This window comes from Humulus lupulus, chromosome X (assembly GCF_963169125.1).
Source record: "Humulus lupulus chromosome X, drHumLupu1.1, whole genome shotgun sequence".
Lineage (NCBI taxonomy): Eukaryota > Viridiplantae > Streptophyta > Magnoliopsida > Rosales > Cannabaceae > Humulus > Humulus lupulus.
In genome coordinates, this window is record NC_084802.1 from 24,197,756 (window position 1) to 24,269,844 (window position 72,089).

The 72,089-nt window shown below is 37.6% G+C and overlaps 1 protein-coding gene, 1 long non-coding RNA gene and 1 pseudogene across 3 annotated transcripts; 2 read left to right on the forward strand and 1 right to left on the reverse strand.

Annotated features, from left to right (window-relative positions):
- The first annotated feature begins 30,322 nt into the window (after positions 1-30,322).
- Positions 30,323-30,847, forward strand: LOC133805037 (uncharacterized). Its single transcript, XR_009878771.1, has 3 exons — positions 30,323-30,375; positions 30,495-30,581; positions 30,757-30,847. It is a non-coding gene; the product is annotated as an uncharacterized LOC133805037 (long non-coding RNA).
- Positions 30,848-30,908: 61 nt separating this feature from the next.
- Positions 30,909-34,917, forward strand: LOC133805629 (callose synthase 5-like; annotated as a pseudogene).
- A 2,536-nt stretch (positions 34,918-37,453) lies between these two features.
- Positions 37,454-41,586, reverse strand: LOC133803218 (xylulose kinase 2). Of its 2 annotated transcripts, none has more exons than XM_062241192.1 (12): positions 41,423-41,586; positions 41,108-41,205; positions 40,216-40,870; positions 40,009-40,097; positions 39,487-39,551; positions 39,317-39,372; positions 38,944-39,064; positions 38,775-38,849; positions 38,641-38,694; positions 38,304-38,398; positions 38,034-38,205; positions 37,454-37,894 (listed from the first exon to the last, which is right to left on the reverse strand). In XM_062241192.1, exons 2-12 carry the CDS (start codon positions 41,164-41,166, stop codon positions 37,662-37,664), a joined length of 1,674 nt encoding a protein of 557 aa, XP_062097176.1. In that variant the 5' UTR covers positions 41,167-41,205; positions 41,423-41,586; the 3' UTR covers positions 37,454-37,661. The 2 variants fall into 2 exon arrangements, with proteins under 2 accessions (XP_062097176.1, XP_062097175.1); XM_062241191.1 differs by having other exon boundaries at positions 41,415-41,585.
- Positions 41,587-72,089: the final 30,503 nt, after the last annotated feature.

A 72,089-nucleotide genomic window follows, 5' to 3' on the forward strand; every position in this document is an offset into this window, starting at 1 on the left:
GAAAGAACATAACACTACAATGTGTAAGTAAATCATATCGTAGATTGGCAAGTCAGTGTAAATCCTGTGCACTGACTATTCTTAGGACTAACTTATATAGAACATATAATTATATTTATATTCCACTGTGATTACGTCACTATAAATGTGATTAGCTATATGGTCAGGATTTAATAGAAGTTTATATTAAACAAATAATCATGAAAATAAAACATGTGAACAAAGTGATTGACCAAGTAAAAAATTGATTTCTATTTTTTTATTGATAATAAAATGAGATTACAAAGAAATTGGGTTTTAATTAGAGCATAAAACCCTAACATAGACAACCTTAATGCCCGAAGATGCAATAAGGCAGGGGGATGCAAGCCCGTTGGGAGAGGTCTGTCAGACCTCCAGGATAATCCCAATGCTTAGAGAACAAATAACCAAGCAAAGAACATCAAACGGGATTGTGACCTGCTCCATGCGAAATTAGAAAGTCTAAAGCGAATAATGCTCAGTATGGCCAGGCGACAAGGCCATGAGTCTGACCCGGAAGACGAAGAAATGGAGCCATGCGCTCCTCACATTATTGAGGCCCCTCTACCACCAAGATTCAATATGCCACCCATACTGCCCTATGGCGGTGGCTGGGATCCCATGGACCACCTGTCTAAGTTCAACAGGTTAATTTTGGTGCATTGTGTCTCCGACGATGCTAAGTGTCATGCGTTCTTGATCACCTTGACGGGGCCATCGGATGGATGGTTTAAAAAGATTCGACCAGAGTCAATTAAATCATGGCATCAGTTATCGTATTCCTTCCGAAGACAATTCATAAGAGTTTGGAAGGTAAGCTTTGAGGTCAACACCTTGGCCAACATAAAGCAAGGGCCTTTCGAGACCTTCAAGGCCTACATCAAATGCTTCAAGGTGGAAGAGGAAAGAACCAAAAGGGTCGATGATGGCCAGCCATTGATGGCATTACAAGTTAGAATCAACGTAGGGTCCTCGCTTTGGGATGATCTCCAACGGAGGGGATGCCGACGTCGAGCACAAGAATATATCAGCTAGGAGGATGCCCAGATCGGGGCATTGGGAGCATCCGCCTTTTTCCCTACTTTGGCTATGCCTGGCCTTATGGCTTCAGGAATCCAATATTCCTCTTTTGTTCCCGTCCAATCGAGCTCGAGGGGAGTCCAACCCAGCCAAAGCGCTCCACCTTTCGGTTATAGCATTGGATCCAACAGGGTATGGGGTCGCGCCCACTGGATATAGTGCTTTTCAGCCTGCATTTAGCGTTGGAGTTGTTGCCCCCTCCAACCTACCTAATCTAGTCGAGCTACCAGCAACAATAGGCGCAAGGGTAAAGGCAAGGGCTGGAGGCCCAAAGGAAGTGGAACCGCACATGCCAAGCAGGGGGTCACATCTGGCGAGAAGTATGTCTCGCAGTATTCCGAGTATACCAACTTGGTAGATTCCCGAGAGAATATCTTCGTGGCCACGACACAACACTTTCACTATAAGAAGTCGCAGCCCATCCGGAGGGACAGGGAAAGGTGGGACCCTGACAAATTTTGTCGTTTCCACAACGCCATAGGGCACCACACCAATGAGTGCCACAAACTAAAGGATGGGATTGAAAATATCATAAAGCCGGGACACCTCCATCAATATGCTAAGGGTGGAGCGCATCAAGCACAACCTCTCATGGAAAAACCGGTGGTCCCACCTATTGCACCATAGGTCCTAGCAGTAGCTCCTGTAGTTCCCCAACATCCAGTGGCCCAAGGACCTCCTCCGGTGAACGGGCAGGTAGGAACCATCTCTGGCGGTCCACACTTGGGGGGTATTTCACGAAGCTCGCAGAACAGGTATGCGGAGCTTTGAATCACGATGATGAGGTAATGGCTTTGGCCCAGTTTCCTGCCCAAATGCCACGAATGACTGACCAAGTCATAACATTCTCTGAAGACGATGCTCGAAGAGTGCATTTCCCGCATCACGACCCGTTGGTGATTGAGAGCCAAATCTTCAACAAAATGGTGGCGCGGATCCTAGTAGACAACGGGAGTTCGGTGAACATCCTGTTTAAGTCAGCCTTCGAGAAGATAGGGCTGACCATGGAAGACTTGTCCCCATGCGCCTTGACACTCTACGGATTCTCGGGAGAGGCCCTCATCCCGATGAGACAGATAAAGCTCCCTGTGACGCTTGGAGAGGTGCCACACCAGGCCTTAAAATACTGAACCTTTGTGTTGGTGAACTATTCCTCGGTGTACAACGCCATATTGGGACGACCTGCGTTGTTGGTGTTCAGAGTCATCACCTCCATCCGCTATCTGTCCATGAAGTTCCCCACGGAGGCAGGAATTGGTACGGTCCGCGGAGACCAGAAAGAGAGGCGAGACAATGTTACAATGTCTCCCTCAAAACTCCCGTGATGGTGGTGGAGGAATGTATTGCCCTGACTAATTCTAGACCTCAGACCATTAAAAACTACTAAACCAAGCTACTATACATAAGAAATAATATAACTTTATTTAAAACCTAAAATATCGTACAAATTACAAAGTACAGTATAGGTACCCATTGTTTAGTAAATAAAACATAAAAACACAACTTTTAATCAATTGTTTAAATACTAAGTGCGGAAATACATAAAAACATAAATCAAAAGACTTAAAAACAACGTCATCCTCGACCTTCTAGCAGTCCATTCAATCCATTCATCCTCAACACACATGCCAAGCTTCCACGAATCATTCCCGCCTTCCATGCTCATTTTCCTGCATCATCTAAAAAGAAAGAAATGAGCCTAATGCCCAGCAAGGAAAATCTACTAAAAGCATATATGTCATAAATCATAAAACATAAGACTATATCATAAAGCATATACTATAAAACATATGACTATAAAAACGTATATCATATAGGACTACAATATTAATGGCCATTAACTCATTAACATGGTATATGATAAAACTATCTAGGTCCTCAGTCTACTAATCGAGGTAGGTTAGATCACAACTATAGTATATGATAACCCATTTAGGTCCTCTGTCTATTAATCGAAGTAGGGTAAATCATAACTCTAAACCACGAAAATGATAAAATTCTTGGGGCTTGCTATCTAAGCAAGTCATATGCCTAAGCGACTACAAAACATATATCATATCACATATCATATCATAGCACAAAAAATATCATAACATAACATAGACATATAAACACATATAATCTAACCTATTTTCCTTACCAAAAACCGGGATATGGAGACAAGAACGGGATTCGGAACACTCCTAAAACTAACAGTAAAAACCATGAGTTTTCTAAAGAAAATGAGATGAAAAAGAGAACTAAACCATCAAGATAGAAACTTACCGAAAAACTTTAAGTTTCAAAGAACTTAAGCACCTAACCAAGAATCATAACAATAAGTTAGGATATGAAAGAAAACAAAAGAAAACTAAAGAACTATGAAGAATTGAACTTAAGGATAAGAATACCTTGGATGAACTATGACTTTGACCTGCACCTCGATACCGAAATAACACTCTATCTTACTTCCCAAGTGTTTAGAAAAGCTTAGTTTGGAAAAGCTTTTAACCCAAAACCCAAGTGTTTCTCTCTATAGTATTCTTAGCAGCTTGGAGGCTCTGAACAAAGCTTGAATGATGAGTGAAATGGCTGAGTACTAGATCTTATTAATAGAGTTCAAGGAGTGAAACTAACCCCTTTTAAAATGAATAAATAAATGAATATAAAATGAAAAAGATTTGAATTTTCGTTCAACAGATGCCTAGAACTCGGTCAAAATCGTTCAAGAGCAAGTCCAAGTGGTTAAGGCTGTTTTTAAAATTTAAATCCTCAAGTTTCAAAAATTGACTCCCAGAGGCGCTATATCGCCTACCATGGGCAATATATCGCCTAAACCTTTACCCTGAGCCTTTGTGCTTTCGTTCGTGTGAAGTCGACGTGTTTTCTGTATCTCCCGTAGGCAACATATCGGCCTCTATAGCTTCGATATATTAGCATACGTTGATATATCAAACACGCATTTGCATTCTTTCAGCATATTTTGAATTGATTAAACCGCTTTGACTGAGTAAAAATGTGATCCTAACAGCTGCTGGAAGGTTCTAGAGCTTCTAGATCTTTCTTTTAATTAAACTATTCATCAAAAATACTTAATTCCTTAATAAACATGCGTGTGACAAGTGTCACGTTCTTATTAATTCTATCTAAACCTTAGGTTATAATAAACAATATTTATAGGACCAGCAATATTAATCAAACCTTATGTTATAATTAATATTTCTAAACTATAGGTTAAACTTATAAAATCCATAACTGTTGCTATGAGTTTCCAACTAAGTCTCGGCTTGAACCAAAATCCACGGAAACTAACATACAACAAGGTACTACTAGCTACTAGTACTACTATCTAGCTAAGTAAAATTCTGAGACACTACAAGGAAGACCCCGAGAAGCCTGAGGCATCGGAAGTACAAGTTGTCCAGGAGACCGGACCCGACGAGTTGACCCAAGGGTTCAAGAGGAGAGGTCCATTGAACCAATAGAGGAGGTGGAGGAGGTAGTCCTTGAAACCTCCACCCCCGATAGAAAAATAAAATTTGGGGGAAGCTTGAAAGCGGATCTCCGAGAGGCATTGGTAGGCTTTCTCCGAGAGAACTAAGACATGTTAAAAATGGTCACATTCTGACATGACCGGTATTGATCCGAACGTCATATGCCACACCTTGAATATTGATCCCAGCTTTGCTCCCATCCAGCAGAAGCAACAGACGTTTGATCAAACTCGGAAATAGGCCCTCAAGGGCAAAGTGGACAAGCTCCTCTCCAACAGATTTATCCGAGAAGCCCAGTACCCTAGGTGACTGTCCAATCCTGTTCTCGTGCCAAAGCCAAACGACACCTGGAGAACATGCATTGATTTCTCAGACCTTAACAAGGCTTGTCAGAAGGATTGCTTCCCACTCCCCAAGATAGACCAGATGGTCGATGCCACATCTGGCTACGAGTTGATGTCATTCATGGATGTATACTCGGGATATAACTAAATATCCATGCACATCGTAGATCAATAGCACAATAGCTTTCGGGCTGAAAAATGTCAGCGCCACCTACCAGAGGCTGGTTAACAAGATGTTCAAGAACCAGTTGCAGCAGAACAAGGAGGTTTATGTGGACGAGATGTTGGTCAAGTTCAGGACTGCCCCTGACCATGTGGGAGACTTGAATAAGGTTTTTGCGGTGCTTCACCGGTTCAGAATGAAATTAAACACCCAAAAGTGCATGTTTGGGGTTGCCTCCAGTAAGTTCCTAGGCTTCATTGTCAGTGCTCGGGGAATTGAGGCGAACCCCGAGAAGATCAATGCCCTAATCGAGATGCCATCTCCTCATAAACATAAAGATGTTTAGAGCCTGACAAGGAGGATCGCAGCTTTGAGCCGTTTTGGCTCCAAGGAGATGGACTAGTGCATCCCTTTCTTCAATGTCCTCCGAGGAAGTCAGAGGTTTGAATGGACAGAAGAGTGCGAATTGGAATTCCAACAGTTCAAGGCGCACATGGAAAATCCTTCGATTTTGTCCAAGCCGGTAGACAGAGAGCCTCTACTACTCTACATGATTGTCTTGGAGGATGCCATCAGTGTTGCATTGGTAAGGGAAGAAAGTTGTATTCAGCACCCCGTCTATTATGTTAGCAAAAGACTCCTCGGGGCAGATTCTAGGTAGCCGCTGATGGAGAAGCTAACTTTTTGTTTAATGGTGGCCTCTCGGAAGCTAAGACCCTATTTCCTGGCACATCCGATTAAGGTCCTCACAAACCATCCTCTTAGACAAGTCCTCCAAAAACCTGAGTCTTCGGGAAGACTCTTGAAGTGGTCGGTGGAGTTGAGATAGTTTGACATCACCTACCATTCGAGGACTGCCATAAAAGGTCAGGCACTCACCGATTTCATCACCGAGTGCACAGGGAATCATGACAAGGCTGAGGGTACCCCAATGGTCGAACCAACTTGGAAGTTGTTCGTTGACGAGTCTTTGAATGAAAATGGTGACGGGGTTGGACTTATTATGGTTTCCCCCGAGGGTCACATAATGCATAGTGCCCTCCGCTTTGGGTTTAGCACCTCTAACAATGAAGCGGAACCCGATCCCCTAAAGTCCTCCCGAACCCTAAAATTGGGTCTTGCTGAAAGTGACATAGCGTGGGGCGTTCCTGGGCAGCGCTGGGGCGCTACCCCAAGTTAGAGAACACCATTGCTCTCCTTTGCCTAGCGCTGGGGCGCCAGCTGTCAGACCAGAAAAATGTTGGTTTTCTCCCCTGTGTTTTCCTCTGAATACCAAGATTCAAAACCAACCTAAACACCATCCAAACTTATATTTTAACCCCAAAACTTCATGTATACCTCAACCTCATCAAAATCCAAGAAAACTTTCCCAAAAACCTCATTGAATTCCCAACTATTCAATCCAAGATTTCAACTAAAACAAGTTGAAAAATAGGGCAAGAAACCAGAAAACTTGAGCTGAAATTCTTACCTCAAACTCAAGATTGAATCCTCCTCAATGGATGAACATAATCCTAAACCCCCAAGCTTTGATTCCCTAGCTTGAATCCTCAATTAGAGCTTCAAAATTTCAAAGGAAAAAGGAAGAAAAGGATGATCGGGAAGAAGAGGAAGATGAGCTCTGTTTTTGGTTAAGCTTTAGTTAATTCCACAACCTTCTACTTAGTTTGAATATATCCCTTGGTCAAATGACCAAAATGCCCCTAGGTTAAATAATTTCCTTTCAAGGCTAACAAGGGAAAAATTGTCATTTCCCGTCTATCTCGTTAATTATAATTAACATCCCCCAATTCCCGTTATTACCAATATTCTCAAATAGTAATAAATCATATCCCATTACCCTATAATTCCCAGTAATGTACTAATCATCAAATTGCCCCAAGACTCACCCCGAGCTCGGAAATAACCCCGTTATGACCAAACTGCTAACTTGCATTCAAAGATCGTCTCATGCCGAATAGCTTGAACAAATCAAAATTATAATGTGGCCTTATCATAAATCACCAACATGCATGAAAATATACAAATATGCCCTCAAAAGGCCAAATTACAAAAATGCCCTTATAATGAAAAGTGGACCCACATGCATGCATTTATCATCGTATAATAATATAATTCACATAAACATGCATATAATCATTTAATTGGATAATAAATAAATTATGGCCTTCCTAGCCCCCTAATGCAGGAACTAAGCCACATTAGGGAATTTGGGGCGTTACAACTATCCCCTCCTTACAGAAATTTCATCCTTGAAATTTACCTGAATAGCTTGGGATACTGATCCTGTATATCTGACTCCAGCTCCCAGGTCACTTCCTTAACCTTGTTGTTCCTCCATAATACCTTATCCAAATGTATCGTTTTATTTCTGAGGACCTTGTCCTTTCTGTCTAGTATCTGGATTGGTTGTTCCTCATAGGAGAGATCTGCCTCAAGCTCCAGATCCTCGTAACTCAAAACATGGGTCACATCAGATACATACCTCCGAAGAGCTGAGATATGAAACATGTTATGCACGGCCGACAATGTCGGTGGTAAGGCCAACCTGTAGGCCACCTACCAATCCTCTCCAGGATCTCAAATGGACCTACAAACCTAGGGCTCAGCTTGCCCTTCTTCCCAAATCTTCTCACCCCTTTCCATGGCGAGACTCTAAGGAAGACATAGTCTCCCACTTGGAACTCCATGCTCCTGCGCTTGGGATCTGCATAACTTTTATGTCTACTTTGAGAAGCATGCATCCAGGCTCTAATCTTCTTAATAGCCTCATTGGTTCTTTGAACTGCCTCAGGACCAAAGTATCTCCTTTCACCTGTCTCATCCCAATGAATGGGAGATCTGCATTTCCTACCATAAAACATTTCATAAGGTGCCACCCCAATGGTCGCTTGATAGCTGTTGTTGTAGGAAAATTCTATCAAAGGTAGATACTTACTCTAGGACCCACCAAAGTCTAGCACACATGCTCGCAGCATGTCCTCTAATATCTGGATCGTCCTCTCAGATTGTCCATCTGTCTGAGGATGATAAGTAGTACTGAACTTCAACTATGTTCCCATGGCCTTCTGTAAACTTCCCTAGAACTTGGAAGTGAAAGTGGGGTCCCGATCTGACACGATTTACCTCGGTGCTCCATGAAGACGCATGATCTCTCTCACCTAGAGATTTGCTAACTGGTCAGCTGTATAAGTAGTCCTCAATGGTAAGAAGTGAGCTGACTTGATATAGCGATCCAAAATAACCCATACTAAATTATGTTGACCAACAGTCCTGGGTAACCCCACAACAAAATCCATCGTGATGTCCTCCCATTTCCACTCTGGAATGTCTAGAGGTTGCAATAACCCTGCTGGCCTCTGATGCTCAACCTTGACCAGTTGACATGTCAAGCACTTAGCCACATACTCCACTACATCCCTCTTCATCCTCGGCCACCAATACAATGATCTCACATCCTGGTACATCTTCGTGGTGCCTGGATGCAAAGAGTAAGGTGTAGTATGAGATTCATCCAGAATCTTCTGTCTCATAGCAGTGTCTAACGGAACATATATCTGTCTCTTGTATCTCAACAAACCCATATCAAACACAGTGTAATCTCTGGACACTCCAGCTAAAACATCCTCTCTAATCTTGATCAACTGTGGATCACCCAACTGACCCTCCTTGATTCTTTCCAATAGTGTAGACTGTAGCGTAATGCTGGCCAACTAGCCCACTGGCAACTCTATGCCAGCTCTGGTCATATCCTCTGCTAACTCTCTGGATATAAGCCTCGCACTGTAAATCTGTCCCGGAATAAAGCATCAGCTACCACGTTGGCCTTTCCTAGATGATAAAAGATCTCACAATCATAATATTTTACTAACTCCAGCCAACGCCTTTGTCTTATGTTCAGATCTTTCTGTGTGAAGAAGTACTTCAAGCTCTTGTGGTCAGTGTAGATCTCACACTTCTCCCCATAAAGGCAATGCCTCCATATCTTTAATGCAAAGACCACAACTGCCAACTCTAAATCATGAGTGGGGTACCTCTGTTCATACTCCTTCAGCTGACGTGAGGCATAAGCAATCACCTTGCCTAACTGCATCAGAACACAACCCAAACCCTGATGTGAGGCATCACAGTATATCACAAACTTCTCCTGGCCTGTTGGAAGACTCAGAACTGTAGCTGTAATCAATCTCTACTTCAGTTCTTGGAAGTTGTTCTCACACCTGTCTGACCACACAAACTTCTGATTCTTGCATGTCAGCTTCATCAATGAGTGGCAATCTTAGAGAACCCTTCCATGAAACGTTTATAATAACTTGCCAATCCAAGGAAACTCCTAACTGCTGAAGCACTCTTTGGCCTTGGCCAATCTTTAACCGCCTCAATCTTGGCAGGATCCACTTTAATCCTCTCCATACTGACAATGTGCCCAAGGAAAGTTACTTGAGATAACCAGAACTCACATTTCTTGAACTTTGCAAACAGTCTGTGCTCCCTTAGTCTCTGTAGAACCAACCTCGGATGTTGCTCATGTTCTGACTTTGACTGAGAATAAACCAGAATATCATCGGTGAAGACGATCACAAACTGGTCCAGATAATCCTTGAACACTGTGTTCATCAAATCCATAAAAGCAGTTGGGGCATTAGTCAATCCAAAAGACATGACTAAAAACTCATAATGCCCATATCTAGTGCAAAAATCAATCTTTGGTATATCTCCTTCCTTGACCCTCAACTGATGATAACCAGATCGAAGGTCTATCTTTGAGAATACCTTTTTACCTTGCAACTGATCAAACAGAGCGTCTATCTTTTGCAGAGGATACTTGATCTTAATTGTTAACTTATTCAGTTCTCTGTAGTCAATGCACATCCTTAGAGAACCATCATTATTCTTCACAAACAAAAATGGTGCACCCCAAGGTGAGAAACTAGGTCTGATAAAACCCAAATCTAACAGCTCCTGCAGCTGTACTTTCATTTTTTTTAACTCTGTTGGGGCCATTCTGTAAGGTGCTCTAGACACTGGCTCCGCTCCTGGTACCGGTTCTATCACAAATTCAATCTCTCTATGTGGTGATAACCCTGGTAAATCTTCTGGAAACACATCCAGAAACTCACAGACTAATCTGGTCTCCTCTGGTCCCACTGGCATGGCCTGAGTGGTATTAACCACATTGGCTAAGAATCCTATGCAACCTCCTTGCAATAGATCTCTAGCCCTCAAAACAGAAATCATAGGTATATGAGGTCCATGCATAGTGCCAACAAATATAAAAGGATACTCACCTTCAGGCTCAAAGGTTACCATCTTCCTTCTAGAATCTATGGTTGCCCCATACTTCACTAACCAATCCATACCCAGAATCATGTCAAAGTCAGCCATAACTAACTCTATCAAATCCACTAAAAACTCTCCGCCCTCCATTATCACCGGCAAAGATCTAACCCATCTCCTAGATACTATGAACTCCCCAGTGGGTAATAAGGTCCCGAATCCCACAGCATAATAATCACATGGTCTACACAGTCTATCAATAATTCTACTAGCAACAAAAGAATATGTAGCACCAGAATCAATCAAAACAGTATGAGGGGTTCCAGCACTAAAAATTTGACTTGTAACTACTGAGGGTGAAGCCTCAGCTTCTGCTTGAGTCAATGCGAACACTCGAGTTGGGGCTAAGCTGTCCACCTTTCTGGGTTCTTCCTTTCTTGCTTTAGGGCAATCTTTCTTGAAATGACCCACTGCTCCGCATAAGAAGCAAGTCTTTGCCCTACACTCCCCCAAATGGTGCCTCTTGCACTAAGGCACTCAGGATAAGTCTTCCAGGCCTCACTGCCACTCTGGCAGCCAATTGAAAAACCACGTGGTCGCCTGTCAGGACCTGGAGCTTGGAAGGTATTAGGAACCTTTCTCTTCTAATCACTGGGGCCTCCGCCCCTACCTGAACCAAAAAATGGAGGACTTGTCCTCCTTAACTTTCTTCTAGATGCGTTGTCATGCTAGATCTTGTTCTCTGCGCTCTCAGATGTGAGTGCCTTCTCCACCACCTGTGCATAAGTAGTAACTCCAACCACAGTGGTGATACGAACATCCTGGGCTAGTCTAGGCTGTAGCCCCTGGAGAAACCTCTCTCTTCTGGTCCTATCAGTGGGCACCAGCTCCATGGAAAACTTTGCCAATCTATCAAACTTCAGAGCATATTCAGTTACTGACAAGCTCCCCTGAAGTAATCTAATGAACTCTTCAGCTTTAGCAGCCCTGATGGCATCATTATAATACTTTTCATTAAACAGAGTATGAAACTCTTCCCAACTCAGGGCATTAACATTTCTAGTCTGGGATATAACTTCCCACCAAATTCGGGCATCCTCCTGAAACATGTATGTGGCACAAGCCACCCTCTCATTACCAGACATCCTCATAAAGTCAAGGATTGTGGTAATCATGCTTATCCATTGCTCTGACTTTGTTGGATCTGTATGCCCTAAAATACTGGAGGTTGTTGTTTCGTGAGCCTTTCATAAAGAGGTTCCCATTTGCTTCCAGCCTTTGGAAAATGCTCAACTATTGGCACCGCTACTGGTGGTGCCTCAGGTAAAACGTTCCCTACAGGAACCTGTTGTTGTCTCAAGAGGCAGATTTCTTCTTCCTGCCTCAATACTCTGGCCTGTAAATCAGCAAACAACTACTGCCATTTTTCAGGAACTGACTGTGGAATCTGACTCTGGTCATTCTCTTGACCCTATCTATCATTCTGGCCCTGATCATCCTAGCCAGCTGATGAATCTGTCTGCCTTGGAATCGTACTTATTAACTTATACTATGCTAAAAGAGTCAATGCGGCTAATTAGGCAGTGATAACTAAACCTTTTGCCACCTCACGGTCCAAGAACATGAAGATATTCATCCATGTTCCACAATCATACAGATAAATAAATGGATATATGATCATAATAATTTAGCATTTAACACTTATCAGTTAATAATTCACAATGAACAATACTAATAAGTATGTTCTAGCAATATCAGTACTAATAAGCATGTTCTTGCTTATGATGCAATAGTGAAGGCCCATCCTTATCAATATATCACATGTAGACAGGTAAAGCATTTATATTATATTTAAGCAGTTAAACATATAACCACATAAATAGTTACCAAACCATGAGTCGAGCTTGTCTTCAGTGGCGAGTGTACATGCCCAGCCTGTCTATAGGAACCCTAAACCTTGGCACGCTCTGATACCAAGTTGCAACACCCTGGTTACTCCAAGACTGTTACTGTGAACTTTAAACAGTGCTTAACTCCCTAAACGAGTCATTAGGTTATAAACGTGCATCTAGGTATTATTAATAGGCCAGGGTGAAAATTTCTATTAAAAGGAGATATATTTTATTTAAAAACATAAAAACTGTACATGGGCCAATAAAAGCGTTTACAAGTTATTTACAATCCAAAATGGTCATTACAGTGTAAAAATTACAACCCGCCGGCCTAAGCTACAAAATATAGGGTTAACCACTAGTACATCTGAGAAACACCTTGGTCGTGGTGGTCAAGCGACCGCATATGTTCACATTGCCACCTAAGCTCTCCACTCAAGATTGGGTGAGCTTTTCTTTCCCTTTACCTGCACCACATAGCACCCGTGAGCCAAGGTTCAACAAGAAAACTTATTACTGCATGTATAAAATATCAATAAATGATTATGATAATCATACTGGGGCTTGCAGCCCGATCAGATAAGTGAACATCAATAAATGATTATGGTAATCATTCTGGGCTTGCAGCCCAATCAGATAAGTGACTATTGAGTCACACATTGTGTAGGTGACTATTAAGTCAACCTCTAAAGATCTGTTCCTTGTATAGATGACTAACAAGTCCATCTCTAGGGTTCTGCTCCTTAAATAGATGGCTAATAAGTCCATCTCTGGGGATCCTCTACCTAAGCCATGTGACATGTTAGTCACCTTAGCCTTTTGGCTTTGGCTCTAAGTAACTAGCCTTTAGACTAGACAAGCGCTTTTGTTTTCATCAAACTTAAGGATGATCATGCATTTCATGCTTATGTTGATAATTCTTATGTCGATTAGATCTAATATTTTCGGCTTGCGTTAAACACGCTAATATCGTTCTTGAATCATAGGTCAATCCCATACGACCAGTGCTCAGTACTACTGTCAAACTTGACTAATAAGTCACAGCTTCACAGTCAATACTGACACCATTGTCGATTCTGACTAATAAGTCAGTACCATTCACAAATAAGCAAGACTGTTAAGCATTTACAATGCAATCAATGTCCACATATAGAGCACTCAACATGCTTCATCAATAACCATGCATGTCACATACTGGGTATAGTTTTCTTACCTCTGGTTCGAGCATGAAATAATAAAGGAATGACCTTTGAGAACGATTAATCATTTAGTCCCTTAGCAGTCACCGTGTCATAACCAAATATGAAATCCCATTAATAAATAAATGATAAAAGGTTCATGATCTAAAAGCCCGCTCGCGAGGCCACTCCCGAGCTCTCGAGACTTCCAATCCACCCAAACAAGGTGGTGGAACCATCCCCCGAGCCCCCAAAGTCCTCCCAAACCCTAAAATTGGGTCTTGCTGAAAGTGACATAGTGCTGGGGCACTCCTGGGAAGCGCTGCCCCAAGTCAGAGAGCACCCTTGCTCTCCTCTGCTTAGCGCTGGGGTGCCAGCAAACAGACCAGACAAATTATTGTTTTCTCCCCTGCATTTTTCTCTGAATAACAAGCTTCAAAACCAACCTAAACACCATCCAAACTTATATTTTAACCCTAAAACTTCATCTATACCTCAACCTCATCAAAACCCAAGCAAACTTTCCCAAAAACCTCATTGAATTTCCAACTATTCAATCCAATATTTCAACTAAAACCAATTGAAAAACAGGGCAAGAAACCAGAAAACTTGAATTGAAATTCTTACCTCAAAGTCAAGATTGAATCCCCCTCAATGGCTGAAAATAATCCTAAACCCCCAAGCTTTGATTCCCTAGCTTGAATTCAAAATTTCAAAGGAGAAAGGGAAGAAAATAATGATCGGGAGGAAGAGGAAGAGGAGCTCTGTTTTTGGTTAAGCTTTAGTTAATTCCACAACCTTCTAGTTAGTTTGAATATATCCCTTGGTCAAATGACCAAAATGCCCCTAGGTTAAATAATTTCCTTTCAAGGCTAAAAGGGCAAAATCGTCATTTCCTGCCTATCTCGTTAATTATAATTAACGTCCTTTAATTCTCGTTATTCTTAATATTCTCAAATAGTAAAAAATCATATCTCATTAACCTCTAATTCCTAGTAATGTACTAATCATCAAATTATTCCAAGACTCACCCCGAGCCCAGAAATAACTCCGTTATGACCAAACTGCTAACTTGCATTCAAAGATCGTCTCATGCCGAATAGCTCGAATAAATCCACATTATAATGTGGCCTCATTATAAATCACCAACATGCATGAAAATATACAAATATGCCCTCAATGGGCCAAATTACCAAAATGCCCTTATAATGAAAAGTGGACCCATATGCATGCATTTATCATCGTATAATAATATAATTCACATAAACATGCATGTAATAATTTAATTGCATAATAAATCAATTATGGCCCTCCCAGCCCCCTAATTCAGGCACTAAGCCACATTAAGGAATTTTGGGTGTTACATCGACATTATCTGGTCCTTGCCCACAGGGAAATGAGGAGTGAAATATGTCATAGTGATCGTCGACTACTTCACGAAGTGGGTCGAGGCCGAGCCACTCACTACAATAACTTCTAAAAAGGCCCTGGACTTTGTCATCAAGAACATCTTTTGTCGGTACAGGCTCCCGAGGAAGATAGTCTCCGACAATGGATTGCAATTCGATAGCGAAGTATTCACGAACTTCTATCAACGACATGGAGTCATCAATAGTTTCTTCTCCGTGGCCCATCTGCAAGCAAATGGCTAAGTGGAAGCAGTTAACAAGACACTCAAGTCCACTTTAAAGAAATGACTGGAGCAGGCAAAATGAGCTTGGCCTGAGGAGTTGCCTAGGGCATTGTGGAGCTACCGCACCACTGCTAGGACCTCCACCGGCCATTCTCCCTTCTCTATGGACTACGAATATGAGGTTATGCTCCGAGTTGAAGCAGCAATATCCACACACCGACGGGACACGTATGACCCTACCATGAACCATGCTTTACTTCGAGAATCCCTAGACCTCGTGGAGGAATTGCGCGAAGCTTCTCAACTTCGAGTAGCGTCCTACCAACAGAAGGTAGCCATATATTTTAACTCCTAAGTGAAAGATCGAAAGTTTGTGGTCAGAGACCTGGTGTTGCGAAGAGTCTTCTTAGCCACCCGAGACCCCGGTGCAAGAGTGCTGGGACCTAACTGGGAAGGCCCATACCAAGTCGAGAGCGTTGTGTTTCTGGGAACATACAAGTTAGACTGACTAAGTGAGGAGCTGATTCCTCATGCCTGGAATTCCGAGCATCTTCACTGGTATTACCAGTATTATAAGCAGCAAACATTGATTATTTCTGTAGTACCCCTTGTAGCCTTCAGGCGTATTTAATGAAAAACATGTAAAACACGGAAATTTATTGTCTGCTTGTATTTTTTGGTTTCCTGTTTCCTTTATTCTATTAATGCCATGTAAAAGCACCCGCTCTCCTGAACAAGTGATCCCAGACTAGCCTCCGATCACTTGGGGGGCATGGAGTTAGGGCAGCATTACGCCTCACAGGGAACGACCTAGGAAACTAAGCTTGTCAAGGAGTAAGCCTAGTGTCATCATCCTGAGAATATAAAATCCTAGGAAACTATTCAAGTCTATCCTAGAAGGCATCTTGTTCCAGGCAGAACAGAGCTTAGCACTTAGGAGCTAGATAACCTAAGTAGCGCGAGAATATACTTTTGTCACCTCCCATGGACACCGAGTCTAAGGAGCTCTGACCAAGTCTCTTGATCTCGAGATGCAAATGGAAGGCTGAGTACCCCGTACTTGCCCTCGGGAAATTTGTGACATGAGGAGCTTGACTAGTCAACGAGCGAAGCACCCCTAGCATCACTATATCCCGTAGCTAGAAAACCCAGTATAGCGCGGACTTAGGAATTCAAGTTACCTCTCGAGGACAGCGCGTGTCCGAGGAGTAATAACCAAATCCCAGTCTGCGAGATACAGATGGATGCCAGAGCCGTTTATGATTGGGCACCTCGTTAACAACACCTCCCGAGGAGGTGTGAGTTAATCTAGAAGTGACGAGATATGCACTCGGAGAGCAATGTTGAAACCCCTGGCGGACCTCCCAAGTAGTGCGTACTCAGGGGCAGGTGATTTCACGTGTAAGGACCCCTGAAAGCTAGAATCTTTGGACTGCAGGAACATAGGATGCCGAGTTAGGACCATTAGTGAATTTCATGTTAAAGTTACTTCTAGGACTATGAGCCTACAAGAGACTAAATGCTGGATTCACCTTTGAAACAGTTTGAGTTCTTGTTCTCGTGGCAATCATGTTACGTTGAATTTATAGAACCAGATGTTTAAAGTGGTGTGAGTTCTTGTTCTCGTGACGGTCATATTACGTTGAATTTATAGAACCAGATGTTTAAAGTGGTGTGAGTTCTTGTTCTCGTGACAGTCATGTTACGATGAATTTATAGAACCATGTGTTTAATACAGATTGAATTCTTATTCTCGTGATAGTTATGTTACGTTGAATTTATAGAACCACGTGTCTAAGGTGATTTGAATGCTTATTCTCATGGAAATTAAGTTACGTTGAATTCAAAGAACCAAATCATATGAAAAGGTAAGGCAAGATGCATAATTAAACGGGAAAATAATTACAAATGTGCTTGGGGGCTCGAGCGTTAATTGTCTATACCCCTAAAAACTATGGCACGCATGCCTATTCAGTTTAAAAAGAAAAAGGTTGAACAAAGCAAAATTATTGGGGGCATTTTCCTAATGGCACCTTTGTCACCAGCTCGATCACCGGGTTGTCCTCGATAGCCTGGCCCCCCGTCGAGGCCTCTCTCTCTTGAGCCGCGTAGGTAGTCTCTGCCTCAAGGAGTGCCTCAAGTTTACTCCTCATGTCAGGAGCCTCTATGAACGAGAGATCAATGTCTTTGTTGCTCTCCCACGCAATGAAGAGCATGTCATCAGCCATCATGTCGAGGTCTTTGACCAGTTCCCCTTTGGGTTTTTCCATCTCACCGACACGGGCTTCAAACTCCACTCGGCTCAACCGAAACTCCTCACGGACTCGGGCTAGTTCCCCCTCCACGGTCCGTGTGTTGCCTGCGGCATCTTCTAGTAACTTGGAGGATGTTTCCTCCAAGGCAGACAGCTTCGACCTCTCCGTGACCAGTTGGTCCTCCACTTCTTGGACGTGGGCCCTGGTGTCCTCCACCTCTTTCTCGAGCCGCGAATGTTCCTCCAGAGGGACTGTGGTCTCCTGAATTTGAGCAAGCTCCACCTGGACATGAGCCAGCTCCTCCCGAGTCTTCTTCAGCTTGAGGGACCACGTCAGCACCAGGTCCCCAAGATTTTGATTTAGGACCGCAACTTGTAAATTCAGAATGACTAGTCAGCCAAAAAGACAAAAAATATTCATCGAACTTGGACATAAATCAAGACTTACCCTAGTGGAAGTGTGGCAGCTGGTTTCCACCAACGCCACCTTGTTGTCACCATCGCAACGGGCGAAGCTGCTGGTGCTCATCTTGCACAAGGATGTCGCTATTCCCTGCAGGAGTTATGTGCCGAGTTGTAAGGCCTTATCTTCTATTCTCCCCACGAGGATAGGTTCAACCTCTTGGCAATGAGGAGCAGAGACGGGTTCCTTTGGCCAGTCCTTGCGTAGATATTCAGTCATCAGTCGGACATTCTCGTTTTCCTCACCGATATGAGCATTGTAGTACTCGGTGACCTCCCTGTGCAGATTTGAGCCATCGTCATCATAATACTCCAAAAAGATGACCAACCGGGAATCCTTAGCTTGAGGGGGATTGGAATGGATCTCTTTGCCTTTCTTGGAGAATCCCTCATCACGGGTAGAGGAGGTCTCGAGGTCTATGACCTCTCCAGCGACTGTTGCACTTGGGGTAAGGGTCGTTGGAGCAGCGGTTGAGGGTGCTGGAACAGTCGAAGAGGGCATGGGCACCGGTATTGGGGTTGTCCAGGTGTCAATCTCAGAAGGGCCCGACACCCTTTGATGTTTTGAATGCATCAAGTCTAAAAGGCCCATACTGTCTGGACAAAGGAAACATCCTAGTTAGTCTCAATAAATGAAAGGAAAACTACAACAGAATAATACGTGCAGAAAAAGAAAGATAAAACTCCTCGGGAGCCCCACCACGATCATGCTCCTCTGAATGGAGGATGGCACTAGAAAATTTGGGTACAAGATGACCCATCTCCTATGTTAAATTCGTTTTGTACTGACAAAACCAAGAGGTGTGCATGGCCGTCGACTCGTCAGTAGGCACGAAGCCTTGAGGGTGCCTCTTCCTCCTTGGGTTGCAGAGGAATGCGTCGATGAGATCTTGGTAATCTTTCGCAGACCAGCAACACTCCAAAACTTGACCACATTCAAGAAGGGAGGGAGAAAATAATATATGGTTGGGACTAGTTCCCTCCCCTACATGTCTAGCATAGTGAAGAATGATCAGAGATTTACCTTGAGGCATGGAGGATGATTCGATTCCCACGTCGAGCACCTCGTCTTCTTTCGCCACTGCAGCTGCCTTAATGGCAAGGATGCTCTTCATGTGCTCCTCTCGAAGGCGTTGTATATAGTGATGTTCTGCCTTGGCCGCCATGTACGCTGTGTGCAGCCTTGCCACATTCTGAGATTGCTTCGAATCCTGAAATTTGGCTAAGATTACCAGATTTATGCTCTATCTCACCTACAGAAGCCCGTATTGTTGGATGTGGGCGTCAGTGACAAGGAAGCCAAGCTCTAGCTCCTCGCTGCGAATGGGCTCCATCGCCTGAAGCCTTTCATCGAAAGAGTCGAAGAAGCGAGTGCGGTGAAACATACTTGATTAAGATGACACGGGCAAGGATGAGTCGCGAACAAAACACTATCGTACTAACTCACGTGAGGACAGAGGTACTTACCAACTGTAGCGAACTCCAGGAGTAATGTGGGGTTGGTCCTTGTCAGGAAGCCATCTGTCCAAAAGAATTGATCCTTATAAGCCCGAGCATGATTCTCATTGTCGCTCAGGGCTTTGTAGCCTGTCACGAGAATTGTGTGCTTCATCAAGGTGTAATACCCCCTTTCTCCCCCCTTCTTTGCAAATTGACGAAAACTATAGATGTACAATATTTCAGCTAGGGACAGAGTAGACCAGTTCTACCTTTTGTACAGTACATATATCCCTGCCAGTACCTAATATCCATTCAGGGACATTTGGAAAGGAGCTATGCTGAGAAACTTAAGAAAGTAGACATAGTACTGGTGCAGTGGCAGGGCTGCACCCGCTTGGAGATGAGAAATGCTTCAGGGCCCCAGTCCATGAATGCTCTTATGCGCTCTCTCATCCTCCCAAGCTAGACGCACTAGTATTTCGCTGTCGTCCACCCCATAGTTCTCAAGGATTCACTGCAAGGCACCTTTATGCCGAAGCTTACTCGGGATGTCTACCGCTTCTAACCCTATGGCATGGTAAGGGGAGTCTGAGGGTGTTGGGTTCGTATTAGCTTCTTCATCAGAGAGACCAACTTTGAGAAGTCTCACCGCCGCTAGTTCCGAGCTCTCCCGTACTACGAGAGTTTGGGTGCTACCAGCCACTTGTTTCCTCTTCTCGGGGTGTCATTATGCTTCTCAGGCCATTTGAAGGATTTCTTCGTCGAAGGCGTAGAACCCTTGTTGATGGAGCTAATGAAGATCCTCGGACATTTGAAACAAATACCAAATAATTAACGCATTGACCCGATGAAAGTTAGGCCAAAGCGGGAACCCCTAAGACACCCGCTCGGAGAAAGGAGAAGAAAGAAGAACTATGGCATTGGGGTATCATCGAAGCTAGACCCTCGGCACCAGAGACACCACTGGAAAAGATGAACACCATCGGAAATGATGAACATCACCGGAATCTAGAAATTTTCCAAATTCTACCCGAAGACATAGGATGATAAAAAACGTCCCATAACACCTCAGAACACTTAAATGGGCCATTTATGACTACAAATAAGGCAAAAATAGCCTCTTAAAGGCTCGAAAAACAACCACTAAACATGCATCCTAAATTCTCAAATACGCATGAAAATGGAAAGTCACTATACAAGAATACGTACTCGAAATGTAGTGTCGCATTGTGCTGAACCGAGTGCGAACTCTGAAGAACTGTTTGCCGTTCACCCAGAAATACGAAGCTTAGCGCCAGTCCTCCATAATGGAAAGAGGGTTGGAGAGGATGCAGTGTCGAAAAATGAGTTGAGAAGTTGATAGAGTTTGAAGAGTCGAAGGCACGAGAAATTTGAAATGGGCTAAAGTAATGTTGAAAATTTGATTCTCGACCTTTTATAAGTCTGGTGCTTAGGAGCAAAGTAAGTTCACCCCAACTATCGAATTATCTAGGACATGGGTATTCAAGAACGATCCAAGGGTTGAAAATCAGAGAGGTGCGGATCGTGATCATTGGCATTGGAAAAGGGAAATCTCGAGTATAAGCTGAAAAGATGCCTAGGGTACGGAAAAGACGTTTCAGGCTACAAAACTGGCCCTTCATTAATTGCACAGATTGATGGGCCCAGCAATGGGGTTTCAGCACATGGCAGTAAATCTCGTAGTGACATCACTAGAAGCCTAAACATTCCTATTTGAGGACATTTCGAGTTTTCCCCAGTTTTAAGTCTCCACTGTCCGAGGACGAGTAGAGACTCAAGGGGCAAATGCTGTCTGTGTTTTCACCCAAGGACACGTGATCGTCTAAGTAGGACACGTGGCAATCTGAGTAGGACATGTGGCAGGATGTGTACTTCTGTTGATGAGGCCACGTCCCGGGGATCAGTCCTCGGGGGGTTGGTCCTACAGTCGAAGATTACTCCCCTCGGATAGAGGAAGGACGTGGACATCTCCTCAGGGTCATGTCCTGAGAGCTACGAACGTCTTCCAAAGGCTATGTCCCGGGAGCTGCTTGGCAGTCCACGAGTTTCTTACCATCAGTTATATTCCAAGGCAAGGACCTTGTCCTCGAGATCTAAAGGATAAGCCATCTGTCAGCCAATGCGGGTTAGCAGCATCAGAGGAATACCTGACAACTTTTTTGGGGGATCTGCCTACAGTATTGTCGATTGTACAACTCGACCGTCCGCACTCCCACTATGCTGTCTGACACGAAAATACGTACAACATGCCCTGAAAGTACCAGGGGCATGTTCCCCATAAAGTAGGTACCTTTCTGCAGTGGGCTCTGCGAATCTCACTTGGGTCGTGGTCTCTATTCAATGCAGCCCAATGCATTGAATTGGTATTAGCCCCCAATAACGGGAAGAATGTATATTAATGACAAATGATTAGTATTAATTACCACAGCCTCTATAAATAGAGCTGGGGGTCTCATTGTAAAGAGTTCAGTTTTTTAGAGAAAAAACACCTTGTACTTAGAGCAATCTAAATGCTGCTTGATAATACACCATTGGAGATTGCCATCACAAGCTTCCAATCCTCTTAATACCAAAGACTTGTGGACTATGGTTCTTTTATAACCTGAACCACGTAAATATCCTTGTGTTCATATTGCTTGTTTCTTTAATCTCTCTTTTTGAGGTTGATAGTGTAACACCTTCACTTATTTTAGTTAAAACTAGATCTGATGTGTTACATTTTAAAACTATATCATAATTACTTTCAGCGGAAGACTGGATTTTTTTTATAGAAAACTTATTTCATATTATTTACATTAAACATAAAGTGTGTCTCAAACAGATTATACATAAGCATTAAATAATCCAATTTATTTTCAAAACATAACTTCACACTTTATTACAAACATACACATTGATAAACTGAAATAACCCACAAAAGGTTGATATGTTCATATGTACAAATCAGGGCCAAGATCATGCTTCAGTTCTCCTTTGTCATTCACTCATTTCTTTCTCTACCTGCAACACAAGACAACTGCGAGTCTAAAGCTTAGTAAGAAAAGTAATGCATGCAATGCTAATGATTACCCAATGTCAATGGGCATACACAATTTCTTTTTAAATTTTGCGCCCTTTAATATTGTACACACTGTTTGATTAGGCCAATGCCTGCTGGGCTTATTACACATATAATCTAAAATCCCATGGGTTCTCCTCCATCTAGCCATCACCACAGTAAGGCACATTAAAAACCTTATTCCATCGTTGCCCCGTCGGGCTCAAGAGTTAAGGCGGTTACACACTCTGGTGTCAGTACATATAACAATAACTCATATGGAGGAGAAAAAAAAACAAGAACATGACAAACAATATAATTGGTTCACTAAAACCTAGCCCAAATTATTGGGCTGCCACTATGAGTCTAACTATAGGCCTCCGTTTACATTTACTTGCATGGCCTTATATCATACAATAATTCACCATATCACTATTATGCCATGCATACAATTTTATGATGAAGTGTCAATGTATGTTAATACCACTTACTCACAAAATATTCATATAATGCATACTTTCACATAACATATAATTCTTGTGTTGCAGTTGAGTACTTTACTTACCTTGTGTCCAAAATATATTTCACCGTGTAACAAATGGTGTCTTAGGTGTTGATGAGCTTATCTTGCAATGGCATGAATTTTACGTCACTTCAAACATATGATTTTTCTTAGGATCTCTAATGACATATATAAAAACTTAGCTCATTGTTTTAATCCTTTAGAAAAATCTCAAAATGCTCATAATATCATAATCATGACAATGATAAATTTTAACACTTAATTAGGTTACTATCCTCCAATTTATAGAAATCTAATTTCGCACCATATTGATGGCAGCAAGAAATTGAACTGTCATTTAAAAATATCCATAGACCATCATATCAAATTTCATATCTAAATCATGCCTAAAATGCCTTAAACCACTTAAATTAAGCGTTAGGTTTATCTTAGACACTTGGAGAAATTTTGACAGAGCTTCCCCTTAATTTTACCTATCCCCATATATCAAAATCAATCAGTAATCAACATCAACTAACCTGCCATAGCCACATATCCCAAACACCAACATAATTCATCACAAAGTTAGCATATACCGATTTCGATAAAATTCTAATTTCCAAGATCATCACCCAAATTAAATGATTCTCCACGTCTATTAAAACATTTATAAACATATATAACCTCTTATAAACTCAATCAAATAACTAAAAATTAGTTTTTACTCCAAGAACCACAAAAACCTCATAAAACACAAAATTTCACTTACCGATCAACTTTTAGGCGAAAACAATCTCTTCTAGCTTTTCTAAACCGAAAACCACTTGGAAACCACCAAGAAATATCTTAAAAAAGATAAAACACCATAGATAAGATCTCAGAAAAATTCAAAAACGTGGTTTAACTTCCAAGTAATAGAACTTAACATAAAAATCTCAGAACTAAGCATAATCCACTTCTTTGGCTTTAATTTCACTTGGATCTCCTTAGAATCTCTTCAATTCAGCCAAGAAATGTTTTTGGTTATCTTCTCTATCTATTTTTTCTCAGAGTCTTGGTCATGGAAAGTGATAAGGTTGATGACAATCCTTTATTTTCAATGATTTGGCCTTATTGTATCAAAATTTGACACCTTTCACCTTATCATTTCACTTTTTTGACTTATGAAAACCTTATCACTTCAATAATTTCGACTTAATCGTTTGCTAGGCCTATTCTCCTTATGTGTGAAACACTCACACCAAACCTTAGGTCCATATGAGTTCAAACCCAATAGTTATGCTTACCCGTTTGAGCGTAGCACACTTATGCTAAGCTCGTTTCGACTTTGCGTCAACACCACTGATTATGTATACCTCCCATCAATACTTGATCTAATAGTTCTAAAACCATTTTTACTTCATTAATGAGACCTTAATCATACCTCAATTATATTTGTTAAATCCACTAATACTCAATTTTACACTGAAATACTAGTAATCGACATTGTACTATTTTTCACCGCTTAACATCTTTTGCCTTCTATATCTCACTTTTCTCACTTGATTTCATGTCTTGTCCATATTTTTCATACTTTCTTATATCTTGAGCACATCAAACACCCATAAAAGACAACTCAAACGCCATAAGGTTAATAATATTGAACATACACATAGACGTCATATACACAACTTTTATACTTATACATGAAAACACTTATAAGAATATGCATATGGTCAAATTATACATATTGTATGATATGTAATGTAATGCAATGCAATGCAATCAATCGATTATTGATTACATTATATCAAAATAATGTGAGTGCTACAGATAGCGAAAAAGGCAGTCAACATATACTATGCTAGTAAACTTTGTAGAATCCTTGAATTCAAATCTAGATGCATGCTCCATATTATTTTAATATATATATATATATAATAGAAACATAGAATATCATGGTATACATATGAACATCGGATTTGTAAATTATAAATAAATACCAAGATGTAGAAACTTACAAATACGCAGCGAAATAATAAATAATTCCTTTATATTCTCTAACATTTGATTCCTTGTGGTAGCAAAGTATTGTCGAGAATCTAAACTACTTATATTGTGCCAAAGTCTTCCAAGCCTATCTCTAAATCAAGTCTAAAAAAGAGTGGGCAAGTTCTCAACACATGAGAAAAATTAGAGAGGGAAGAACAAGAGAATGAGCGACCAAGAAAGGATTCGACTGCTAGGTTTTCACTTACCCAATGAATTAACTGAGACTCACTTATGAAAAGTCTCATCACATTCCTTATATGGCAACCTAATGAGATTTATTTAAATTAATTAACATAATAAACAAAAAATCAAAGCTTTTGTCTCCCACAAATGGACTTGGGCCTAATCTCTTTGTTTTGAATTTAAATCACAACTCGGCCTAAATTCAAAATCTTTTTATTTATTTATCTTTCAATTATTAGTTAAATAAATAATTAAATCCTTATTCAAATTAACTAATTATAATTTGATGATAATTCTTTGGTAGGGGCCGATTGCCCATCTTGACTCTTTATTTTTAAAATCTAACCTTTGGATGTATTTATTCAAAAAGTTAAAAAATTCTTTATAAAATGCAAATGATATAAATTTATATTTTTTGTAAGGGTTCACACCATTTCGAACCTTGTATTTTAGTCGATTATCCGTTTGGACTCTTTATTTTAAAAAATTAACTTGCAGACCTCATGCTTTGTTAAAAAGTTAAAAATAGGATATTTTTTTCAATTACCCATTTAGACCATTTATTATTAAAAACTAACTTTAGGATTATGTGTTTTATCAAAAGGTTAAAAATAACAATAGATAGATTATTTAGTATTATTATTACATATATATTTTTAATTGACATATATTATAATTATTAATAAAATAAAAGGAGAAAATAGATTGATTTTTTTCATGATTAATTAATAGCCATAAATTAAAAAAGTAGAATAAAAAATGAGAAAAAAATGACATTTATTATTATAATTTATATATGTTGTTAACATATATTTTTATAAAACTATTTACGGTTCAATAAAAAGCACAAATCATATGAATAAACTATAACATGAATAAAATATTATTTTAAAATGAAAATTATTAAACTTTTTCAAGATATCAATAGATTATATATCTCTTCAAAAATAAATTATTATAATAATAAAAATTTGAATGTAACTATTCATAATTTTAATAATTTAGTTATGACTCTATTAATCCATCAATGTTATTAAACAAAATAATGTGTGAATAGTTTTAATTTTAGATATTTAGATAGTTTAGATATTATACTTTTTTCTTTTTTAATAATTAACTAATAATTATAAATTTGAAAAAGAAGAATTAAAAAATGTGAAATTTTTTAAAAAAAAAATTACATTTATTATTATTATAACATGTGGTAATTAATTATTGTAATTACATTTAAAAAAAATAACGTGTGAACGGTTTTTAATTTTAGATATTATAGTTTTATAAATTTTGAAAAACAAGAATTAAAAAATGTGAAAAATTTAGAAAAAAAAAATTACATTTATTATTATTATTATTATTATTATTATTATTATAACATGAATGATAATTTATTAGTGTAATTATAACGTGTATGCACTACTAGAAAACTATACTTAGGCAACACACGAGAGACAACAGTTTTCATAGAACAGTCGTCTCGTGTCAAAAATAGACATGACACGACATTATCTCTTGAACTGTTGTGTAATGCAAATTAAAACTTGCATGAGACAATAGTTTTAGTGAGACTGTCATAACATGTCTACTTTTAACATGAAACAACATTTCTACGAAAACTGTCGTCTCATCCAAATACAATTCTTTTTTAATCAAGTATTCATAAATTTGTATTTTGTTAATATAATTTAATATATTAAATAAATATATTCATAAAAAAATTTAAATTAATAATTTGAAACATAGAATAGCTATTAGTTATATAAATAAATTATTCAAATAATTTTCTATTTTTTAATAATTTATAATATTAATTGCAAATTCAATTGGTTATTATATTTTTATGTCCAATTTTTCATAAGGTAGGTCACCAAATCGTATATATAGTATTTAGGAATTGTTAGTGATAATAGTATAAGTAAAATTATTTTTTATTTTAATTGAAAATTTATATAAATTAAAATATTTGAAATATTTATCATCACAAAAACAAATTATTTTTAGTCACAATACATTTTGCGACTAAAAAATATAAACATTGTAACTAAAACAAACTTCATCAACATTATGTTATTACTAAAAAAATCTATGACGAAAAGTATTAGTAACACAAAATGTAATTTATTGTGATTAAAAATATATTTAGTCATAATAAATTCTATCATTATATTATAAGTTTTAAGAGAATTTTTAGAGTTGTGATATGTAAAATTATTTTTTATAATAGGAGTGCAAAATTGTAACATCCCACAAATTCTACATTAAGAATTTTACGGAAAAAAATAATATTTTATTGAAAAAATAATTTAATTGGGAAAGTTATGAAAATTAAATCACTTTTGATTTAATTATATATTGGGATGATAAATAGATTTTTATGTCCCAAGTTGTGCATTATTTTTTGGAATAATTAATAAATGATATTAAAATTTAAAAATAAAAAATAATTAGAATTTAAAGAGTTTTATTTTTTTTAATTCATATTATTTATTGAGAAATAAATAATAAGAACTCTTTTTAATTTTTTTTAAATAGAATTTATTATGATTTGAATATTTTACATTTTAAATTGTGAGATTTAAAATAAAAAAAGTTATTGCTCAATTATTATATCATTTATGATATAAAATGTTTTAATTTCAATAAAAATATTATTTTATTAACTAATTGTGATAAATTGGTTTAAAATGTCATCTAATTATTTTTTGGGATTTAAAAATGATTTAGATAAATATTTTTTGTGGCAGATTTAGATAAATATTTGTTTAACTTAAAAAAAACACTCTAGTAATTAAGTGTTGAATTAACAAAATAGAGTAACTAATAAAATAATTGATAAATAAATGAATTAATATATTAAATATCAGATTTTATTTAATTGAATAAGAAAAAGGAGTTAAAAATTATAATACTAGAATCCTAAAATTGTATTAGCCCCTTCTCTCTCCTCTTCTTCCCAGCCCGATACCACCACTCTTTCTTTTCTTCTCTCGCATCTCAGTCGGCCAGACCAAATGAGCCATCTCCAGCAACCACCCAATGACACGCACCCCACCACAAGCTTCCTTGGCCCCCAAAACCCCCAACCCGTGAAGCTTGCCTCCCCACTCGTCGGCATTCGTCGCAACTGGCCCCCCGAAGTTCTGTCGCCGATGTGAGTTTGGAGGATTTTTCTGGCCTCCACCGTCTTCGAAACAAGAATTCAAGGGAATGGTTGGGTTTGTGAGCTCAAGATAAGCAAAACCCCTATGGAAATTGGACTGAAATGTCGCTGGAGGTGCTCACCAATGTCAAGAACGACTTTCTTCTTCTTCTTGTAAGTTCTTTCTTTTGTTTCCTTTTCTTCTTTAGTATATATTACTGTCACTGAATCTTGTGGAGCCAGAATTGCATATATTAACTCTTTTTAAAGCTACAAATCTAGGACCCTATTTATTTTGATATATATATATATATTCAGCTTGAGAAAGAATGTGAGATATTTGATTTTGGCTTATTATTTTAGACAAATTTATGCTTACTAGCCATTTGGGTATTCTCTTCTTTCTCTGCGTAGTAGCTCTATTTTTTTTCTCATGCTCTATCTATATTTCTATATGTATACATTTTGAATCCTTCTCAATAATTTGTGAAATAAGGGATATCTGAATGACTTCACCTGTGCTGGCCTCTTCGCTCCTAATAGCTTCTTCTTCAAAACCAGGGCACTTTTGAGAGAATTGCCTCCTTTTATGAGCTTTGATGTGTATATTATTTGGTGTAAAGTATATATAGAAGCATTGGCTTATGCTTAGAAGGCATATCTATTTGTTATATTCATTGATTTCAAATCTATTCCATGGATATACATACACGGTATGCTCTCTCGTCAACCCTTATTGGTGGTGTAATGGGTGCACATGCTCAATTATGGGAGGTATATTTCCTATATTTAATCTTCTATGCTCTTCTCCTTTTGTAGCATTCCCTTTCATAATGTGTTTGAGTAGTTATCTTGATGCTCATAATATTCTTTTTCTGTGTTTTGTCTCTTGCACATAAATGGTTTGTTAAAATGCCTTAATGAAATGGATTGTAGTGTGCAATCTTATATTTTCATATACTGATGACGTGTATAGCTATAACCAGGTTAATAGAAACAAAATGATACTAGTTTTACACGTACAATTGATTTTTTCATTATCATTGTACTAATTTTTTTTATCTTGTAGTCATTCTTTCATGTATGTGATATGGGATTTGATCTAGTTAGCGCTGCACATTTAATATTAATGAAGCATTTATATTAAAAAGGGAATTTAAATACATGTGCTCCTATTTTGTTTTCTTCTCAATATTGAAGTGTTATTTTAGAACTTTACATTTTTAGGCAGAGACATCTAAACTTAGTTCTATATTTTTATTTGGGAGGAATTGAAATTTGGTTACTGCAGATAAAATTGGCTTGTGGAAGAGGAAAGAATCATATTAAAAATATCTCTACTTTAGTCATGTATCTTTTCAAGATTAAGCAAACCAGATAACAACTTTGCTCAAGTAGTTGTTTGAATCAAAGCTGAGCTACCACTTATTTACTTTGTTGAATTATGACTTATCAAGTTTATATTAATTACTATTATGGAGGAAAAGAAAATATACATTTCAGTTGCATTTTTGTGTTGTATATTTGTTGAAACTAGGCATTGATTGCCATTTGTTAGCAAATGCATACGACAAATTCATGCCCATCAAGAACATTCTAACTTATGATTACTTGTTACATATAAATATACTTGTCTAGCTTGACTAGTCTTGAAGCTCAACTCCTTGGTGTCTCTTATTACTTGTATAAATTCTTGATTGTAACTAAGACTTTTATTTGCATTATTGAAGACATCATATGCTTCATATTCTGCAAGACTGTAACTAATATTGAAATTGAAATAATGCATTTTCATTATTTACCAGCATATGCATAATATTCCTCTAGTAATTATTTTTGAAATCATGACAAGGTGGATCATCAAGCAAGAATTAAAATGTTTTTTTCCCTAGTCATACATCATGTACCTTACTTTTTCTGATCAGACTTCTATAGATGTCCAAATAAGTGACTAACTCAGTAGGTCTCAACTCAAGTATAATTTGGCTCATGTATATCTCATGCCTTTTTTAACACCTCTTGTAAATATCTGTAGTACCTTTACGCAAACTCTTAAATCGTGATTTTTGAGTATTCACAGAGTTGAACATGAATGGCATGAGTTCTTCCCCAAGGGTATTACTTGTCGCTTCTTCTTGTGACATGAGCATTCACTTAATTAACTTGTTTTCTATGCTAATACTCTCTTTCCAATGCAGCTCAAAACAACTATGGAGCAGTCGTGTCACTTTGGGCATCAGTTATCATGGTCCCTTTACTACATCTTTCCTTAAGTTTGACATAATGGTTCATTAATGTGCTCTTGTATAAATGAAACTTCTTGCTGGCATTGATGAGACACCTCATACTGTCCCCCATCATATGCAGGTTTATTTTATGGATACACAAATTTGGTATTCAGTTTATTCAACTTTATATGGTGGTGTCATTGGGGCCTTTGATCGTCTAGGAGAGGTAATCGATTTGATTATTATTTTTCGTACATCAATTTAATTTAATGCAAGTTGTATGTTATGTTTCCTGTTCACTTCTTGGGATAGCCTGGTAATGAATGAAATCAATACTTTCTTATCTACTCATTCTTATAGTAACAGTTGTCACTGATTAAAGCATGCCCACTTTCTTATAGATACGAACATTGGGGATGCTTAGATCAAGGTTCCAGTCCTTACCTGGTGCATTCAACACATATCTGGTGCCTTCAAATAGGTCGCAGAAAATAGGATTTTCTTTTGCCAAGCGTTTTGTTGAGGTTGCTTTTAAAAAAAATTGTACTGTTTCATGGCATTAGCAATGGTATAGATTCCTTCAATATATCTTTGTTTGCACTTCACCCTACAGATTACATCAAGCAGGAGAAGCGAAGCTGCAAAATTTGCACAATTGTGGAATGAAGTTATATGTAGCTTCCGAGAGGAAGATCTCATTAGTGACAGGAAAGGCCTAAAATTCAGTCATTTTTTAACTAACTTGTGTTCATCATTTTATTAAAGATATACTTGGTTCCTTTACTTCAGGGAAATTGATTTGTTGCTAGTTCCTTATTCATCAGATCCAGGGCTGAAGATTATTCAGTGGCCACCTTTTTTGCTTGCTAGCAAGGTAAGTATAAACATGTTGAGATCTTACATATGTTACCGTGGCCTTATTTGACCTTTTCTTTTTACCTCTGCAGATACCAATAGCATTGGACATGGAAGCTCAATTTAAATCCAGGGACTCTGATCTCTGGAAGCGTATATGTGCTGATGAATACATGAAATGTGCAGTGATTCACTGTTATGAATTTTTCAAGCATGTCTTGAGCATTCTTGTGGTTGGAGATAATGAAAAAAGGTTATATTGGTAGCAATTGGTTTCTCTACAAGTAGAATATATAATTCTGTTTGTTTCAGTTTCTAGAAATCGAAGAGTCAGAATAAAACTAATGTCTAGTTTTGTAGTCTATAATGTAAATGAGTTATAGTTCTTACGGTTTCTGAAACTTCTTTGTCACACTTAAAATTTTCTCTTACATATCAAGATTTCAAAACAAAATTTAAAAACTGGAAAAGGTACTGGGTAATTACATTGTTTTTTTTTTTTAAAAAAATTAATTTTTCCATTACTCTTATAGCTGGGAACACTTGATTTTGATCTTTGCATTTTTGGCAATACTGTTTCTAGTTTTTCATGTATGAGCTAAATTTCAACGATTTTTCTTTTTTTTTTTTCCTTTTAACACCACAGATTGATTTCATTTACGCCAAGTCATTTATGCTTGAACCAAATAACATGTACCATAATGTAACTTGCAGAAATTACAAAAAAGTGTTTTATATATTATTGAGCGTGGATATCAATAATTATTATAGTCTCATCCTATATAAAATGTTGCTATACATTCTAATATGATTTTATGGTTTGCAGGATAATTAGCATCATTATTAAAGAAGTTGAAAGTAGCATCTCAAAAAATCTGCTTCTTGCAAACTTCAGAATGGGTCCTTTACCTACTCTTTGCAAGAAATTTGTGGAGCTTGTAGAGATCTTGGTAAATTATTAGAAGAGAGCATATATGTAATTATATACACAGTACATGCTTAGCTTGAAAATTCAATAAACTTTATTATTACAACTTCTTTGTTGAAGAAAGACGCTGAACCATCCAATAAAGATACAGTGGTGTTGTTGCTGCAAGATATGTTGGAAGTTGTCACCCGTGACATGATGGTGAATGAGCTCAGGTAGGTTTAACATTATGCCATTCTATCTGAAGCAATTGTTGTGAGTTTTAAAAGTTGAATTGTAATTCATGAACTTTTTTCATGTTATACCTTTCAGGGAATTGCTTGAAGTTGGTCATAGCAGCAAGGATACTGGGAGACAACTTTTTGCAGGTACTGATACAAGACCTGCCATAGCATTCCCCCCAGTTGTCACAGCTCAGTGGGAAGAACAGGTATAAAAATTTAGACTCAGATGCATTTTAACTGCAATCTGTTGTAACTATTTAACTAAAACATGCTTATTGCTTGCCATCATTCTAGATAAGACGCCTATACCTCTTGTTGACAGTGAAGGAATCTGCTACTGATGTACCAACTAACCTCGAAGCATGTAGAAGAATCTCATTTTTCACAAATTCACTGTTCATGGATATGCCACGTGCCCCCAAAGTCCGGAAAATGCTTTCTTTCAGGTTCGATAAAAGTTCTTAACTCATAAACATGGAACATATTAATTCCATACGCCTGAACCTTCTTGAAACTAGTCAGGGTACTTGTAATTAGAATAGCAAGGTCTTTTAAGGCCTCAGCATATGATCTACCAGTACCTTTCAAAACCCAGAAAGTGGCCTGTAGCGGCATTATTTCTTATATATTTTTTTTTAATGTTGAATATTTAAAAGCATATATTATTTCACTTACTTTTTCCTGGGGGTTATATTCATGGAACAAATTGGCTAGGAGTTTAGTGTATGTTTCTATCCTTGTATGTGTAGGATATATTTTATCTGCAATATATTATATTCTTGCAGCCAGCATAGCTTAGGCTCATAAAATGAAATATTGATTGCATGATTTGTATCTTAATTTCCTGCTACTGGCAGTTTCATGACTCCATACTACAGTGAGGAGACAGTTTACTCTAAAACTGACCTTGAGTTGGAAAATGAAGATGGTGTATCAATCTTATATTACTTGCAGAAAATTTTCCCAGGTGTGTGATTCTGTCTTTTAACTTTGTTTCACAGTAAATTTTCTATTTGATTTAATGACCACATTCTAAATTCGGTATTTAATCATTTTGCAACTTGCAGATGAGTGGAATAACTTCATGGAGCGAATTAATTGTAAAAAAGATAGCGAGATATGGGAAACTGAGGAAAACATTTTACAGCTTCGTCACTGGGTCTCCCTAAGAGGACAAACTCTCTGCAGAACAAGTATTGGATGCATTCCTTTCTCATGTTTCATAGTATTAATCAGCTTGTTGTACTGACTATTTTTTGTGTTTCAGTTCGAGGAATGATGTACTACAAATGAGCTTTGAAGCTTCAGGCTTTCCTTGACATGGCCAATGAAAGTGGTAAGAGTATTTTCACCCAAATCTTTAACCAAGAGACTTCTAAAGATCTTGTTGCAAATTCTAGTGCCTTCATATATTAAGGCCTTTTTGGGATTGTAGCTTTTACAGAAATCATCAACTATTCTGTCTTCTGAAAACAAGATCTCAGTTGCTTCATAAAATTTATAGTGTATCTTTCTGTGTTGTAGTCAATTTTATTTCACTTGAAAAAACAGGATTGTGCTAAAAAATCATGCAAAAGTTATTAAAGCTTTAGAAGTTTAGAATCAATCTATAAACTCTTACTTCCTAGTCCTCTTTTTTTGGGTTTTAGGAATCAATGTCTATCAAGCTCTTAGTTCTTAGTACACTTTAATTGTGCATGTTTATTATATGCCAGTGGTGTTTGCCTATGAACACAATCAATGTTTTTCCTAATCTCTGTCCATATGAGGTAGTTTAAGTAGTTATATTTTCTTTATGTTTGTAATTTCTTGCTGTGAACAGAGATACTTGGAGGCTACAAAGCCATAACAGTTCCATCAGAGGAAGATAAAAAAAGCCAAAGATCTCTTTATGCACAATTAGAAGCAGTTGCTGACATGAAATTCACATATATCGCTACCTGTCAAAACTATGGCAACCAGAAGCGAAGTGGAGATCATCGTGCAACAGACATCCTGAACTTGATGGTCAAGTATGTTCTCCATTTGTTAATTAATGTTACATGTCATTTCTTCATTTCATTCAAGAATTAAATTTTTTTTCCTTTGTACAGTAATCCTTCTCTTAGGGTGGCATATATTGATGAAGTTGAAGAGAATGAAGGAGGAAAAGTACATAAAGTTTATTATTCAGTTTTGGTGAAAGCTGTTGATAATCTTAGTCAGGTAAATATTGAGAACAATAATTGTGCTTCTATGCCTTATGATATACAACTGATTGTTTTGGTACCGGTTTAAAGGAAATATATCAGATAAAATTACTGGGTTCAGCCAAGATAGGAGAAGGAAAGCCAGAAAACCAAAACCATGTTATAATTTTCACGAGAGGAGAAGCTCTCCAGACGATTGACATGAATCAGGTAACCATTAGAATTTGAAGTTATCTTATGTTGTCTTTTGAATTAAGGCCAAGTTTGAGGCTGAAAGCTTCCAAATTTCTGTAGGACAATTACTTGGAAGAAGCTTTAAAAATGCGTAACCTTTTGGAAAAATTCAATGGGCAGCAGGCTTCTTGAGCGGATGAGCCATAGCTAGAGTAACTTTTGCAATCATAATTAAGAAATATACTAATTGTAGTTTTTAGTTATCCCTTACATAGTTATTACAAGTGTATATTTTGTTCTTGTAATTTTTAAATCTGGAACATACTGAGTTCTATTGATTATTTTGTTTGCCAATTGATTCTGTCTGAACCATGTTGTAATTACACAAGAAATTATGAATGAATATAGTAGTTGAAAATAAAGAAATGAAAAAATTCTCATATTCTACATGGGACGTCGGTCTTCACATAATTGTTGTCTTATGTATTACAGGGGACGATGCTTGCACATAAATTGTCATCTACTCAAGCGTCATCTTTCTGCAGGACATGAGATGACGCTTATGTATTACAAGGTTACGCCCATTGAATTTTTCCAAAAGGTTACTCTAGAAAATAGATGGAGTGCTTTGGAGCAATTTTAGAGTGTCACATCATCTCATTGATGCTTTCCTTTATATAAATATATAGATATAGATTTAGAGATATTTAGATAGATTAGATAATATATTTTTTTTATTTATTAACTAATAATCATAAATTTGAAAAAGAATAATTAAAAAATGTAAAAATTTTAGAAAATAGAAAGAATGCTTTAGAGAAATTTTAGAGTGCTACTTCTTCTCCTTGATGCTCTCCTTTATATAAATACTAGGTAGAAGCAATGTGCAATGCATGTTTGCTTAGTATTAAAATTGTAGACATTATCTATTATTTTAATAAAAACTGGATCACTATTTTTTAGAAATATATATATATATATATATAATAGAATGAATTGTAGTTCTATAATATATATATATATATATAAATATTTATATCAATAATCTCTACATATATGACATCTAAACACAGCGTTGATATATATATATATATATTTATATGACTACATGACATATATATAAAATATACTAATATTTAAAAAGAAATTAATAATAGAAATAAAATAAGAATAGAAAAATTCTTAGTGTAAACAGTAGTATACATGCATCACTAATGTATCTGTCAATGTCCTTTGGTTAATTTGATGAAGAAAAAAAGTCACAATCACTTGATAAAAAATAAACTATCACACAAATTTATAAGATAAAAAAAATGATATGCATGCCTTTATTATTTTTAAATAACTATGATTTAATTATTTAAATTATCATAAAATATCATTTAATTAATTAATTTTTGTTTAAGTTTATGTTTGTTCTAGTTTTTAAATTTGGCAGTGACAACAAAAGATTATATATTATATGTTTAATATAATATTAAGTTTAAGTATAATTAAATTTTCTTTAAGTTATAAAATGTATGCTTTTATTATTTTTAAATAATTATCATTGTAAAATATCTCAAAAATATCCTATTTTAATTTGTTAATTATTTATTTATTTAATTTTATTTAAGTTTAAGTCATGTTTACAACCTACCGTTAAATATAAAAATATTCTGTTAAATATAAGAATATTCCGTTAAAGTTAACGGAAAAAAAAGTGTTAAAACTAAGAATTTTCGTTATCTACACACTTTTTATGTAGAAGAGATATAGATTTAATATTAGACTAGATATTTATTAATTATATTAATATAAATTCAAATGTTATAAAATATCATTTATAATAATATATTATAAAGACTAGATATTTAATAATTATATCAATATAAATTCAAATATTATAAAATATTATTATTATAATAATATATAATCCTAATTTTTATAAAATTTTGCTAGAATAAATATTTAGTAATTATATTAATATAAATTCAAATATTATAAAATATTATCATCATAATAATATTTAATATAAAACTAGATATTTAATAATTATATTAATATATATTCACATGTTATAAAATATTATTATTACAACAATATATAATACATAATAAATACATTATGTATAAGTGTCATGTGTTTACAAATAATATGACTGACTAATTAATTAAGAAATTAAAATAACATTTATCTTTTATCAATAAATGTTATAATAGCTTGTGATCTAAAATGTTATCGTATTATTTTTAAAAAAAAATCATAAACAATGTTTTGGTTTAATTTTGATTTTAATATGTTTATGTCATTCTTTTATATATAACATTATTTGTTTATTTGCTAAAAAAAATATTGTTTATTTATTTAAAATTTATATGACAATCATAAAAACTTAACAAAAATAATTAATAAATTTTCTAAATAAAACTAAGCAGTATTTTCAAAATATATTTGGTATCATTAGGAATCATATTTTTGAATAAATTATTTCTAAGACCGTAAAAATAATAAGTTAATGAAAAAAACATAAAATAAGTTAATTTTTGAAATGAAGTTGGTGGAAACAAATGATAAGAATGTGGTTCACTGATAACTGTTCATTCTTTTGAGATGTAAGTTCAATGGGTCTTCCTGATCTTTGCTTCTTATGTTGGAATGGAGATAATGTAGATCATACAATAGCTTTTATTGCTTATTTTTAAAATGTGTTATAAAAAAAATAAAAAGACAAAAGACAAAACAATAATTTATCCAAGAAAGACATCTAGCAGAATAGGAAATATTCACAGAAATTGTCCATAATTTTAATTCAGGACCTAAAAATTCTATCTTCGTTTATCACAACAAAGATGATAATTTAGTTATTTGTTTGAGAAACCAAATTGATAAAGATATGCAGACAATGGTAGATTATTTTTATTTGGATAAAAGAATTCTGCACCCTCTCTTCAATCTTAGGTACGGCCTAGCTTTTCAACTAAGCGGTTCTCTATTTCGATTCTCTTCTTCATGAACAAGGCATACTTGGAAACGAGTTGTTGGTCTCCAGCAGTAGCAGTAAGTTTGCAGCTAAGAGATGAATTTTCCAACTTGTCTTTGTACATGAGTGAGATGGGCACAAAAGTACCTTTATTGTTGCATAACCAACCATGAGCGGCTCTTAATGCAGCTCCCAAGGAAGCTGAATCTGTTCGAGTAAAACAAATGAATCAATAAACCAAACTAATTTGGACAGTTGATGCCTTAATTCATAGCACTTGGATTTGCTAATCACAACTAATTAAAATTTTGAATTATGAAGAGAAAACTAAATATGTTTTGCTAACCTGGTCTTTGAACCGTGTGGACATCACAACCAAAAATGGAAGCAATTGAGTTGAGGATGCTTTGATTTGCAGATGCACCACCAGTTGCTATTATTCGTTTCGGAGAAGGCATACCAAATCTTTCTGCATGAGCACGCATTGACAGGAACTGACCCTCAATCAATGCCCTCACCTGTAAAATTTGTTGAATGTTTCACATAGTTATATACTTGGGACTTAACCTGTGCTTAATTAAGTGATGATTAGTTGTTTAAGAATAAAAGTAGGAACCTCGGAAGAAGGATCAAATTCCTGAACTTCGCGTTCAACCAAGCCTTCCAGAGAGTCACCAGTGATGTTTTCAAGAATGTATCGATGAAAGCCAACTGAAGGATAATAAATGGCAAACAAGTGAGATGCATACATCACTTTAGAGAAAAAGGAATATAATTAAACCTATTGGATAAAAAAGAACGTTACAATTAAACCATTTTCTAACCATTTCATGATGACATTCAGTGCCTTGCACTTAAACTTTTATATGGGGAATTTAAAAATAAAAATTAAAAACTAAAGAAAGACAATGCTATTTGGAATATTGTAAGCGAAACACCAAATCAAAGCAAACCTGGAAGGGGTGGAAGAATTTCATGCTCCTTATAGTAGAAACCAATCTTTCCACCTGATGCATAACCACTATTAGAAAAAGTACAGATTTTAATAGTTTCAGTTAACTTGCTTAAAAAGATTGCTTTCACAAACCACTTAGTGGTGGTGTCTGCTCCAGGAATGAATTGAAACTATCCCAAGATTTTTCCGCACAGCGGTTTCGCACATCTGACATTAAGATATGGTTTAAAGCAGTTTGTTACAAAAAAGCTCCTCAGGAACCAATAGGAATATGCAGGATCAAATGGTACTGAATCAATACCTTCACGAGTTAAAGATCCATTCTTGTAGACCAACATTACCATGTATCCTTTTGTGTCAACAGGATTAGGGAAAACATGTCCTTCTAATCTAGGTCGAGGATCATCCGTAATCCCAAAGACCTGAAAAACAAAGATGACAAAGTTCATAACAGTGGTCTCTTATAATAAAGATGAGTTATGATATCGTTTATCAAAATGTCAGATTTCTACAAACTCCAGTAGCAACTAAACTCGACACTTATGAGCAAAACTCCATATAATGGTCTCTTATTTATTTTGAACCATTCTCTGAGAGATGACAAATATTTCAACCAACATGCTAATGTCTAATTAGAGTACACAAACATAAATAATCTTTCCATTTTAACTTACAGTGTCACTTGTGCCAAGACTGATTGCCAGATCTCCTGGGGTATTTATCGTCAGACCTGCATGGTAAAAAATGCATTTAAAAAAAGAATTTAAAGTATTCTATCATCTCATACAATGCCATAAAAAAATTTACAAGAGCAGGTGGGATATGAAGAAGAAAAATCATGCACCTGCGAGGCTGTTAGGGTTGTCTCCTGACCACTGAATGACCAGGCAATTCTTGTTGAAGGAGAACCTGAAAACAGATTATTTTAATTCAGGCTGCTATATAAAGTTAATAGCTGGCAAGAGAAAGGGAGCATGCTCATATGAGAGCAGAGTATAATGGATAAAGAGGCAAATACTCTACTAACTCAACATAGTAGGTCTGCTAGGGGTGTTCCTAATGAATATAGGATCCTTTATAAGGATAGATTGAACATCATTCATGTTATATGTAAAAAAGTAGATACGTTATAGTCGCTCCCAATAAATATATATATATATATATCACTAATAACATAGGTACTGTAGCCTACAATTAAAACTGTTTTAATGCATCCCAAATCATGATTGAATCCTCAGTAGCAGTAATTAAAGATCTTCATATATGCAACTATCTGCTTGAGCCAATAATAAATCCAAAACACTTAAGCAAAATAAAAGAAGTTCTAGACTTTCCATCTAAATAGATAAATAAAATAACTATGTACCTCTCTACAAAGTAGGGAGCAATGTTACCAGCTGTTGCATGGGCAGGGGCCAGCTTTCCAAGTTTTTGCTCTAAACCCGGAGCAGTGGCCTGTAATTACACCACCCAAAAGGAGTAAGATAGAGATGGAGACAGAGAATCCATTATTATAGACAATGTATATTTAAATAGATATATATAAATAAAAAGACAACAAAACAAAACAAACCTCCAAAGCTCTGGTAGACCAGATCCTTTGTTTTAAATCCATCAGGTTCATCCCTGCACCATCAGTTTCATCAATACAAGCATATTCTCCAATGAGAAGAGACGCCATGAAAGAGCTAACAAGAGAGATCCTTTCAGTGTTGTGATAGATTTCTGGCTGAGTCTCAAATATCTTTCTAATCTGGGGGCCAGTAAATCTTTCATATGCCCGTGACCCGGTAAGTTGAGATAGCTCCAAAGCTCCTCCAACAGCTTTCTCTATATCTCTACATTGTACTGTGGTACTGCTGTCCATCCATATGGGTGATTCCTTAATAGACAAGGCATCACCAAGCTGTTCCACCAATGGCTTCTTTGAATCCAATGATGACAAAATTGAAGAACTTCCACTCTTCCAATAGACACTACCATGTTGCTGCCCACTACCAGAGACGGCAACAATTTTCTTAAGATCCAAATTAGATTTGGAAAGTTTATTAAGTATGATATCAAGAGCTTCCACCCACATCAAAGTAGGTGAAACGATTCTGCCATTATTGGATGAGTCTCTATAAACTCCATCTTTAGTTTTGTAATGGGTCAAATCAGAATCAAAATGTACCAGCTGTGAAGCCACTATGTTAAGATTGGAGTCTAGGACGGTTGCCTTCAAGGACCTAGTACAATTATTCAAGTTTCAAGCAATTAATTCAGATCACTACAACTCGAATCCCAAATGGGAATTCTTAATCCTAATGAATAACACGAGAAAAAAATTTATAAATAATTACAAGTTTCGAACCCTCATTGGAAAAATCATGGCAAAACTACATGAATTGAATCAAGCTATTCAAAATAGCGTGGTTCTGATTATATGATTAGAAGAGTGTTAAAGAGGAGAAATTCAAACTTACTGAGTGGAGCTATCAAATCCCAGAAAGTAAGAGTCAATGGGGAGAGAGAAATCCGCCATTGAAGCAACACCAAAGCTTGAAAATAATCACTATAATCTCTGCCAAAAGAAACAGAAGTAGTTTCAGTCGTGAATTGGGATGTTTATAGTTTATAATAACAAAAAATATCCCATGATTAAAGGAATTATAAATTAAAATTTGGTTTGGATAAGGTTTAAAATTAATTTAAAAATATAGATAAGATTAGTTGAATTGAATAAATTAACAAAATAAAAATACGTATATAAATTAATAAATGAGTAAGTACCCGGAAACCTCGACTGCTTCGAATCTCCCGGTACCGTTGCTCATCCTTGATTGCAAATTTACACGTCATACTAACATATGCTACGTCATCTTTTTCTTTTTTGGCTGGGATATTATGTTACTTAGATAGATATAATCGGATTTTAAACTTTTTAAATTATGGAACTTATCTACTCAATTAAAAAATTAGGTGATAAAAATATCAAATTGGGTCATATTGTGAAGTTAGGGCTAACATTGCATGTTTGTACCGATTTGTAATATCAATAAGATGTACTCAAAAAAAAAATGAAGTAAAGAATGTGTTAGGGTTGCGAATAGTGAGTTTTGGTTGCTTGGGTTTAGATTTTGCAGGTTTGGATTGAGTGAAATAAAATTCTAAATTTGTCCGAGTTATAACAGTTTTTTATGGGTTGGACTCAAATTCATGCAGATTGGGTTAATGAGCTTTATTATAAAGATTTTTTCTTAAATACACATTTTTATTTTTTTACGGTTCTTATTTTTTATTTTAAAAAATACATACTCAAGTTTTCAAAAATTCGATTTTTAGGAAAAATAATTTGAAAATAACTCACAAGATTAACTAAACATCAACAAAAAAAACTTAAAAGCAACATGAAAAAAAAAAAAAAAAACTAAAAACAATACAAAAAAAGAAAAAAAAAAGCTAAAACTGTAAAAAAAAATATAAAATTTTCTTAAAACTATAAAATTGAAGAAAAAAAAAGTTCGACCATAAAAACGTAATTTTTTAGGAAAAATTATTATTTTATGTAAAAATCTCTTTTTTATAAGAGAATTTTTTTTCAATTTTATAGGTTTTGCACTTATAGTTTGCAAATATATGACAATTATACTTTTTCCAAGTTTTATGGGAAAATTAAAAAAAACTTCAAGTTTTTATGGGAAAGAAATACATTATTAAGAAAATGATAAAAAAATGGTCGTAGGCATGGTCTAGTGGTACTACACTTCTCCTTACAAAGAAGAGGTCCCAAGTTTGAATAACCCATCCCTCAAAATATATATATATATATTTATATAAAGATGATAAAAAAAACAAGAGTATAATGGGCTCCTATCGTAAAAAACATCCACTCCTCCTCATTTATTATCAAATCTTAATCAAATCCAAAATCACCCAACAACCTGGTTCCGATCATATTCTTCTCTATAGTTGTTGGAGCTCCTTCCCATTAAGCTCCAATTTTGATCTTAGTCTCCTCCATCGCAGTTGCAGCTCCTCCTTTGGTAGTGATTGAAGGACGTTCATTGAATCTCAACCATGAACATGAAGTTCATCCACAACTCCTTCTTTTGTCGATAACACTCATAACTCCTCATTCTCCTTCTTCTTCTTCTTCTACAATTTTTAAATCTTTTTTTTTTCTAGATATGAACTTTTTTTTATCCAAATTGGGAAAGTAACATGTATAAATTTTTTAGGTAAATGATTACTCATATTATTGCAGATATAATTTTTCTTCTCATGTTGCAAATCAAATCTCGTTTGTTTTTTTAGATCTAGCATTTTTTTTTTCTTTCTTTAGATTTGTGATAGGTAATTGGTTACCTTCATGTTATAATATGTGTATATTTCTAGATTTTTTGAGGTGACTGGTTACCTATGTTATAAAAAATATAGCTTCTTCTTTTTTAATTTTTATGAAGGGTTTTTTTTTCAATATTTTTTTTTAGATTTTACGATTGCTTGTAAGATCATATCAAGTCTTTTTTTCTTCAAATTTGATGCTACTTTTTAAATTTGAGATAAATAACATGTTACCACTCTTATGGCAAAATGTTACCCCTAATGATAGCTTATTATTTAACATAGACTTAGAAAAAAAATTGTAATCAATCAAGTAACTAGTTACCTTACCCGGACTTAGAAAAAAAAGCGTACAATAAAAGTAAAAAAATAAAACTAATAAAACAACTCAATTTTATAAAAACAACAATTAAAAAAAGATTTAAAATAATTAATAAATATAAAAAATAAGTAAAAAAAATAAAATTGAAATGAAAAAATTAAGCTCTTAATTTAATTTTTTAATTAATAACAAAACTATGGCTTAATCACTAATTTATACCAAACACATGGGAAAATAAAACCCATAACTTAAGAATTTTAATAAAAAAAATATTTTTTTTCTAAACAAAAGCCATATTCTTGCACAAATTTGATAAAAAGTGATAAAATGTTTTGAAAAATCCATATAATATATGATATTTTAAACAACTAAGTTTCAGATTTTACAATTTAATTATGCAAAAAATTATGGCTTATTTGCTAACTTATACATTTATATGAAAATCTAAAAACTATATATTTCAAAACGTAAAATACAAAACCATAGAAATATTTACAAATTAAAATTTCTATAAAAATAATTTAATGATAGAAAAAGCCTATAAGAATGCCCTAAACCATTTACTTTGTAAAACGTCCCTCAGTCCATATTTATTAGAAAAATATCATTTGTGAGAAAAAAGTTCAATGGAGCCTTGTCAAAACATGTAATTTGGGCCCAATAGTTTAAAATAAAAATATAGTGTCTTTATGCAATCTTGGAAATAAAAAAAAATATAAGTCTCACTATGACGTAATGAAAACATAAACCATAACATAAAAGTTCATAAACTTTCTTGGCGTTCACCTATATCGTTAATCGTTCATGGACACTGCGTCATACAAGCCAAGACATTGGAACTCCCCACTTCACAGTGTGTGCCAAGAAGAAACCCTATTTCCTACATGAAAGGAGAAAGTAAGGGGTAAGCTAAAAACCCAGTAAAGAAGTACAAAAAAAAAATACAACAATTAACAAGAAAGATGTAGAGTCCCAGAATATTTACTTAACTAGCTAGATAGTAGTAGTAGTAGTAGTAGTAGTAGTAGTAGTAGTAGTAGTTAGTATTAGTTTGTAGTATGTTAGATTCCGTGGATTTTGGTTCAAATCGGGACTTAGTTGGAAACTCATAGCAATAGTTATGAATTTTATATGTTTAACTTATAGTTTAAGAATATTAATTATAACATAAGGTTTGATTAATATTGCTAGTCCTAGGTGTATTATTTATTATAACCTAAGGTTTAGATGAAGCCAATAAGAATATGACACTTGTCATAAGCATGATATTATTAGGGAATTAGAATTTGTTATTATTAGTTAAGATATTTGTAGATTAGGTTGTTATTTAGATAATTAAATTGATTTTCAGTAACTTTAGGGTACTGTAACTTCTGACCTATTTTTGACCCAGTTATATTATGAATTTTGAAAAATATTATTTCTAAAAAGTTGTAGATGATTGAATTATCTTTCTAACAATATAAAGATAGTCTAAATCGGAGTCATACAGCTCCAGTTATATTAATTTTACTACATGTGAGTTTAGAGTTACGAGATTTAGGAAGTTATAAGTTAGGATTCTATTTTTATTTTTTATTTTTTTGTTTTTAATTTTTAAAACATGCTTTGAATCCTTAGACCTACCTCTGAATGATTTGACCGAGTCCTAAGCCTTTGACTAGCGAATATTTAAACATTTTCATTTAATATTCATTATTTTTATTCAAAGCCAAAAAGAAGATATTTATTCCTAGAACTCTATAAATAGGACTTAGAACCTAGCCCTTCCACTCACTCTTAAAGCCGTGATCAGACTCCAAGGTGCTAGTGTGACCATAGAGTGATAAACACTTGGGTTGGGGAAAAGCTTTGCCATTCTTAAGCTTCATAAAATACTTGGGAAGTGATGTTTAGTGTATTTCAGTATTGGAGTTAGACCAATCCATAAGGTCAACTAAGGTACTCTTATTCTTTAAGTTCAATCTTTTAAAACTCTTTAGTTTTCTTTAGTCCTTTTATTCAGATCCTAACTTTTGATATTGGTTTTTGATTAGGTTCTTGAAACTTAAAGATCTTTCTTGGTAAGTTTCGTCTTGAAGGTTTAGTTTCCACATTTATTCTTTATTCTTTAGAAATACTCACCATTCTATTGTTGGTTTTAGGAGTGTTCCAAGTCCCGCATTTGTTCTCAATTATCCCGGTGTTGGTAAGGAAAATATGATAGTTTCTATATGCTTATATGTTATGTTATGTATGATATGTTATGATAAGTTTATGTTATAATATGTTATGTTATGTTTTTTTTATGTTATCTAGGGCTCATAGTTTCTTAGCTAGCAAGCCCTAGTGTTTATCATTTTCATGGTTTAGAGTTATGGTTTACCCTGCCTCAGATATTAGACAGGGGACCTAGATGGGTTATCATATACTACCATGTGATCTAACGTACATCAGATATTAGACAGGGGACCTAGATGAGTTATCATATACTAGCATGTGATCTAACCTACCTCAGATATTAGACAGGGGACCTAGATGGTTTATTGCATGCCATGTTAATGAGTTAATGGCCATTAATATTGTAGTCCTATATGGTATATGTTTTTATAGTCATACATTTTATAGTTTATGTTTATGATGTAGTTTTATGCTTATGATATATGATGTATGTTTTTAGTAGGTTTTCCTTGCTGGGCATTAGGCTCATTCTTTTATTTTTAGTGTGATGCAGGAAAATGAATCTAGAAGGCGGAAGGATTCTTGGTAGCTTGGCTTGTGTGTTGAGGATGGATGGAATGTGTGGACTGCGTGTTGATCGAGGATGAAGTTATTTATTTTTAGTCTTTTAGATCATGTTTTTCCGCATTTAGTTTTTTTAAAACAATTGAATTAAAGTTTATGTTTTTCTTTTAAACAATGGGTACCCATGCCATATTTTCTATTATTATGTATTTGATACAATATTTTGAGTTTTAATAAAGTTATATTATTTCTTATGTATCTTTCCCAAAATAGTAGCTATGTCTTGTAGTTTTAATGGTCCAAGGTCTTAGAAATAGTTGTGTCATTACAAAAGACAAGGCAAACTACGTACATATCGTAAACTCATGGCATATCATAATTGTTTACCGAGTTTTTCAGAAACTAGAAGTATGTTATGAAATAAGAGCTGGAAAGAAAGGATAAGAGATAGACAATCAGAGTTTTTACGTGGTTGGGACGTTAATGAGCCTTAGTCCACGAGTCACTAGTATTAGGCTTTAGAGAGTTTTGACAATTGAGAGTTTTTGCTTACAAGAGAAATTCTAGGATCCCCGCTATTGTCCACAACTGGCCTAATTTATAGGCAGTCAAGTAGTGTTGGCCAAACTAATTCGGTCCTAATAGGTATGTAATTACAATTCGCTTGCTAATGGAGCCATAATACAAAGGATGTAACATAATTAGATGATATTAATCTAGGCCCATTGGGCCAGCTTAGGTATAGTAGAACCTTGCAATTGTCGTCAGTGCGTTAGTACGGACTAACCCGCACGGGCTACTAAGATGATCCTGGGGACATAATCTGTTAGAGTAGTGCAATACTATTTTCTTGGAACATTGTACGTTTCGTGCGTACCCCATTCTGCAGGTTAGTTAGGGAGACCAACCTTCGAATTTCTTGGGAACAAGTCAACATCAAGGAAGACGATGCTTGCCCTATTCGGACGTATGGTCCAGGTTCATTTACAAATACCGAGGATTGTTTACCTAAGTCTCGGTTCGTTTACCAGGACCCAGGTTCATTTACAAAGGTGGATACCTGGTTGACGACATCTTCTTTTGGATCCCACTTGATGGGACCTGTCTTCTGAAGTGAGCCATCTGCCATCACCATTTGCATCCTGAAGGATGTAGGTTGAAAGTGGCCAGGGAGATAATACGAGCATGAACCTTTGTTCTGGCCCCTTCACTATGTTAACGCTACTTGCCCATCATTGGGCTTAGTATGGTCAGGGCCATCAGGGTTTCTTGATTCATTGATCACTAGGTCCAGGTTGGGCCTGGGCCTCTTCTGAGGGCCCATGGACCCGTTTGACCCTGCCACATGTCATAGGTGGAAAATATGGATAACATTTACCCCCCAAGTCTTCATCCGTGTTTGCATGGTGGAGACTTGCACTCCTTCTTCTGGCTCAATAAAAAATGTCCCGGTTCGTTTACTCGAGTCCCGGTTTGTTTACTCGGACCCAAGTTCATTTACTTGGGGGCCATTTGGGCGATCCTGGTCCTTTCAGTATCTAACGTCCTAGACATGTGTCACTAGGTTGATGGTGCGTGTTTACCACTTGCACCTTAGAAATCTGGAGATAATCTTTTGATTACCTAGGTGACCGATAGCACATGTCTCAAAGCGTCTCGTCTATACGAAAAAGGTGCTTTGGGTACTCAAGTGAGCTGTTTAATGCTTCTGCACTATTCGAAGTCGTTGGATGGGGATAGTCTTGGGATTTTCGATGTGGATTGTTCGATGAGGTAGGCGCGGATCGTGGATTGACGAATCCATGATTTAGTACTTGATTGGGCCAATTAATGCCCCAGCATCGTCCGGGATCGTCGGATGGGGACAATCTTGGGATCCCCATTGTAGACTGTTGGATCAAATAGTGGATTTTAATCCTATAAATACCTCGAAAGACTCATTCAACACTTTACTCATCCCAAATACTCAGTCTAGAGAGTAGAGAGCCAGAGCTTTGTATGTCCAAAATTGCCAACGAGATTATCCAGCGATTACTATTCCTCCATGCTCATTTGTTTCCAACATAGTATTTTTCAACTCAACATGCAGGTGATTTTGTCTCGGTCCATACGTCTGGGAGTGTCGACGAGCTACTAAATCATCTCCTTAAGTTCAATACTGAGGTTCTACCGACGTTGTCGCCTTAGATTCAACGAATCCCCAATCCAATACCTCACAGTACAATTTCTGGTCATTTTCTCCTCTTTTTTGTTCCTTTTTGGTCATTTTTATTGTCATGTCGTTTTTGGGACTGTAAGACCGTTACGGCCACAACCACCATGTAGGGTGGTCTTAGCTAGGACAGTGGTAGAACTGAACAGTAGGGTTTCTGGGTGGCACCTCATATCACATAGTTTGGTTGTCCCGGGTCAATTCAGACGCCTAAACACTGTTAGGGTAAATTAGAAAAACCCTTGGACTTTAGTTCTTGACTTAAGATCCTGGGATCTCTATTGGTCCCGGATCTCAGTTTTGAGGGGACCTCTCCAAGTAGTTTTAGGAGAATCCCCATACCTCAACCAGTTTTCTTTGGTTTTGGTACTAACTTCTTGGTTCTCATTTTCCTTGTCGCTTCCAGGTCCCTATTCATGGGTTGCGGCGTTACTTTGTACGCGGAAGATATTGTCCAAGCGGGCCTCGTAGTCTTGGAGGGGGCCAAACTTCCCACTGGCAACACGTGGGAAATGAATGGGGAAAAGAACGAGTTCCAGAACTACCGGATGTTGAATGAACTGGAGAAGGCCCTTGGAGTGGAGTCGACTCCAAGGCTCTTTTACAATAGATTAGTCTGGAAGGAAGAGAAAACTCACACGGGAGCAGGCATGTTCAGGGCCTGGAGCATAGGCCACATCAGTGCGGGAGCTACTCTCCCGCTCCACGACTACTTCGCGTGCTTCCTCAAGTTCGTGGGGATTGCGCCTTTCCAGCTTCTGCCCCAAGTGTATAAGTTGCTTGCGGGCTAGCGCATATTTTTCACTTCGAAGGAGATCCTGACACCTACCCCCGCAGAGGTATTGTATTTTACAAGTTGAAGCCGCAACTTAATACTAAGGACAAGACGCAGGACAAGTTCTATAGGCTGAAGGCCCGCATTAGTCCGGCTCCATTCAGCACGTGGAAACATCCCCCGGATGTCAGACATTATTGGTTCATGACATATGGGTTCCTCATCAAGCAGAATCCCACCCTGGTGCTGGACTTTCAGCGCATGGGTAAGTCGTACTTCTTCATTTTTCATCTAGCCCTTTATTTAGTTTATTGGAAACTTACATTCCTGTGAACAAATCTGTACGCTCAAACTTGGCTCAGTAAATTGATCCTGGATCGAAAGAAGTATTATGCCACTCTCAGTGCCGATGAGCTGGACGTGGGGGGCTTCGTGACCACGCAGAACCTTCGGCTGGTCAAGTTGATTGTCGCAAACCAGTCGATAGATGCCCTTAGCTTCTGAGGTCTACAATGCGAGAGGGATCCTGCCTTGAGAGAGGAGTTGGCCCTTATTCATATTGAGTCGGTGGAGGTCGCGGTCAAGGCGGACGTGAAGAAGAAGAGAAAAGATCAGGCGGGCCTTGCAGAGAGGGCCACGTGTCATAGGTGGAAAATATGGATAACAATAATAAATCATAGTCGTATCATAATCATATCATAAAACGTAAGACTTCATAAACATAAGCATATTCATACATCGTGTGATCATGGCACCCCTATTGTCCATGCTACATCTTGAGGTAACCAGCAAAAGCATAAACCAGTAAAAACCTCCTTTGTAAGGTAAACAAGAACTCTAGTTCTAACCTCGGCGAGTCCACCCTATGAGTTATGTCATATCCTTAGTAACTCTTTTCTTGTATCGCATTCAACACGCTAACAACCTACTGTTGTGTCGCATTCAACACACTAACATCCTACTGCTTTTCATACAACATACAAGCAAATATACAACAACTCATGTCATAACATAGTAGCTCATACTTTTCATAACACAATAGTTCTTGCACATATTAGCTCATATTTTTCATAACATAATACATAGAAAATTCTAGTTAACTTCCTTACCTCAAGTCCAAGCAAAAATAAAGTGTGGGGTAGTGCTTCACAACGAGCCTAGAATCACAATCAAATGTTCATCTTAATATCAAGATTACACATGCCCAACAAACATACCCCACGTGTGCATGGGCCATGCACACGTGGCACGTATTGCACCGCACCATAAACATCCAATAATTTCTCATAAAATCATAAAAGAATAATCTTAAGTTCACAAGTGAATCCTTAATGTTTGCAAAACAAGAATCACGCACTTAATCAAATGACGTATTTTTTAACGTAAAACTTAGCTTGCATGTAACATGCACACATGAGACGGTTCTTAAAACTTGTTTTGGAGTTGGTAATATTTATTCCTTTATTTTCTTGTCAATATCACAAAAATTCAGCAAGCATAAAATAAATTGCCAATTTGATTTATTACTATTTTATTACTTTAAATCATACATTTGCTATCTATAAATTTTATTACAAAATTTTAATTTACTAAAATAATTTTTTTAGCTTTAATTGTATAAAATAATAATCCCATTTATAGTTACTAACAATAAAAAGAAATGTGACAAAATTTTGTAGTTACTTATAAAAGAATTAATTTGGCATGATTAATTATTTTCATAAAAGTCCTTTTTTATCTTGGCAAATAAAATAAATAATAATAAAGAAAAACGTGACATATTTAATATCTTTGAAAATAATATTTGCTAGACCACAAAATTTTACATTTATGTCATAAACATATAAAATTTGGAAAAGTCCAACTACATTCCCATTGATAAAAAAAAAATTTGCTTAATTCTTTTGTAAATAAAAACTGCATATTTATAAATGAGAAAAATATGGAAAAATCACATTTATCATACATAAATATTAAGACATATATTTGATATCTTTTAATTAAAAGAGATTTCCATGAATCTAAATAAAAAAATCAGCAAGCATATTATCACATAATTTAATTTATTAAGCTTGGCAAAAGAACTCACAACATTTACATGTTTTTTTTTTTTTTTTTTTAAATAAACCTTAAGCATTCTTGAGTTCCAATTTTACACTTTCAAAATAAAGTTTTAGCACATGTCATATTAAAAAGTGCAAGAACACATGTACAAAAATTATACATTTTCTCATTTTAACTTATAACATGAATCCAAGACATAGTTTAATCTCTTGTAATCTATCTTCGCAAATTAACATTCTAAAACAATAAAAAACAGCAGCCTAAAAATAACTTAATATTACAAAAATGCTCATAATTCCTTTTAAAAAAATTTAACAATTCACCCTAACATGCTTCTATACTTTGTGTATCTTAATATTACAATTAGCATGCAAAACTAACATCACCAAAATCAAGCTATTCTAAGCCATATAAAACACCCAAAGCCGAAACCTACATGATCCAACAACCCAATTCTTTTTTGCATGTTTATAAGGATAATAAGGAAACAACATCAGATATAATAGTAGATCAAACTCAAGACTAAAACCTTAATATGCATCTATCATCACCTTTGCTTATTCTTGCATAAATCATTAGAATCAAAATATCCATGGCATTATAAACATAAGATCCCTACACAAATCTCATAAAACTCATACATCATGCATACCCAAAATTTCCTCATGCTTGCCTAAATATCCATACACTCCCAAACACACACACACACACACACACACACACACAACCATAGAGCCCACATGCCTAGGCCACTTACAAGAATACAAAATTTCATAGCAAATTTTTTATAGAAAACTACTCATACATAACCCACATGCATATTTCCTTTCATGTTTCTATGGATTTAAGACAATAAAGACACGGAGAACAATCAAAATACATAGAGGCAAAATCCATTCAAACAACCAATAATATATCAAAACATAAACAATAAATCACCACCATAACAACAAAAAGGGAAGGATTTTCTATTACCTCCTTGTTAGTGTTAAAGAACACAAAAGTTATGATTAAACCTCTTTAATACCTTATGAATTTTGAAACCCACAACAAAGAGAAAAGAAAATATTCCTAGAATTAAGGAGATGAGAGGATAACTTAGAGGATTCAAATTACTATAAAAAGACCAAAAGTAAAAGTGCTGGTTAATTTTAAAATAAGGCGTCAACTTCTAAAAAACTGCGTGCTTCATTATATATGTATATTTTTTTTTTGGGGGGGGGGGGGGGGTTTTAAAGTTTTACTTTCCCCGCCTAAAGAAAGAAGCTCTACTTAATTAGCTTCACTCGTTCCCTCCTCTTCAGGACCCTCCAGCTGCATAACTATTCTTCTCCTCACGCCATTATGGGGACTGGGTCTACACGATCCATATAGGGCGATGGAGGTTGGGTATGTAGGACAGATCTGACGATGACAGGTGGCACAATGAGGGCTCAGGCTCTGCGACGAAGGTGGTGATGATGGGTCAATGGTAGTCTTTGTTGAGAGTTAGTTACTGATATACAGAGTTGTTTTCTGTTATAGATTTTGTTGAGTCTGTTTGTTATGTTTTGTAACAGACTTATATATATAAACCCCCTTGAATGCAATGCACATTGACATGAAAATAGGGCTTTCCCCCTTCATTACCTTTCGTAACTATTCATAGAACTCCCCGCTATTTCCGATAGGAAAGAGAAAAATTACCCTATACACATTTTCGGGAGAACCCGAAATTGTGTATAGGGTAATTCCTTCTATATATTCTTCTGTTAATGAGAATCAGTAGCTATTCATTTTCTTCTTTTGTTCTTGGTTTTCATCACCTGGTATCAAGAGCCAATCTCTAATCATCTCTCTGCATTTTTCATTCACTCTGTTCTCTGTTCATGGCGACTCAGTCCTCCACCACTGGCGACTCTCCAGCCTCGTCGATGTTGATGACTCTGATGTTTGCTCTGATCGTGTTCACGCACACTATCTCAGTCAAATTGGATTCTTTGAATTTCTTGCTCTGGAAACCTCAGATTCTTGGAGAAATCAAAGGTCACAAACTTCAAAAATTCATTGCCAAGGATGCACACCTCCACCGATGTATCTCACAGAAGCCGATAGCACCGCATCTAAACTGAATCAAGAATATGTTGATTGGGAGCAACAAGACCAACTTCTATACATATGGCTGCTTTCATCTATGACTGAAGGCATCCTAACTCGTGTTGTCGGATCTGAAACGTCGGCTCAATTTGGGAAGTCTTAGAGGTATATTTTCAAACACATACTCGAGCTAAAATTGATTAACTAACCACTCAATTGCAGAACTTCAAGAAAGGTTCTTTGTCGATTCATGACTATCTCTTGAAGATTAAAACTCTTGTTGATCGTTTGGCTTCTGTTGGTCACAAACTAACCACAAAGGAACACATCTCAGCCATATTCAAAGGCCTTCCAACAAATTATAACACGTTTGTTGTCTCTGTCAATTCTCGCAATGATGCCTACACTGTTGCTGAAATTGAATCGCTACTTCTTGCTTCTGAAAGTAGACTTGAGTGCCAGCAAGCCGATCTTGATTCAGCTCAAGTCAATCTTGCACAGTCCTCATCTATTTTTCGAAAGAAGGGAAACTTTCTGCCTTCTTCAGGTGGCAACAATGCCAATTGTACCCCCAGCTTCAACAATTTATCTCACAATCCACCTAGTTCAGTGCCAACTTCTACTCGACCATCGTGGAATCCTTTTGCTGGAGGTGGACGAGGTCAACCCTCTAATTTTTCTCAGGCTGGTCATCCCAATGCTCCCTCATTGGGCACCACCAAAATCATATGTCAACTCTTTTCTCGGCCTGGTCACTATGCTTCCAGATGCTATAATAGGTTCAACATGGAATTTCCTGGCTATGGCATAGTTGTCCCAACCAAGAACTTCAACAACATGACAACAATGGTGGCCACTTCAGATATGGTAAATGACCCTGCTTGGTACCTAGACTCTGGTGCCACACATCACTGCTAATGCAGCTGTAAACTTGTCACAAAGAGTACTTACAGTGGGTTTCTAATCAATTACATGTTGGTGATGGCTCTGGACTTACTGTTTCTAATGTTGGTAAGTCAACTATTTCAACCCCATATACACCAAAATTACTTGTTATGAATCAGATCTTACATGTGCCTAAGCTGAAGAAAAATCTAATTAGTGTCTCCCAATTTACCAAAGACAATTTTGTATTTTTTTGAGTTCCATTCTAATTCCTGTTTTGTGAAAGATCAGGTCACCAAAGCTGTGGTGATGGAGGGACGTCTCACTAATGGGTTGTATACCTTCCCACAGTCATCATTCTCTCTTACCAAAGTGCCTTCCTCATCAGAGTATGTCACCAGTTTGGGTGTATTGTCTCAAGCTAATACTTCATCCTCAAATAGATCCTTTAATAATTCTTTTGATTGTAATAAACCACAGACTACTGTTCAATCTGATTTTCATTTGTGGCATAGCAGATTAGATCACCCATCTGCTTCCGTCGTAAAGTCTGTTCTAACTTCTTGTAATCTTTGCTCTATTAATAAAACACATATTGATTTTTTTTTCAGCCTATTGTCTTGGGAAAATTCACAAATTTCCTTTTCCAAACTCTACAACTGAGTATACTACTCCTCTCCAACTTATTCACTCTGATATATGGGGACCAACACATATTGTTTCCTCAAGTGGTTATAAATTTTATATCCACTTTATTGATGTTTATTCAAGATACACGTGGGTGTATCTACTTCGTGCAAATTCTGAAGCCCTACAAACATTTGTCAATTTTAAAAACCAAGTTGAGAATGAACTAGGTTATAAAATCAAGGCCTTACAGTCAGATTGGGGAGGGGAATATAGAGCTTTCCAACATTTTCTTACTGATAATGGGATACACCATAGATTGTCTTGTCCAACTACCCATGAGCAAAATGGGGTGGCAGAGAGGAAACACAGGCATCTTATAGAGACCTCTCTTACTTTGTTAGCTAATGCTTCTATGCCTACTGAATATTGGGATGAGGCTGTTATAACCTCAACATTTATCATTAACAGGTTATCAACTAGTGTTCGTCATGGTTCTACTCCTCTCTATACTTTGTTTAAAAAGAAACCTGATTACACTATGCTGAAGATTTTTGGGTGCTCTTGCTTTCCCAATATTCGGCCATATAATAAGAATAACTTCAATATAGGTCTCTTGAATGTACCTTCCTTGGTTATAGCCTCAACCACAAAGGTTACAAGTGTCTAGCTCCTAATGGCAGATTGTATATTTCAAGGGATATGATATTCAATGAAAAATACTTTCCTTATGTGACCAAGAATGCTAAAGCTAATGCACATGGGTCCTTACATTGCTGTCCAAGTCCACCTGCTTTGGTAAAAGCAACTATTCCTCTTATTTCATCAAATAGGTTGCATGCTCCACGTCCAAATGACCTGCCACCTCCTACTTTACAGTCAGCTACATGTACTAATAACCTGCCACTTGCTACTTTATTGCATCCTACTGCTTTGTCACAGCCTTTCTCCATGCCACTATAGTCCAACTTTAACCCATTTTCTTCCTCTTTGCAGCCTACAGCTATTAATAATGACTAGCCTTCTACTATTCCAACGCCACACTCAGTACCTTCTACTGTGACCACAAACGTTGAAGTCTCTCCCTCACATGTCCCAATTACCTTAGCTGGTCCCACGACTGGTCCCACCAATCACCATAACATGGTAACACGGTCCAAAGTTGGAACTTATAAACCGAAGGTTTACATGGTCACTAAGGAGCCATTGACTATGAATGATGCCTTAAATGATCCTCCATGGAAAAGTGCCATGAATGAAGAGTTCCTTGCTCTTAAGAAAAACCATACTTGGACTCTTAAAGATTTGCCGAAGGGTAGAAGAGCAATTGGTTGTAGGTGGGCTTTCAAGTTGAAAGAGAATCCTGATGGAAGTGTTTTGAAGCATAAAGCACGTTTGGTGGCAAAGAGATTTCATCAAACCTTTGGTTTTGACTTTTATGAAACTTTTAGTCCTGTGGTGAAGCCAATTACAATCTGAGTAGTTCTTACAATAGCTCTTGCAAGGCAGTGGCCAATTTTACAACTAGATGTTAATAATGCTTTTCTAAATGGAATTCTTCAAGAAGAAGTGTATTTGGCACAAACACCAGGCTTTGAAGATCCTAAAGCTCCAAATAAGGTGTGCAAATTACACAAAGCTCTATATGGACTTCGACAAGCTCCTAGAGCCTTGTTTGATAGACTAAAAAAGGCTCTGTTGGGTTTCGGGTTTCATGGTGCAAGGTCAGATCAATCTTTTTTTATTAGAATCACATCCCACCACACTACTTTTATCTTGGTTTACGTAGATGATATTCTGATTTCTGGTAGTTCTCAGTTTGAAGTTCGGACTTTATGTAATGCCCTAATTTCTCATAGATTACAGAGAACACAACGTTGGGTCGTAATCGTAAATATTGCTCTTTTATTGAATAAAAACTAAAAAAAAACTTGAAAATAAATACATGGCCATGATTTTTCAAAAAAATAACATAATTTTCTTTAACATAAAAATGAGCAATATTTAAATAAAACTTTTTTAAAATAACATGTTTTAATAAAATAAAAAATAGTCCTACTTGATCTTCCTCTACTATATGGTCCCCAACGAATGCATCATGAAGCTCTTAGGTCCCACTCGCCACCGGCCTTTCTATCCTTAATTTCTTGAAATAAGGACATCATAAGGAGTGAGCTTCTAAGCCCAGTAAGGAAAATTCAAAAAATGGTTAGTCATATAATCAAACATAACATATGTTATCCAAAAAGCAGGCGTGGATGACGTGGCAAACATTTTTAACATGTGGCTGACACCTGGCAGAGGTTCTGTTCAACCATCGACCAGGGAGATTCCCCTAGCGTAACATTTGGACTTTATATACGAACAGCTTGGTCGTATACTCCGTATATTTTGAGAAGATCTTGTGCAATTATGATCATATCCGAGATTATTTCCCATGATTCCTGAGTATCCGATTAATTAGGAAAGAATATCTGTAACAAATTTATGTAATCTTCCTTGAGCCTATAAATAAAGAAAAATAGCTCAAGGAAGGGGGGCTCTCTTTTGGCTAATTTGAGTTTATGCTTTACAAGAGAATTAGAGCTATTACCTTCTTATTGTATTATTCATCCCTCTAAGGCTGGTGAAACTCGAAGAACCCTAGTTCTTTGATCACTCCTTTTTGAATCAATATCAATAATAGCTTAAGTGGACGTAGGTAATTACCAATTCTTGGGGCCGAACCACTATAATTTGTTGTGTCATTTACTGTTCTTTCCATTAGATCAACTTCAATACCTTCTATCACATCAAGCATTTGACTCCGTGTTAGTTGACCAAAACGAGGGTCAACATTCTGGTGCTTTCATTGCTTGAGACGAGGTTGTTGAAGCACTAATGGCAAAGACAACCAGGAAGACTGGACAGGTTGCTGACGCTGCACCATCTCAACCTCCTCCTCCGAACATGGCTGAGAATGAGCCACACTTGGAGTTTGATGAGGAGGGACTGGACTCCGAAACGCTGAGAAATACACTGGAGTATTGCAAGATGAATTGGCCAATCTGAGGGCCAGTCAAGAAAGTGCCGCGGAGACCATGGCGTGGCAGCAACAAGAAATAAAGCGTCAGCGCCAAGAGCTGAGTGAAAGACAGGCGGAGATGGACCGTCGTCAGAGGGAAACCATGGTAGCCCTCGAAGCCGCCCTCCAATTGGCTAGGAGTCAGGCTGCACCTACCTCATAGCCTGACCAACCCCCGAATGGGCCATCTCAAAGAAATCCCAATCCTAGCCCTCCGCTCCAGCCAACGAGCCCTCAAAGGCCAGAGCAGCCAACAATGCCTCAGGATGATGTCCCACCTAGGGACCCTGAGACATAACCTCCATCCCAGGCTGGTCGAGGCAATCCCCCACTTCGAAGGCAGAATAGGGCCAGGCAACAGCCCCGCAACCCTAGATGCCAAGGGGTGAAGATCCGCACCCATCGAGCAGGGGACAGCGTCCTTCTGGCAACAGAATGAACTCAGAAATAGGCTCTGCGGTCAGGGGCCCCCCACGGCATGATAATGCACGGGGACCTACCGACCAGTGCAGGCCTCCCCCTAACGCTCAGGAAGTTCCAGCCCAAGGAGGTAACCGAGGAGACAGTTGGTCCCACCATAGCCAATCAAGGTTCAGAGATGGCCATGGCTACAATGAGGCTGACTCAGGCAGAGGGAATGCTGGTCGGAGATATGAGGAGAGAGGTGGAGGCAGAAGCCCACCACCTAGAGAAGACCAACAAGCAAGACGTAATGCTGGGGGCAGCCTAGACAAAACAATGTCTTTAGCCAGCTTGGAGCCAGCGAGCAACGGCGAAGAGATGACGACTTAAGAGATGTACTCAACGACCGCCGAGAACGGCACGACAAGTACATTCCCCCGAAACGGAGGCCCTGGCAATTCCTGAAGCCGTTCAGGCCCAGATAGATGCCCTGAACCAAGCAGTGCAACAGTTGGTCGAGGGAAGAACGTCTCACATCGAGTACGACAGGAGAAGGGGCACTCCTTTCGTCCAGAGGATTGCTGTGGCGGAGACTCCCAGTAAGTTTAAAATGCCCACACTTCTAAACTTTGATGGGTATGGTGACCCGGTATCTCATGTCAACAAATTTGAGATACAAATGGACATTTAGAAAGTGTCCGAAGATGCTCGGTGCAGGATCTTCCCTGCAACACTTTCTGATGCTGCACAGGAGTGGTTCTTTAAGTTCCCTCCTGTAAGTATTGTATCTTGGGAGATGTTCGTAAAGGAGTTTTACGGACAATTCTATGCGGGTCGTGTGCACTGAACTGAGGCAAACCAGCTGGTCGAGATATGCCAGCAAGAAGGAGAACCACTAAAAGACTACGTCCAGCGTTTCATGCGAGCCGCGGTTGGAGCCAAAACAGTGGGAGACGAAGGCAAAATGATGGCCCTAACTGCAGGAGTTAGGCGCCGTACGCCTCTTTGGAGTAGCCTCAGGAAGCATGGGGTTAAAACTACCCAAGAATTTTTGGATCGAGCTGATCGATACATCAAGCTCGAGGATGCAATTGCCAGCGAGGGAAAGACCCCAAATAAGGATAAGGGTACTGAAGACCCCGCCAAAGCCGCCAATGGGTCAAAGGCCAATAGCAACGGCAAAGGCAATGGGAATGGCAACGACAAGAATGGAGGGAAAAGGCCCCATAACGAACCCTCTACTTTCGAGAATAAGCGCGCTAAGGGCAATCATTATGAGCCACGGTTCACCAACTACACTTCCCTTGTCGAATCTCGAGCAGAGGTATATCAGGCAACAGGTTCCAGTGTGCCTTACAAAAGACCCGCTGCCATTCGAAAGGATATTTTGAAAAGGGATACCACCAAGTTCTATCATTTTCACAACGACTATGGACACGATACAAATGAGTGTAACCAGCTGAAGGATGAAATCGAGTTCCTTATTAGACAAGGACACTTGAGGAGATACGTGTAGGCCTCGGTAGCTTCCCAATGAGAGGCTTTAGGTGGCAACGAGCAGGAGCCTACACGCCAACGCTTGCCACCTTTACAGCCTGACCCCGTGGCTGGCACCTTACTCACCATCTGCGGAGGCCCGCACCTTGCGGGAAACAGCGGAAAGGCAAGGGAACGATATGCTCGGACCCTACGCCATGACCAGGACATCAAGATGATGACTGTGGAGGATCGGGCATCAAAGAAGGCTCGGACAGAGGACGGTGAAATAAACTTCTCTGATTGCGATGCCCAGCATGTCCGATTCCCACATTCCGATCCACTTGTCGTGGATGTTCAGATTGCCAACATGATGGTGAAAAGAGTGCTGGTCGATACAGGAAGTTCAGTTAACATCCTGTATAAATCTTCGCTGGAACGAATGAAGTTGTCCGTCAAGGACTTGGAGCCCTGCAACCAAACAATTTATGGTTTCTCTGGTGAGGGACTCGCTCCAATAGGGTCAATCAGGCTTCCAGTAACAGCAGGTACAGCGCCCGCTACTAGGATATTACTCACTACTTTCATAGTAGTTGATTTTCCTTCGGCCTACAATGCTGTAATTGGAAGGCCCATACTGGTTGACCTTCGGGCCGTCACCTCTATATGGCACCTGGCCATAAAATTCCCAACAAACGCAGGGGTGGGACGCGTATTGGGAAATCAAAGGGAAGCAAGGGAGTGCTACAATGCCTCAATCACTAAGGCCAAGAAGGGTTTGTCGAGGAGTGCTCCCCCAGAAAAGTTACAGATGGCTATTGATGTACAAGCCCAATCAGGTGATGAAGTCACCAAATAGGGTGTTGCCCAAAGGGAGGATAGAGACTTAGATCCTCGCTTTGGGGATTTTGAAGAAGATGTAGGATCTGTCGAGGACCTTGAGGAGGTCCAACTCGATGAAAAGTTTCCGACCAGAGTTATAAAGGTCGGCAAAAATTTAGAAGCAACAACCAAACATGCACAGGTGAAATTTCCAAGGAAGAACCAGGAAGTTTTTGCCTGGTCACATAAAGACATGGCTTGGATAGATCCTGCAGTAATCAGCCATGTCCTGAACGTCGACAAAAGCTTTCCACCCGTGCAACAGAAAATAAGGTTGCTCGATAAAGACAGATCAAAAGCCTTAAAAGAGGAAGTTGAAAAATTAAAGGAGAATGGGCTCATCAGGGTGGCGTTTTATCCATCGTGGGTCTCTAATCCAGTACTGGTTACCAAGCCGAATGACAAATGGCGAACCAGTGTGGATTTCACAGACCTTAATAAAGCCTGCCCTAAAGATTGCTTCCCACTCCCAACGATCGACCAGCTGGCCGATGCAACTGCAGGACATGAGATTCTCTCTTTCAAGGATGCATACTCAGGATACAATCAAATTAGTATGCATCCCCCTGACGAGGATCACACTAGCTTTCAGACCAATACAGGGATGTACTGTTACAAAGTAATGCCCTTCGGGTTGAAAAACGATGGTGCGACTTACTAGCAACTAGTTAACCACATGTTTAAGGAGTTAATCGAGGTAAACATGGAGATGTACGTCGATCACATGCTGTTAAGTCAAAAAAGGCAGAAGGACATGTGAAGGATTTGCAAGAGTGTTTCAATGTTTTGAATAAATATCAAATGAAACTAAATCCTCTCAAGTGTTCCTTCGAAGTAGGATCAGGGAAATTCTTGGGGTTCATCGTTAATTCGAGAGGAATCAAGGCTAATCCCGAAAAGATCAAGGCCCTGATCGATATGAAATCGCCAGTAAAGATCAAAGATGTGCAAAGTTTGACTGGAATAATTGCCACGCTCAATAGATTTATTTCAAAGTCGACAGATAAGTGCGTCCCTTTCTTCAATCTACTTAGGGGCAACAAGAAGTTCGAGTGGACTGAAGACTGCGAATAGGCTTTCCAACCCTTAAAAGCCCACATGGCACAACCTCCCGTCTTATCAAAGCCTGTAGATGGGGAAACTTTGTTCATTTACCTGGCGATCACCGAATATGCTGCTAGTGCGGTGATAGTAAGAGAAGAAGAAGGCGTACAAAAGGTGGTGTATTATGTGAGCAAGAGGTTAATCAGGGCCAAATTAAGATATCCTCCCATTGAAAGATTAGCCTATTGCCTAATTTTGGCCTCGCGGAAGTTACGTCCTTACTTCCAAGCCCATCCAATCATAGTCTTGACTGATCAACCCCTTCGGCAAGTTTTGCAAAAGCCAGAGGCTGCTGGTCGTTTGTTGAAATGGGCAGTCGAACTCGGGCAGTTCGATAGAACATACTCACCGCGAGCAGCAATAAAAGGACAAGTCTTGGCTGATTTCATTACTAAATTTACTGAACTCCCAGACAGCGAACAGGATGAAAAGCCTAGTGCGCCTGAGCCTCAAGTTGAAGCTCCTTCGTGGAAGCTATTCACGGATGGATCATCCAACGAATCTCACGCAGGAGCAGGAGTGATATTGATAACGCCGGAAGGGCATCAATTTCACTGCGCAATTAGGTTCGATTTCACCGCTTCGAATAATGAAGCTGAGTATGAAGCCCTACTCGCTGGGTTAAGGTTAGCCAAAGACATGAGCATAAAAGTGCTGGATATTTACAGTGATTCACAGCTGGTAGTGAATTAGGTCTTAGGGGAGTATCAAGCACGAGGCCTAAAAATGGTGGCCTATCTGAACAAAACAAAAGACCTGTTGGCGCAATTTGAAAAATATACCCTCCAGCAAATACCCCGAGATCAAAATTCAAACGCAGATGCCTTACCCAAGCTCGCGAGTGCAAAAGATGCTGACACTTTGAATATAGTGCCAGTCGAGCGGCTACACACGCCAAGCGTACGAGCAGACGAGACCAATATGGAGATCTGGTTAGCAGATACGTGGATGGCACCATAGTATCTCACGAACGGTACACTACCTGCAGATAGAAACAAAGCCAAGACCCTTCAGAGATGGGCTGCTAGATATATACTGGTCGATGGTATTCTATACCAAAGGGGATACTCAATGCCACTGCTCAGGTGTGTTACGCCAGAAAAGGCTAAAGAACTGATGAAGGAAGTACATGAAAGCTTCTGTGGAGACCACGATGGGGGGCAGAGCTTATCAAAGAAGATTATAAGGCAAGGTTATTTTTGGCCAACAATGAACGAAGACTCGATGGAGTTTGTGCGAAAATGTGATAAGTGTCAGAGATTTCCAAGATCCCACGGGCACCTCCTAATGAGTTAAAGCAAATGCAGAGTCCATGGCCCTTCGCAGTATGGGGTATCGATTTAATCGGATCCTTGCCGACAGGAAAAAATGGGGTGAAATATGCAGTGGTGGTGGTCGACTACTTCACCAAATGGGTCGAGGCTGAAGGTGAACTGTTCTCCGCCTTCACCAAAGATCTGCGTACTGCTCAGCACTACAAACTGTTCTTACCAGCAAGAAGTGAACAGATTTTGTTAGTCTATCTACCATCACCCAAACAGAGTCATGCTGATTGGTGGTCCTTGGTAATCCCGTCACAAAGTTCATCGCTATATTTTCCCTTTTCCATTCGGGAATCTCTAATAGTTGCAAGGTTCCAGAGGGTCTTTGATGTTCAGCCTTAACTTGTTGACATGCTTTCGTAACTCTGCCTACTTAATGCGTCTGCCACGACATTAGCCTTTCTTGGATGATATAAGATCTCACAATCATAGTCCTTTACTAACTCCACCCACCTTCGTTGCCTCATATTGAGCTCCTTCTGCGTAAAGAAGTACTTTAGACTTTTGTGGTCCATATAGATTTCACACTTTTCTCCGTACAGATAGTGCCTCCAAATCTTTAGAGCAAAAACCACCGCTGCCAATTCTAAGTCATGGGTCGGATATCGCTGCTCGTACTCTTTTAGCTGATGATACCCTGACTGCAAATCTATCTTCGAGAATACCATAGATCCTTGTAGTTGATCGAAAAGATTGTCTATTTGAGGTAAAGGGTATTTTTTCTTGATCGTCACTTTATTTAGCTCTCGATAGTCGATGCACATCCTCATACTCCCGTCCTTCTTTTTGACAAACAACACTGGTGCTCCCCAAAGCGAATAGCTTGGTCGGATGAAACCTTTGTCTAAAAGCTCTTGCAGTTGTATCTCTAACTCCTTTAACTTGGTAGGTTCCATTCTATATGGATCTTTCAAGATTGGTGTTGTCTCAAGTGCCAATTCTATTTCAAACTAAATTTCCCTAATCGGAGGTAATCCCGGTAGATCTTCTGGAAACACCTCGGAAAATTTTCATACTATATGTACATCCTTTGGTTCGAGCTATGTCTCTCGTATTTTATCCAACACACTGGCTAGAAACGCTTGGAAAATGCTATTGATTAATCATTGAGCTTTGAGAGTTGAGACTATCGGTATGCGAGTTCGAGAAACTTCTCCTTTGAAGGTGAACTATTCTCCACCTTTTGGTTGAAAGTTGACTTTCTTACCCTTACAGTCTATCATTGCCCCATATTTTGCTAACCAATCCATGCTTAAAATTACATCATAATCCTTAAGGTGTAACTCGGCCAAATCTACTGGTAATTGTCTTCCTTCGATTCTAACTACAACACTACACACCCCTCTACTAGATAACATTCTTTCCCCCGAGGGTCACTCCGTGAAAAACTTATCTCCAAAAAGTTCGCATGGTCTATCTAAGCTATCAATCATATTCATAAAAACAAAAGAATGCGTAGCTCCTGAATCGAATAATACATTTCATAATTTACCAGAGATAGTGACCTGACCTGCTACCACAATATTACTAGTTTCTACTTCACCTCTAGTAAGAGCAAAAACTATGGCTGGCACTAGCTTATTATCTTTCCTTTGATCCTTTATCTTTGGGCAATCCTTTTTAATGTGTCCTTCATCTCCACAATTGAAACAACCTTTTGTCATATATCAAAATTCTCCTGAATGCTTCCTTTTGCAGATAGGGCGTTGGGGATATTCCACGTAAGGCTTCTTATTCCCGTTATTTTCTGATGCAGTCTTGACTTTCTGATTTTGACCATCGTCATGTTTCCGTTTATGGTCGTTCTGATCATTGTTATTCTTTTTGGCGTCCCTTCTGTTGGAAAAAGCTTATACAGGATCTTTATTTATTTTCATGTATATCTAATATTAAACAAATTAATACAAGATAGCCTAAAACATGTTTCTAAAATTGAATTCAAGAGAAACAAAGAATAGAATACTTACAGTATACGCAGCGGAATTAAAGAGTCCTTCCTTCAGTTTCTCTAACTCTTGTATCCTCTCTGTCGCAGAGTATTATCAAGAAACTGAACCGATCTTCTATTTTCCTCACAATCTTCCAATGTATCCTTAGAACCACCTAGACTAGTGTGGGCAATTCTCAACACATGAGATAGATATAGAGAGAAGAAGAGAAAATAACAAAGTGGCTTAGAAAAGGACTTGTGTTTAGAGAGAATATAAAACTATCAGAAAATCTGACTTGTGACTTATCTGTCGTCTCTCAAATCTTCTCTCTAAGCACTCCTTTTATAGACTCAATTAGGCCATTTAATTTAATTAAAAAATCAATAAAATAACAGCCATTTTGAAGCCCTAGGTCGAAATTATCATGGGCTATAGGCCCGTGAAATTTCCCATTTGATTATAAGCCCATTAGACTTAAAATCAAGGCATGTATTATTTTCTATTGATTTAATTAATTAAATAATTATTTAAATCCTTTATCAAATTAATTATTTATAATTTGAACCTTGATTTAAAATTATTTATTAATTTAGATACCAATTTATCTTAATTAATAAATCTGCCATAATTTCTCTTTTCTTCTCAAAATTACACAACTCTGTGAAACTATCCAAAATTGACCTGAACAACTTTGATAATTCTAATTGATGATTAAATCAATTAATTGAGACTATCTAGATGATTTTATCCAAGGTACAATGGGGACCATGGGCCTATGAAATCAAGCTCCAATAAGTTATCATAAATCTAACAAATAAATTTACTAACTTATTAATTCCTCGTGACTCCACTATAGACTCGGAATTGCACTCTTGAATTCATAGAACGCTCTATAACAAATATAGATACGCTATTAATTATCCTTTGTTACAACCATAATTGTCACTCAATCCACTATAGACGGTCTACAATGAGATAGGACTAAAATACTGTTTTACCCCTCATTATATTTTATCCTTAAAACACTTAGTGCCTTGTAAATGATATTTCAGTAAACTAATTTAATTACTCAAATGAGATCTCTATCATTTAACACCTTGAACCAAACTAAAAGGAAACCATCATTTCACTTCTTCATCAGAAGCTATAGATGTTCATATCTATGATTAACACTCCCACTCAATTGTACTACCGAGTTCCCAAGATGTAAGTATGGGCTAGTCCGTAGGGTAAGCTGGTAACGAACAAGTCAAAGAACTCAAATAATACAATCAGTTAGAATACTAACCACTCAGAATTGAGATTGAATTGACCTATGGTCAACTATATGATATGACTAGAATAGATAATAACGGTATTGTTATACCCAAAAATTGGAGATCAATGACGTGGCAATAGAGGTGACAAATGGCAGTACATGGTCCGTAAAAGACACATTAAATAGTCAATAAATACATTGACTCCTCAGAGTTGTGATAAAGTGACCCGGTAGACTGACAAATAATTTGGACTGCTTGAAAGATGTCATAACCAAGCCAAGTGCACCTTGGTCTGAGGAAGGCTAAGGAGAAGGCATCCTAGGAGAGCTAAGGAGAGTGCATCCTAGGAGGCTAAGGAGAATGCATCCTAGGAGGCTGAGGAGAATGCATCCTAGGAGAGCTAAGGAGAGTGCATCCTAGGAGGCTAAGGAGAATGCATCCTAGGAGAGCTAAGGAGAGTGCATCCTAGGAGAGCTAAGGAGAGTGCATCCGAGGAGAACTCAAGAGAGTGGTCCTAGGAGACCCCAAGAGGGTGGTCCTAGGAGACCCCAAGGATTTGGTCCGAGGAGAAACATGGCATGCTAGAGGAGAGTGCCATGTTAGAGGAGAGAAGTGCATGTCCTACCACCATGCATGTCCTACCGCCATGCACATGTTCGACCAACACTTGCATGAGTGGTCAGTAGGAGAGGTGGATCAACTAGCTAGAGGAGAACTAAGTCAAGATTCCCAGAAAAAACTTCAACAAGATATGCGGGAATTTCTCATTCTTCCCATAAATGGGGGGTTTGTTACATTTTGAATTTTGAATGTTTCTTTGTAATTTAAATGTAATAAATATAATAAAATATCCCGGTTCTAGGGGATACCGTATGTATAACTCTAAGCCTATAAATAGAGGGCTTATGGGATGAAAGAGGGGCTTCTTCGGCTTCTTCTTTCTAGAGAGAGAAAATTTGGGTCTGAGCATTCTAGAGAGAGAAATTTGGGTCTGAGTATTCTAGAGAGAGGAAGTACTGGTATTTGAGAGAATTCTTGTATTTTTGCAATCTGTACTGAAGAAACTCAGTTGGCTTAGTCCATCTGATCTTGAGTACAGATCTATAAATCACAACTCTAAGTGGATTAGGCTATTACCGACAATCGGGGCTGAACCACTATAAAAATCTTGTGTGTTCTTTATTTTCTTTATTAAAACTGTCTGTTGTCGTTTACATTCTCTTGAAGGCTTGTCGTTATTGACGTTCTCACGTCGTTGGCTAAAAACGAAGTCAACAGGTATGTTTACTTATCTTATCAACTGTCAATATCGGTCCTGTCCGATGTAGCAAATACATCCGATCTTATCTACTCTGCTAATGTTCTGGAAAGAACATAACACTGTAATGTGTAAGTAGATCATATCGTAGATTGGCAAGTCAGTGTAAATCCGGTGCACTGACTAATCTTAGGACTAACTTATTTTTGAACATATAATCATATTTGTATTCCACTGTGATTACGTCACTATAAATAAGATTAGCTATATGCTTGGGATTTAATAGAAGTTTATATTGAACAAATAATCATGAAAAAAAAAATGTGAGTAAAGTGATTGACCAAGTCAAAAAATGATTTCTATTCTTTTATTGATAATAAAATGAGATTACAAAGAATTTGGGTTTTAATTAGGGCATAAAACCCCAACAAACTCCCACTTGCACTAATTGAAACTAATGCCTTAATTCTACTAATCCCATCTCCTTGATATGCTTATCAAATGTAGCTTCTGGTAGTGTCTTCAGTTGAAATCTTCATAACCTTCACATCTCCCCTGGCCACATATTCTCGAATAATGTGATACTTCCTTTCTATATGCTTACTCCTCTTGTGACTTCGAGGTTCTTTTGAGTTGGCTATCGCTCCTGTATTTTCACAAAACAACACAAGCGGTTTATCCATTTCTGGAATAACACCAAGATCCGAATAGAACTTCTTTAGCCAAACTATTTCCTTAGCTGCTTCTGACGCGGCTATGTACTCAGCCTCCATGGTGGAATCTGAGATTGCAGACTGCTTTACGCTTCTCCAAATCACAGCTCCACCCCCAAGAGTAAACACCATTCCAGAAGTAGACTTTCTGTCAATGACATCAGTCTGAAAATCTGAATCGGTGTAGCCTACAGGGTTCAGAACACCACCCTTGTAGACTAACATATAATCCCTAGTCTGTCTCAAATACTTCAGGATATGCTTAACTGCTATCCAATGTTCCGGTCCTGGGTTTGACTGATACCTGCTCACTACTCCCACTGCATAGCAAATATTTGGTCTAGTACACAACATGGCATATATCAGACTTCCAACTGCAGATGCGTAAAGAACTTTTCTCATTGCATCTTCCTCTTCAGGAGTCTGGGGAGACTGCTTCTTTGAAAGATGAATTCCATGGCGGGACGGTAGACGCCCTTTCTTGGAATTTGTCATTGATAAACGTTTAAGCACTTTATCAATGTAAGCTGCTTGAGATAGAGCTAAAAGTTTGTTCTTTCTATCCTTGATGATCTGGATACCTAGAACATAACTTGCTTCACCCAAATCCTTCATCTTGAATTGAGTGCTCAGCCAATTCTTCACATCTGATAATTTCTTAACATTGTTTCCAATGAGTAAGATATCATCTACACAAAGAACCAGGAATACCACTATTTGACTTGCCTTCAGTTGGTAAACACAGGGCTCATCAATACTTTGTTCAAAGCCATAGGTTTTGATTATTTCATCAAACCTAAGATTCCAGTAACGAGAAGCTTGCTTAAGTCCATAGATGGACCTATTCAACTTGCAAACTTTTCCTTCTTGTCCAGATACTTTAAATCCTTCTGGCTGATCCATATAAATGACTTCGTCAAGCTTTCCATTAAGAAAAGCTGTCTTGACGTCCATTTGCCAGATCTCATAGTCGAGAGCGGCTGCTATGGATAGGAGGATGCGAATGGATTTGAGCATGGCTTCCAGACTAAAAGTTTCCTCATAGTCCACGCCTTCTCTTTGGGTATAACCCTTTGCCACTAATCGAGCTTTATGAGTCTCGATATTTCCATCAACACCTCATTTCTTCTTGTAGATCCATTTGCACCCAATGGCCCTAAAGTCACTAGGTGCTTCCACAAGATCCCAGACTGAATTTGAGTACATGGACTCAATTTCCTGTTTCATGGCTTCGGGCCATAGTTCCTTTTCAGGGCTAGCCATTGCCTGTTTGAAAGACAATGGATCATCATCACTAGTGTCACCAACAACCATATTGGTTTCACCATCCAAACCATAGCGAACTGGGTTCCTAGAAACCCTCCCACTACGACGAGGCTCCGTGACTGTTTGCTCAGGAACAGTGGTACTTTCTTCATTTAAATCAACTTGCGTCAGTTGTACATGAAGAGTGGGAATTTCATCATCAACTCGCGTTGATGACGATGGAACATTGGTTGGAGTCAATTCTTTAACCATCTCCTCTAAAACTACTTTGCTGCGAGGTTTAAAGTTCTGGACATAGTCATTTTCCAGAAAAGTAGCATTTGTAGATGTAAACACTTTCTTTTCTGAATGACTATAGAAAAGTCCACCCCGAGTACCTTTAGGATATCCAACAAACATGCAAACTTCAGTTCGCGGTTCTAGCTTTCCCTCCTTTTTCCTCAGGACGTGAGCGGGACACCCCCAGATTCTATAATGGTGTAAACTAGGTTCACGACCATTCCAGCATTCTAAAGGTGTTTTAGGGATTGATTTTGATGGCACAACATTGAGAATGCCATTCGTGATTTCAATTGCATGCCCCCAGAACGAAGTTGGTAGAGTTGAGTAACTAAGCATGCATCTAACCATTTCCAATAAAGTTCTGTTTCGACGTTCCGCTACACCATTTTGTTGCGGAGTACCTAGGGCAGTAAGTTGTGATAAAATCCCAAGTTCAGTTAAATGATCTTGGAACTGCATATCCAAATATTCTCCACCCCTATCAGATTGCAAGATCTTTAACCTTTTACCTAATTGGTTCTGAGCCATTGCTAGGAATTCCTGAAACTTTGAAAATGTTTATGATTTCCTATGCATTAGGTAAAGACATGAGTATCTATAGTAATTGTCAATGAAAGTGACGAAATACTCAAAACCACCCCTGGCTTGTACATTCAAATGTCCACAAACATCTGAATGCACAAGACCAAGTGGTTCTTTGGCTCTATCACCCTTTGCAGAGAATGGACGCTTGGTCAGTTTGCCTTCTAGACAAGATTCACAGACAGGTAATTCACCTAAGGTGAGTTCCCTCAAAGGTCCGTCCTTTGTAAGTCTTTGAATCCTATCATAGCCAATGTGACCTAGTCTCAAGTGCCATAAATACGTCATATTATTGTTATCGGTCTTTTGACGTTTATTGGTCCTAGGTTTAGCTACTTTGAATAAATCATTGTTAAGAGCGAGGGGTTCGTTAGGTCGTAGAATATAAAGCCCGTTTTCCAAACATGTAATACACAATTGTGATCCATTGAAAGAAATAGATATATTAAAACTTGTGAAAGTCATAACAAATCGTTCTAATTGCAACATGGAAACTGAAATTAAATTTCTACTAAAATCCGGAATAAAAAATACATCTTTTAAAATTAAAAATTTATTTCCGAACTTCAAACGAGCTCTTCCTCTAGCTTGGACCGCAACGAACGCTCCGTTCCCAACTCTAAGCTTTAATCTGCCTTCGTTCACTTCCTCCCACGATTCAAGAAGCTTTGTTTTTCATGTTCTTCCCCTTAGCCGTCTGTGCACGTGGTTGTGCACTTATCTTTGCAGCCTTTGGAGGCTTGGGGTTATTGCTTTGTCCACCTTTCCTCTTGTTTCTAGCTTTCAAAGACGAAGCTGGATGAGCTTCAACCTTAGCTAGATCAGCAGCAACATCAGTAGTCTTATTTTCACCTCCTTTACTAGGTCCACCCATGACAGGTTCAATAATCTGAAGTTCGTTCATGAGATGCGTCAGACCATAGTTGAGTTGAGCACGTACTTGCAGACACAGTGCCAGCTGAGAATTTACGGTGCCATCATGAATGTGCAGAGACGGTGCTATCCAAGCATTTACGGTACCATCACGAGCATTGACGGTGCCATCACTAACGTGCGGACACGGTGCTCGTTCTGGGGATTCCTCAATCATGACGAATTTCAGAGTTGTCACCAATCAACTTTATGTTGATATTCTGCTTCCAATTAAGGAAGTTTTTTCTAGTGAGTTTCTCCATCGAAAGTTGAGAAGGGATGGGAGTAGACACAAACACTACTTAGCTTAAAACTACAAATTATCAATAAAATAGAAATCAATCACATTTGCTCAATAAAACTTCTATTCACACAAATTTCAAGAAATAGCACAACATATACCAAAAATATGTAAGATATTAGAAAAAATACCAAAAATAATCATATCTCTATTTCTTTAGGTTTTTAACTAATCTATGATATCCTTGTCCCGGTTGGCGAGAGTCAAAAATACCACTAGTTAAATAGAGTTGTAAACTCATTTAATAATGGACACCATTATTAACAACCTACTATTCGATCAAAATAAGAAAACAAAATCTCTTATTTTATGAGCTAGACCCACGGTTTCAATAATCATAGATTTAGTCCTAGTAGTCACCGTAGGGGTGAGTCTAGTAGAATTTGATCTATAATTATCTATCTTTCGAAATCTAACCTTGTCAAAATAACTAATGAACACCTTCCGTAGGGGGACGAATCAAAACGCCTCGAGGCCCCATTAAGCTATTGACTATGTTAAACCAACGGTGGAGATCGAATAAAATTCTTAAAATAAGCTCATTATAAAATTAAAATTAGTATTTTTATTATTTATTTTTAGAAAATTAATGACTATGGTTTTCCAAAAAAAATTAAACAGATTAATTTTTTTTTTAAAACCAAAGTCCTATAATTTCTTATTAATTCTAAAGTGTCACATT

Bases quoted from the DNA above. Each gene is read 5' to 3' on its own strand.
- LOC133803218 (XM_062241192.1), bottom strand. From the start codon at position 41,166: ATGGCGGATTTCTCTCTCCCCATTGACTCTTACTTTCTGGGATTTGAT. The intron at 40,871-41,107 runs GTAAGTTTGAAT...TAATTGTACTAG, and splicing joins GGATTTGATAGCTCCACTCA to GTCCTTGAAGGCAACCGTCC. The intron at 39,552-40,008 runs GTACATAGTTAT...ATCTGTTTTCAG, and splicing joins GCTCCCTACTTTGTAGAGAG to GTTCTCCTTCAACAAGAATT.